Source organism: Hyaena hyaena, unplaced genomic scaffold, assembly GCF_003009895.1.
Source record: "Hyaena hyaena isolate Hyena2069 unplaced genomic scaffold, ASM300989v1 scaffold_14, whole genome shotgun sequence".
NCBI lineage: Eukaryota > Metazoa > Chordata > Mammalia > Carnivora > Hyaenidae > Hyaena > Hyaena hyaena.
Window position 1 is genome coordinate 5924182 of NW_024080646.1, and position 60948 is coordinate 5985129.

Here is a 60948-nt window from a genome sequence, read left to right on the forward strand (position 1 = left end):
CATCCTATTCACTCTGGAACACTGGGTGATGGAGCATCCTCCGTTTGAAACATCACTGATCATCATGGCAAAGGAAAAGAGAATAGGTGACCCACGTGCTAACTCTTCTGTCCAGACACAATACATGTCACCTCCCTTCACATCTCATGGCCAAAGCAAGTCATAAGGCCAAGCTTTCTGTTAGTGGGTGAGGATACGTAATATTTCAATAGGAAAAGGCAGGGAATAGTGGGAAACAATAATGTATCCTACCACAGTTTCTTTTTTTAACCAACAAGTTGAAGTTTTTATACATGAGCACCTCAACTTAATATGCAGTTTTATTGAAAGAAAAGTGTTTTTTCTTACCGATTTCCTCCTATTTAGTATTATCTTTTCCATTTTTCCCCTCCTGATACATATTTCATGTAGTGATAAAATTTTTATGTTGGAAGTGAACTTACAGACAGTCCAACTCTAGTTATTTGTTGTGTCAATGTCCAGTGAGGAAATTGCAACATATTCAAGTCCTAAATTAGACACAAACTAGGATAGAACTAAAGTCTCCCAGCTCATAAATGAATGCTTCTCCTACCCTATATATAGTTTTGTTATATATAGCTTTGTTTCCAGAACTGAGTTATTAAAATGGTGTGATTTTTAATAAATTAGAGTACATGGTATCATTCATTACATAAAACATAATTACAGAAAATATTTAAACATGTGTGTGAAAAAATGTAAAGATACAACTGATGTTAAGGTATCATTTTTACAGCATGTGCTTTTGTATAAAGAATCCTCTGACTGCAAATAGAAAATCCAACTAAAACAAGGCTAAAGAAGAGGAAATTTATTGACTCATGTCATTAAAAAGTTTAGGGGAAAAGTTAGCTTCGAACATGAATCCAGGGATTCAAATGATGTTATCAGCATCCTTGTATCTATAGCTGTTTTCTTCTCTGGGTTGACCTTCTTCTCATACAGTCATTTAAAAAAATTTTTTTTTTACATTTATTTATTTTTGAGAGACAGAAAGAGAGCACAAACGAGGGTGGGGCAGAGACAGAGGGAGGCACAGAACCCAAAACAGGCTCCAGGTTCTGAGCTGCCAGTACAGAGCCCCATGGAGGGCCAAACCCACTAATTGCAAGATCATGACCTGAGCGGAAGTTGGCTGTTCAACCGACTGAGCCACCCAGGTGCCCCTCACACAGTCATTGAAGTACCAGGCTTACATAGACTTCAGCCAGAAGTCTAATCATTCTAGGGATCTAGGGAAATCCTCTTACTGCTTGAGTCATATGTTCATCCTTAAGCCCATCACTATCGGCATAGGGGAGCAATGTTCTGATTGGTTATATCAGGGTCATGTGAGGTCAGACCCACACAAACCACCTGCACTGAGAGAAGAGGAAGGGTTGGCTTGTAAAGGAAAATCAGAATGCTCTGTCCAACAAAGGCAAGAGGCAAAAGCAATATATGTTCCTCATAGTTACTGGTTGCTCTGAGGTGAAGATTAGGAAATTCTGGCAAAATTTATATTTTAAAAAACTGAGTAAAAGCCATAAAATAGATTTGATAAATAGGTGTATATTGGAAAATAACATATGAGAATGACTACTATAAGAAATTAGAGCAGAGGGGCGCCTGGGTGGCTTAGTCGGTTAAGCGTCCGACTTTCGCTTAGGTCATGATCTCGCGGTTCGTGGGTTCGAGCCCCGCATCGGGCTCTGTGCTGACTGCCAGCTCAGAGCCTGGAGCCTGTTTCAGAGTCTGTATCTCCCTCTCTCTCTGACCCTCCCCTGCTCACGCTGTCTCTCTCTCTCTCTCTCTCTCTCCTAGAAATAAATAAAAATATTAAAAAAAAAGAAATTAGAGCAGAAACATGATGATCTTTCCTGTGGAATCAAAGAAATCTGAATGTGAGAATCAAAAATAAACTGGGAATGAAAATATATGATTAAAAGAGCCTGTTTTTCTTTGGGAAGTGTCTACATATTTTTCTCCTGTTTTCCTTCCAAACACACCACCGACTACCAATCTTTGTTAAAATATGTGTAGGTTTTGCAGAGGAGAAAAATTTTTAGTTTCGTGCTATGGTTCCCCGGTGAGTTTCTAGTAGGAAAACAACACTGCTGTGATTTTTCAACAGCATATTCTGTCATACCAAGAAAATACTTGAGAGCATACAAGCAATTAAAAAAATTTTTTTCAATGTTTTATATATTTTTGACACACAGAGAGAGCAGGAGCAGGGAAGTGGCAGAGAGAGAGGGAGACACAGAACCCAAAGCAGACTCCAGGCTCTAAGCTGTCAGCACAGAGCCTGACGTGGGGCTCAAACCCACAAACCGTGAGGTCATGACCTGAACCAAAGTTGGACGCTTAGCCAACTGAGCCACCTAGGTGCCCCAGCACACAAGCAATTTTAAACCACTGCTTCTGTCACTACCACCCAGTTTTCCATTTTAATTTTCTGCTTCAGTGTTCCAAAAACCTTCCTCCAAATTACACAATGTGCAAATCATCATTTATCTTAATGTCAATTTGTTAAAGAGAATACAGTAAAAATTTATACTTTCAGGTGCCCTACTCAATCAATAAAATGAACTTCAGGATGTATGTTGATATTTAAAACAGAAAAAAAGTGACCAAAATAAAAATACCTTACATCTTGTTTCTTTTTTTAAATTGTTTAAAATTTTTTAAAATTTATTTCTGAGAGAGACAGTGTAAGCAGGGGAGGGTCAGAGAGAGAGAGACACACACAGAATCTGAAGCAGGCTCCAGGATCTGACCTAGCTGTCAGCACAGAGCCCGACGTGGGGCTCGAACCCACAAATTGTGAGACCATGACCTGAGTTGAAGTTGGACGCTTTACTGACTGAGCCACCCAGGCGCCCCATTACATCTTGTTTCTTGAGGATATTGCCAACTTGGAAGTTTACGAGAATCTCGGCCCTTTGTTTCAACCTAGTCTAGAGAAAGTATAGACATTTCTATACTGGGATAATGAAATGTTTCTTCCTTAGTCACCTGATTTATTTTCCTGAACAAAATAGGTGGACCTCACCTCAGTGTAAGAGCTCTGAAAGCAAATATCACTTCAGAAATTTAGTGGATATCTTTTTACATTTAAAAATCAAGTTAGGGACACCTGGGTGGCTCAGTCAGTTAAGTGTCCAACTTTGGCTCAGGTCATGATCTCGTGGTCTTTGAGTTTGAGCCCTGCATCGGGCTCTGTGCTGACAGCTCAGAGCCTGGAGCCTGCTTCAGATTCTGTGTATCCCTCTCTCTCTGCCCCTCCCCAGCTCATGCTCTGTCTCTCTGTGTCTCTCAAAAATAAATAAACATTTAAAAAAATTAAAATAAATAAATAAATAAAAATCAAGTTATACTAGATAGCCTAAGACTTTAATATGTTAAATAAGTAAATATGTAAGAACAGCAGTTTTAAGTTTAAAGGGATACCCAAGTAATTATTCCTTTTTTACTTTTTAAAAAAATGTTTATTTGTTTTGAGACAGTGTATGGGGGGGGAGAGAGAGAGAGAGAGAGAGAGAGAATTCCAAGCAGGCTCCATGCTGTCAATGCGAAGCCTGACTCAGGGCTCGATATCATGAACCATGAAATCATGACCTGAGACAAAATCAAGAGTTGAATGCTTAACTGACTGAGCCACCCAGGTGCCCCTGAATAATTATTCTTGAGTAAAACCTTATCAAAAACAGTTTGCTTATGAGTATAATACCAGGAATATCATACTTAAAAATTGTTTATATAATTAAAGATGAGTAATAAAGGAGAATGAGCTGGAATTGTAGTAAGAAGTGATTGAAGGATGTTTTGCTCATTCTATAGTAATGGTAGGTACTGTTAGACTTGTCTAATATCAATATCCTTGAAGGCAACATGTTTTTGACCAATTTTACATGCTTTTGTAGAAAAAAAGTGTTGGTGAAGATTTGGAGTTATTTTAGTCTCTTTTGATCAAGGCCAAAAATTCACTCTAAGGATCATGTGTCATTTTGCCTCCAACAACTATTTTCTTTTCTTCTTGTTTCAGCATCCCAATTTTTTGAGGGGTGGGAGGAACTTCCTTTCTGCTATTGTGTTCTGTTTTGACTATCAATAAAGGCAACTCTTCTAATTAAGTGGTGTCATGAATTTTTGGTATACCAGTTGTAATGGCTTATTATACACACACATACACACACACGCGCACACACGTGCACACACACGCACACACGAGCATCCTATAGGTCCTATTTCTCTGGAAAGCCCTAACACAAACATGTGCCAGGACACCTTTGTTGAATCACTGATTAACTTTCTGTATCTTTTCTCCCTTTCACAGAAAAAAGTTTTGGCTTGCTGTGATCTTTTGTGATACACTTTACCCTTCACACATCATTTTATTTATACCTTTGCATTAGTCAGCTTTTGCTGTAGTAACAAAAAAAAAACCCCAATATCTTAGGGGCTTATATTTATTTTATTTCTTGTTCCCATTAACAGAGGGCTGCAAGTCAGCTGTAGCTATGGTAGATTTTCTTGGACTGTGAGGGTCTCAACAAGTTTTCTCATTTGACAACCTAGGCTGAAAGAGTAGCTACTTTTTCAAGATGCTGTTTTCATGAAAGACAGCAGGAACAAGAGAAACAAACTGCATAGACAAATGTAAAGCCTCTGCTCTGATATGGTATACATCATGTACCTATTTTCAACGGCCAAGACTAGTTACATGGCCAAGCCGAAAGTTGATTAGATGGGAAAGAACACGACCTACTGGAAGACTGTAAAGATAGAAATGGAACAAATGATTGGGCCAAGTATAATTTATCACAAATTTTTCTGTTGAAGCCTTTCCTCAATATAAATTCAAATTCCTGAGAACCTTAGATTGGCTGCTCTTATCTGATTGAGTCTAGCCAACCCATAGGTCACTAGCTAGCCCAAAGAATAGTTGCCCTTTGATTAAGTGCTCACTCTTGTCCAATCACCTATACTTGGGGGCAAATTCATGTAGTTTCAATAGGGCATCCCTCAGCAGGATTACCAAGACAGGATATTTTTCTTAGAATCTTAAACTGTGATTCAAATCTCTAGTATACGGCTTGGGCATCAGCATCATGGTTCAATAAGGCTTCTCTTGTTTGTGTCCTTCCCCTCAACAACAATAATTTGGCATCCATTTATACACAAAAGTGGTTTTGTGGGATTTGTGGGAACCAGCACCATACAGCAAGGGACCTTGGGCAGGGGTCTTGCCCACCTGTGCATTAAATAATAAGTGTACAGACTTCAGTTCCAACTATGGACCTCACAGTGGCCTGAGAACTGGCTCCAACCCATCTTGACTGTGCCAAGAGCCCCTGAAAAATACTTTCTTTGGCAATCATGGAATGGACAAGAGACACTTTGTGGAAGTCCATGTTTGCAGTAGAGAAGTTCCAGCATATCATTGGAGAAAAAAAAAAAGTTTGGATGCACTGGAGAATGAAGTGGAAGCTTTACTTATATCACCCCCTTACCACCCCAAGGCAGCACAGCTTAGAGCCATGAAAGACCTCCCTCAGCCCACTAATTCTTCTATGGGGGAAAGTGAGTGAGCACTCAAGTTTCCCCAGTTAGGCATCAAAAGGAATAAAATGCTTATAAATGTAGCCAAGGAGGTGAAAGATCTGTATAACAAAAACAATAAGATGTTGATGAAAAATATTGAAGAAGACATGGATAAATTCAAATATAACCATATTCATAGATTGGAAGACCCAATTGCTGTTAAATGTTCATACTACTCACAACCAGCTGTAGATTCAGTGTAATCCTTCTCAAAATTCCAGTGGTATTTTTCACAGAAATAGAAAAAAGAAACCCTATAATGTGTATGAAACCAGAAAAGACCTTGAGTAACCAAAGCAATGTTGAGCAGGAAGACCAAATCTGGAGGCACCCCACTTTTATTCTCAAACTATACTACAAAGCTATAATAATCAGAACAGTATTGTACTGTCATAAAAATAAGCACACAGACCAGTGGAATAGAACTGGGACTCAGAAATAAACCCTTACATATATGGTCAACTAATGTTTGACAAGGGAACCAAGAATAGTCAATGGGAAAAGGATAGGCTCTTCAATAACTGGTGCTGGAGAAACTGGATAATCACATACAGAAGAATTTAACCACTTACAAAAATAAACTCAAAATGAACTAAGGACTAATAAGACCTGAAACCACAAAGACTCCAAGAAGAAAAACAAGGAAAAAGTTCCTTATGGTGCCTGCGTGGCTCATTTGGTTATGCATCCGACTTTGGCTCGGGTCATGGTCTCAGTTTGTGAGTTCTGGTCCCACATCAGGCTCTCTGCTGGCTCAATGCCTGATTTGGATCCTCTGTCTCCTTCTTTCTCTGTTCCTCCCCACCCACATCTCTGTTTCTCTAAAATAAATAAATATATATTTTTAAAAAGACAGGAGGCAAGTTTTGGCAAGGACATGGAGGAAAGGGAACATTTGTGCATTATTGGAGGGAACAAAAATTGCTATAGATGCTATGGAAAACAGTATGGCAGTCCTTCAAAAAATTGAAAACAGAGCTACCCTATGATCCAGCGTTACCATTTCTGGGTATACATCTAAGGAAATAAAACCACGATTTCAGAAAGACATTTGCATTCATATGTTTAATACAGCAGTAATCACAATAGTTAAGATATAGAAACAATCTAAATGTCCATCTACAGATTAATGGATAAAGAAAATATGGTATATATACAAAGTGGAATATTATTCATCTATGGGAAATAAGGAAATCCTACCATTTGTGATAACATGGATGGACTCTGAAGGCATTACGCTAAGTGAAATATGTCAGACAAAGAAATATACCATATGTTAATTACTTGTATGTGGAATCTAAATAGGCTGAACTCATAGAAAAAGAGATTGGAATTGTAGTTGCCAGGGCTCAGGAATGAGGGAAATGGGGAGATGTTGGTCAAAGGATATAAACTTCCAGTTATAAGATGAATAAGTCTGAGGATCAATATGGTGTGGTGATTATAGTTAACAATACTGTATTCTATATTTGCAGGTTGTTAACAAAGTAGATCTTAACTGTCCCCACCACAGAAAGTAATGGTTTATATGTGAAGTATTAATTAATGGCACTTCAATAATCACTTTATAATTTATAATTGAATCAAATAAACATGCAATATGCCCTAAACCTACATAATATTATATGTTATTATATCTCAATAAGCTGGTAAAAATAAAAGCCACTCAGTAAATGATTATTGAATGAATTTAATGAACAGAGATTACCAGGAAACTCTATAATTCCTCAGATAGAAAAGTACATGTAGAAAAACATTCACAAAAGAACACATATAATGTAGTTTTCACATACTTATTACATTTACATACTTAATGTTGTATTACATTTACATTGATTTTCACTTATTTTTTAATTGGCTTTGGCATTTTTATTGAATAAAATGGATTTCCCTCCCCCAAAATAAAAACCCCCCCCACAAACCTCTAGAAAATTGACCTTAAAAATATGAGAAATGGGACAGGATTAAGCTTGAGTTTTGGAAATGTATAAGCAATTCTCAATAGAAATCAATTTCAGAGTAAATTTCTTGAAGAATAAACAAAGAAAGAATTATAAAAGTGATGGTATATATGTGTATGGACCAGTTCACTTGATTAAGCCTCTAGAGCTAATCTCTCTTTACAAAAACTATGAGCTATATAGGAAAACAAATTAAATGATACTACGAAGAAGCAAACCAACAACTCTAGAATATGGGACATTTTATAATAGGGAACAATTTACTTGGCTTTTTAAAAAGTCAATGAACAATTAAAAGTAAAGGGAGAGAGGGGAAAATGGGAGGTGCTTTATTTGAAAAGAAACTTAGGAGAAAAAAACCCAATGTAATACAAATCTCATTGGCAATACTATATAATAGCAGACAATGAAAAAATATCTTCGAAGTGCTGAGGGAAAATTAATGTCAATTTGCTAACCCCAAGTCAGCAAAGATATTATCAAGAATAAGATTAAAATAAAGATATTTGGAGCCAATATAGAACAAGAGAGTACACTATTCTCAGAAATTTACTGAAAAAAATATTAAAGTTGCAAAAACTTAAGTAAGAGAGTTCATCACCTACATAGTGGAGATGATATAGTTTAGTGGAGACTAAAAGGATTATTAAGTTCATATTAATAATATGATGAAAGAATTCACTCATTTAAGAGGAATCATCTTGAGCAAATTTATTGCCATCACATCTTTCTTGTTCCCTCGCCCCCAGGAGCTAACCCAGTTTTTATCCATTTCTTGTTTATGCCATAATTGTCATTTCTGCTGTTGATAATCTTTTAGTATGTAAGAGTGTGGTATAGCTTGAAGATGTTGGAATGTGAAAAAGAGGTACAAAGGGAGAGGGGAAGCCAGAAGTTCTACTTTCCTTATAGAGTTGCAGTCAAGAAATGGTCTACGGTCTCATGGAACAAGAAATGGAGGTTTAAGTAGATAACAGATTTTATTTATTTTCTTTAAATATTTATTTCTGAGAGTGTAAACAGGGAAGGGGCGGCGGTCACAGGATCTGAAGGGGGCTCTGTGCTGACAGCAGCTAGCGAGATGTGGGGCTTGAACTCACAAGCCATGAACAAGGTCATGATGTGAGCCGAAGTCTGACTCCATCAGCCAACTGAGCCACCCAGGTGCCCCAGTAGGTTACAGATTTTAAAGTAACCAACAAAATAACTAAAACTTTTAACTAAACAATTGGGAGAAGAAGGGAGAAGGGGAAGAGGAGGTAGATATCTCATAAAAAGCTACATCCTCATATTTTATAAGGGAGATTCAATAGACATTGCTTAAACTTGATAAATAAACAAATAGGATTATAAGCATATTATTTAGAATTACAGAGGTAACCACCAGAAGTTATAGATCACAAAAGGTTAAAGTCAGTTGCCTGTGAGAATTGGGTCTGGGAATGGGATGGGGAGAGTTAGAGTTTTATTCTTCTTTAAATATTTTCCTGCTACTGTTGAAATTTTAAACCTTGTATATGTATTACTTTACTAATTGTAAGAGTAAAAACACTGACATGGCTTTTCTGCCTTGATGCACAGGGATCCCTATGTAAGAACCTGACAGGTTAGCTCTTTGCTTTGGAAGAAGAGATAATTTGGGGAAGTCTGTCATATGTAAGTTTCAATATTACTTTTCTAGTTTGCAGTGACCAGTGACTTTCAGAAGATAGAAAATCCCACTTAACTGAAACTGAATTTTTTATCCTGGCATTGGGCTCTCTATAATTACATATTACCCATTTCACATTGTCTATTATAACAGCTCTGTCCATATGTCCTCTGCTCTATTCAAGCTGGTCTGCTTCCTAGCCTCACAGCTACTAATTTTAATATTTTTCTACATTTTCTGATAGACTATGAGCCTCTGCAGTGCAGGGTCCGTGAGTAGACATTCAACAAATAATTGTTAAATTAATGAATTTGATTGCTTTGAGGTTTTCCTTTTTCTTTTTCTCAAGAATCCTTCTGTTCCCAACTGCTTCCCACTTGCTGCAATTTCTTTCTTCTCAGAATTCCTATCACCAACACATGTAATCCATTATTGAGCAAATACATAGGACGCCTACTCCATGCTGGGTCTGTGCCAGATCTAGAGCACACAGAGATGAACAAGATGGCTATAGTTCTTTTTTTTTTTCTTTATGTTGAATATATATTTGACAAAGTAAAGTTCCGGCTTTCTTTTATAAGATATTAAAAGATTTCAAAAGATAACAAGCCAAAGTAGTGGATTACATAGTGTTTTGCCACCTACCCGTTAAGTAGCTCAGAAGATCTCAAGATGGCTATAGTTCTTATCCAGATACCAAGTAGGTAATACACAGATAGTGATCTAATTATCTCAGAGTACAATATAATCCTGAATTCTCTGACTGAATTAACTGCCACATATTTCTTTTTGGTTATTTTTTATTTTTTAATTTTTATTTATTTTTATTTTTTTTTTGAATGTGACAAAGTTTTTATTTCAAAATCGCAAATTTTGACCAGCACAGCACCACTGACATGGGTGCCCTGACAGAACTTTGTGATTTGATCACCAGAAATGATTATGCCGGGCTCTAATTAAGGCTAACCAATCAGAATCCAGGTACCCAATACCAGTTATAATTCAGGTAGAAACCTCGGATCATAGGAACCCTGAGACTGGTTTTGCAGGGAACCTCTGAATTATTTTGTAAGTTCTACAGCATGTATGAGGACGCTGGCCCAAAAGCTTGCTTCTCACACATAGAAACTAAGAGGTAGATGAGAGATTCCAGATTCCATCTAGCCGCAGAGAGACAGGGCTCCAGCCACTGTGTCAGAGCCAGGCCCTAAAGCGAAGTCCGCTTAAACCGGAGCGGAGGTGATCCTATTTTTTAATTTTTAAACATGTGTATTTATTTCTGAGAGAGGGAGAGAGAGACAGAGTACAAGTGGGGAGGAGGTAGAGAGAGCGGGAGACACAGAATCTGAAGCAGGCTCCAGGCTCCAAGGTGTCAGCTCAGAGCCTGATGTGGGGCTCAAACTCACAAATGGTGTGAGATCATGACCTGAGCCAAAGTTGGCTGCTTAACTGACTGAGCCACCCAGGGCCCCAGCTTGTCACATATTTCTAAAGGAAGTACAAAGAAGTAGTTACAGTTTAGATGGAAGAATAAAATATATGTTATGTATATATGTAAAATGTACAGTAAATAGTAAATGAATGATGCAAAAAGCAATTGCTCAAAGAGACTTTGCAGTTTGTGAAGTTTAGAATGTATCATGGAGGTGAGATATATATGAGTAAGTGGAAAGGAAGTGGGGGAACTTGATTCCAAGATAGGGGATGGGAACAAAAAAACCCGGAAGGCAAGTAAGTACAGTATATTCAAGCATAATCAAATTTAATTGCAGCAGAATGGACAGGTAGGGAAATATTGGGCCAGAACTGTTTGTGTCTGCTTATGGAATTTTTGTTTTTGAAAGAAAGTTTTTGAGGGTGAAGACTGCAAATCATTTGCTTCTTCTGTTTTCAGTTCATTAATTGAAACTTCTGGAATTGAACTTAGTTAGCCTAAGAGGTAAACGTATAAAAATATCAGTGCACCTAGTATTTGCTCTGTTCTAGATCAGCTCTATTTGGTCATTATTCCCAACAAATATGCACTCAACTAGTGATTTAAATCTTATAACAATGAGGGCATCCAGAGACAGATAATTTTCATTTACAGGTGAGAAAACTAAACTGATATGGGGAACAAAGGCAAAAGAAAAAATTAAATTTCTTTACAGCTTACAGTCCATTAACAAGCCCTTGAAATAGGCAGAGTGACCTTCCTCTAGGAAATCAGCTGCCTCGATGTCAATACTTTGCTAAGGACAAAAGGCAATTCTTCAGCTTAACATTATCCTGACCTACAGGATCCTATAATTCTACTTTATCTTGTAGAAATTCCTTTGGAAACTTCCTTTATCTGTACCATCCAAGATAATTGTTAGCAATCATCTTCCAAGCATGTGGCCCACTGATGTACATCTGAAGGGGCTCATGACTGAAGTTTTATTAGACAGTAATAAGTAACTTTTTCTGAACAATAGCTAGCCTCCTCAAGGTCCTGGGAACGTTGCTTCCAAAATTCCTTAGAAACTTAGCCTATCCCTACCCCCTTCCAATTTGAAAGTATATAATCGTTTCTCACAACCACAATGCAGCTCTTTGGCCACGAGTCCTGTCTTTGATAAAACCACCTTTTTGCACCAAAGACACTCAAGAATTCTTTCTTGGCCATCAGCTCTGAACCCCAACATTTTCACATCATAAATAACCAGGAATTTTGTCATGTGTTTTAAGTAAACTTCACAAGCTTGAAGATTACTTGCAAAAGAATCCAACATTTGCATGCCAGTGATTGCTGGTTTTTCACCACAGTCCTTTGTCTCCTTGCATAATAGTAGAGCGTAAGCTTGAGGGATACCTCTGCCCTGTTAGAGACTACATTTCCCAGACTTCCATGCGGCTAGGTTTTATAACTGTTTTCACCAATGAAATTGAATTGAAAGTGATTTATGCACATCCCTTCTATTCCTCTGGCTTAAAAGGAATTGCTGCCCTGTGTTTTTCCCCATTTGATTTCTTCTTCCTGGGAGCTAAAACTGATGTGCCTGCAATCCAACTTAACAGAGGAGATGAAGACAAGTCCCTTAATGCCTGGCTGCTCAAAAGGGAGATTTCCTAAAAGCCTGTTAGTATCTTAAGTTTCACTCAGAATCTACTGAACCAGAATCTGCATTTTTAACAAGATCTCAGGTGATTTATATTTGCATTACACTTTGAGAAACGTTGTTTTTGGGGACAGCAGACCAATTTTATGTTGGTCTTTGAACAACCTCATAAAGTAGAGCCATTGCTCTCCCCGCTTGCCCCCTACCCCCCGCCAACCTCCTCCTGTTGTCTTCTTAAGCTATTGAATTTTGAGGCCTCTTTGTTATAGTAGCATAATATTTGCACTAATATAATTTCACTCATCTGTTGACCTAAAAGCAAGGCATGCACTCATTTAGGAAATATCTATTGAAAACATTTTATAAGCAAAGTACTGTTCCAGGATATATTTATATGTATAAATATATAAAAATACAGGAAGCGTTATATATGTATAATTATTGGATTTATATAATTTGGATTTTATGCATATGTAAATATATATTATATAAAAATAAATAATTTGGAAGATATATATTTATTCCCAAATTATTTAAAGCCTAGGTTTTTTCCCTCGAGTTTACAATTTAATAGAGGAAAAAAGACATAGGAATATAAAAATTATGGATGCTATAAGAAAATGTATTAGATATTTGCTGGTTTTAATGTGTTTTTTTTGGAAGTCTGTGGTAGAGAGAATAATGCCCCCCCAAAGATATCCATGTTCTAATCTCCTGAACCCATGAGTATGTTACTTTATATGCTAAAAGGAACTTTGCAGATGTGATTAAGTTAATGATTTTAAGATGAGAAGATTGCTCTAGATTATACAGGTGGGACCAATATAATCACAGGGCCCTTATAAAGAGGGAGGCAGAGGCTCAGAGTCAGAGGCAGATCTATGAGGATGGAAGCAGGGGTTGGAGGGATGCTGTTGCTGGAAGGAGTAAGACAAGGAATGCGGACATTCTCTAGAATCTGGAAAGGGTAGGAGCTGGATTCTACACTAGAGCTTCCAGAAAGAGTACAGTCTTAAAAAAACAAATTTCTTTTTACGTTTGTTTAGTTTTGAGAGAGAGAGAGAGAGTATGCTCTTCTGGGAGAGGCAGAGAGAGGGAGACACAGAATCTGAAGCAGGTTTCAGGCTCTGAGCTCTCAGCACAGAGACCAACACAAGGCTTGAACCTATGGACCATGAGATCATGACTCAAGCTGAAGTTGAACACTCAACTGACTGAGCCACCCAGGCCCTAGTACAGTCTTGCCAACATCTTATGATTGAGACCATCCTTGGATTCTGTCTGCCAGACTGTAAAATGATACCTTTGTTTTGTGTTAAACCACTAAATTTGTGATAATTTGTTATAGTAGCAATAGAAAACAAATAAACAACTCTCATTTGGGGCAGCCCACGTCCCATACCTCAATGTATGTAGAGGCAGAGCCAGACATTCCTTTCCTCATTATTGGCCAATTATGTATTTTTGTTCAGGACATAGAATCTTGAGGGACTGAGACAGACAAGGAACTAGAAGTTATTCATGGAGAGGCACCTGGGTGGCTTGATTGAGTGTCGGACCCTTGATTTCGGCTTAGGTCATGATTTTGTGATTCATGGGTTCGAGCCCTGCTTTGGGCTGTGTGCTGACAGTGCAGAGCCTGCTTTGGATTCTCTCTCTCCTTTCTCTCTACCCCTCCCCTGCTCATGCTCGCTCTGTCAAAATAAATAATAAAAAAACTTAAACAAAAATTACTCATGGAGGTGGTGGCAGGAGTGGCCAGACTGTTTCTGTAACATGATGTTGCCTATGAAACCAGGCCAGCAGTTGGTTTTACCAAAGCAGGGGTCAGTGTGAGTTGAAAACAGGCTTGTTCTAGAACACTCTCTGGGCATGTGTAGGAATGAGTAAGTTCCAAATAGGTTGCTCTCACATCCAGTTCTCACAGCATCAAATAATTCCAGAGTGCCTAATGGGCAGCCACAATTCCTGTTTATAGGCTGGTAGGGGAATACAGACATTAAAGAAACAAACGTTTGATGAAAGTTACTGGAGGGGAAACAGAGTACACAATCAGAGTACAGTATAGGGGTCATTTGCAGGGGCATCCTTCCATCGTTAGGCCTCACTTACTGTGAACTTCATCCAGGACAACACAATTTTCTCATAGAGGATCTAGCCAATATATTTTTATTTTATTTATTTATTTTTTATTTATTTCTAGGAGAGAGAGAGACAGCGTGAGCAGGGGAGGGTCAGAGAGAGAGGGAGTCACAGACTGAAACAGGCTCCAGGCTCCGAGCTGGCAGTCAGCACAGAGCCCGATGCGGGGCTCGAACCCACGAGCCGCGAGATCATGACCTAAGCAAAAGTCGGACGCTCAACCGACTAAGCCACCCAGGCGCCCCGTAGCCAATATATTTTTAAAGACACATTTCAGAAAAAAGAGAGACAAGCCAAGAAACAGAATCTTCACTATAGAAAACAAAGTGATGATTACCAGAAAGGAGGCGGTCAAGACTGGGTGAAATAGGTGACGGGGATCAAGGAGGGCACTTGTGATGAGCAGTGTGTGCTGTATGGAATTGCTGACTCACCATACCATACATCTAAAATTAACATAACACTGTATGTTAATACACTGGAATTAAAATTAGATAAAAAGATATATTTTATAGAACTATATGACTAAACATTTGGAAAATAGAGAATAAAGCTACCCATACTCTGCTACTCTAACCATACAGTACAAATTCCTCTTCAGTTTTTATTGTATAATCTGTGATAGCTGTTTATGATGTACTAGGTACAATGCATTGTGCTAAGCATCTTCTATATACGATTTTATTTAATCTTCATAACAATCCTATAATGTAGATATTATTCCCTTTGTTGTATCATTTCTGTCACATTTTGGTCATATTTTCACGATAGGTCTTGAAGTAGTGAAAGGTGAATAAGACTCCTGATGTATGTTCATGAAATCGCTCCCTGAATGGGTTGTAGCATTTTGAAATATGGACAATTCTATAAAGCCTCTATTAGACAAGAAAGTACCTCAAATACAACTTGAATTTCTTTGAAATTTCTCATTATAGTTACTTCTCATCTAGAATGCTTCAATTTACCTCTCCCACGACAATTTAGAGCTTGAAGAAGCCTCAGAAAGCATGTATTTGAATCCTCTCTTTTCTCAGACTGGGGAAACAGGTCCAAAACAAGTAAGTGGAGGCTACAGGTAACTCCCACCCACTGTCTTAAGGGCATCTTTTCTATTACTTTACTAGATCCAACCTAGGGTCCGAAATGGTTGTTAGAAACAGCAGTAATACATTACAATCAAGTCTGACCTATTTCCGCAGTAATCAAAGCCTTTTGACACGCATTTGTCACAAAATCCAGAAAGGGAGAGTTGGGTATTTTTATTAATAAGCAGATAGACTCAGGTGAGGGGCGGAGCGAGGCCTCACTCAGCTCTTCTCCTGCGTATTATTAACAAGGAAAAAAAAATGCCCATCTCGAACCGAACCACTCTTTGAAAAACAGGATAAAGGCTTTCTAAAAAAGAGCCGCCAGGATACCAGCTTTGCGTTCCGGCGGGGACCAGCCAGGGCGACAACAAGCCCACTTTGAGGTGGGCACTGGGCAGCGGCGTGCATTGCGCAGGCGTGCACCTGTACTGGTGCAGGGGCCACGGGCCCGCGCTTGCCCGTCGCCGCCTTGCGCGCCCCCGCCTCTCCCAGCTTTCCATCCTTCAGGCCCCGCCTCGCCGGCTCTGCGCCTGGTCTTCTCCTGCAGTCGCCCTGTGGCTCCGCGGGCGGGCAAACTGCGTGTTGCTGCGTCATCGCCAGTGGCCGGTTTGAATGAGACTCTCGTCGCACCCGTGCTGCCGCCACTCCCGCGCCTCCGCCTTGGCCGCCACCACAGCTTCATCGTGTCCCTTTCCCTTCGACGCCCTTGCCAGGCCCAGCCTTCCTGCGCCGCCGCCGCCTTTTGCGCCGCCATGCCGCTGTATTCAGGTGAGCTCTCTGCTCGACCCGCGGTTCGGTTCTGCGCTAGGCCTCTGAGTAGGCCAGCCTGCAGGGCGGCTACCCGGCTGAGCACGGGTCGGGGGAGGGGTCCGGGAAGGCGTGCGTCGGGGTGACTGCGGCGTGGCGGTGACCCTGGCCCCTTTCTGCCTGCTATTTCTGAGCTCTGCAGCTTGAGGGACCACTGTCCCTCCTGGCCCCGGGTGGGTGGGGAGTGCAGATGGGGAGCGCAAGTCAGCGCTTGGAGTGGTGACTCTGCAGAATAGTTTCTGTCACTGTCCTAGTGAACCAGAAGAGGTGAGGGTGTGTCCTGAGGCACCAGGGAGCAGGCTAGAGGTGTAGTGGGGGGTTTTCTTGGGCTCCGTAGTGGTAGCCGTGGAAGGGAGGGGCAGGGGAGGAAGCTTTAGGTAAGGGCGGGATGGAAGGACCCGAGATGGAAGGTTAGCTTTCATCGTGCTTGGGCTTTCCCTCAGTACCTTTTGCTGCCTTTGGCTCAAGCACCGCTTTTGTACCAATTTCAGTTTTATCCCGAGGTAGATTGTGAACTTTTTGCTTCGCTTTCATTTTATCAAACGTTATATTGGGCTTCTGTGTCTGAGACATAGCGTTAGCATTGAGACTTAGATGAATACAGATATCCACAGGCGTCATTTCCTTTTAAATGGCGCTTGACATTTTTTATTTTATTTTGCTCGAAGCAGTCCAGAGTATTAGCCAGCGATCACATTTTCACTTAGTTAATGGCCCTTGCTGTTTCTTAGACTTATTCAAAATGGCACCTGAAATGTATGTAGTGGCTTCCATTAGCTATGGATGTGTGATTCATTGGCCATTCCTGACTTTATCGTGATTCTTGTGAAGATTCAACATATTTAAGGAATGATATGAAACAAAGGAGTAATGTTTAATCTTGAGGAGGATTCTTGATATTCTAGAGTCTTGAATGCTTTAATTGCTCAATCTCTTTCTAAAGCCATGATTAACAGTAGAATGGTACTTGAAATATTCTATTTAAGCAATGTAGAATTGAGGGTTTATTAACTAATGGGAATAAATACCAGTGTATGCTAATACGTAAATACACCGGTAGACTCACAAATAACACTGCCAGTCCCGCTCTGTTTCCCTCAAAAATACTTAATGTTCACCAAAACTTTCTATCTTAAATATTAGGTTCTATCTTAAATATTTAATAATACTTGTTCCTTATTTTGAAAATGAGAGAATTGGGGTAGATTTCCAAGGTTTCTTCCTCTGACTTCTCCATATTTAGATAATGTATTTTCAGGTTCTGCAAAAACCCCTATATTAAAATGAGAACATTTTAAGTATCGTTTCATAAGTTTTAGTAGAGAATTAAATATCCAGATTTGTATATTGTTAAAGATCAGTGCCATAAAAAGTAATGAACACCTGTATACCTGGCACCAAGCTAGTGTTTTTATAACATCGCTTTGTTTTAATCTTCAACATCATCCTCTGATACTGGTAGAATTCTCTTTGATGGGTAAGTAAAAAATTAAAGTAACTTGTTCATGGTGACACAGCTAAATCAATTTCAGATAGGTTCTTCATGATTTCTAATACTGTTTTGGTTTTGTCTTATTTTTTTGCTTGTACTCTTGTTTTGTGTTCCTTCTTATTTCAAGATTACAGTAGTGCCCTGTTCAAACCCATTTTCCCACCCGCTCTTAGAGTGATCTGATGTTCAAACTACACTGAAGTGGCCTTTATGAAAACCTTTCAGGAATTTTACATTTCTTTAACATTAAGCCCAAAGCCTGTATGTTTTCGCATGACTTATGTTATCTTCCTTGACTTGATCCTTGGCCAGTTTCCAGTTTCAGCTTCTTCCCCTTCACTCTGGGAATTACTTAAATCTCAGGACACATAATGCAGTTTTATGCTTTTGATGTTTTTCTTATCTCTTCCAGGAATGCTTATATATCCAAAGTGTCTGGCTAACACCTAATTTTTTCTTTGCAACTCAACTGAAAGTCGACAGTTATAGGGGTGCCTGGGTGGCTGTCAGTTAAGCACCTGATTCTTGATTTTGGCTCAGGTCATGATCTCCTGGTTGATGGAGCCCCTCATTGGGCTCTGTGAATATGGCCTGAAGCCTGCCTGGGATTCTCTCTCTTTCTCTCTGCCCCTCTCTTGCTCACACATGCACTCTATCTCTTATAAATAAACATGTTTAAAAAAAAAAAAAGGTTGATAGTTATAACCCAAGTTATCACTTCCTCCAGGGAATCCTTCACTCATGAAGCATTCCTTTGTGATTCTGTAGCATTTATAATATTTATATAGTATTGTTAATTGTGACTTTTTCTCCTCCTGTCTCTCTTCTTACTAGATTCCAGGGTCATAGAGTCTCCCTAATGCTTGTTACTGAGCTTGCTGAATGAATGTTAAACATATTAATTGAATTGGTGAAAGAATTAGGATTTGGAGTAAGGATTAGCTCATATGAGAGAGACAATGTGACTGAGGTAGGGGCAGAGAGAGAGGGAGACACAGAATCTGAAGCAGGCTCCAAGCTCTGAGCTGTCAGGAGAGCCCAGTGCAGTGCTGGAACCTATAAACCACAAGATCATGACCTGAGCTGAAGTCAGATGCCCTACCGACTGAGCCACCCAGGCACCCCTAAAAATATTTATTTTTGGGAGAGAGTGAGGAAGAGTGTGTGCACATTCACAACGTGGGGACAGAGAGAGGGGGACAGAGGATCCAAAGCAGGCTCTGCACTGACAGCATAGAGTCCGATGCACGGCTTGAACTCCCTGTGAGATCTTGACCTTGAGCCCAAGTTGGACACTTAACCAACTGAGCTACCCAGACACCCCTATTTTAACCATTTTTAAGAGTACTTTTTTTGGCATTAAGTATATTCACATTGTTGTGTGACCATCATCACCACCTACCTTCAGAACTTGTTCATGTTCCTAGACTGAAACTCTGTTCCCTTTAAAAATAACTGCATTTCCTTTTCCCCACAGCCTCTTAGCAACCTCCATTCTACTTTCGGTCTCTCTGAATTTGACTACTGTAGGTGTCTTACATAAAGGAAATCATAATATTTGTCCTTTTGTATCTGGCTTATTTTGCCTAGCATAATATCTCCAGGGTTCATCCATGTTGTATAGCATGTGAATTTCATTACTTTTTATTTTTTTTATTTTAGAGAGTACGGACGTGCACAAGGTGGGGAGACGGGTAGAGAGAGAGAGAGAGAGAGAGAGAGAAAATCATAGATAGGCTCCACGCTCAACATGGAGTCTGATGTGGGGCTCAATCCTATGACCCTGGGATATGACTTAAGTCAAAATCAAGAGTCAGATGCTCAGTTGACTGAGCTATCCTGGTGCTGCTGAATTTCATTACTCTTTAAAGCTGAATATTGTCCATTGTATGTCTATACCACATTTTGTTCATCTGTTGATGGACACTTTGATCGTTTCACATCTTTTAGGCTATTGAGAATAATGCACTGTAAACACTGGGTATACAAATATTCGTTTGAGTCCTTCACACTTTTGGGTATATATTTAGAAATGGAATTGCTGGATCACATGGTAAATTTAATTTTTGAAGACCCTCCATACCTTTTCCACAATGGCTGTACTATATTATATTCCCATCAGGAATGCTCAAGTGTTCGAGTTTCTCTGCATCCTCAGCAGCACTTGGTATTTTCTTTTTCTTCTTTTTTAATAGCCTTCCAATCCTACTGAAGTAGGATTTTAAAAATAATTTTTAATAATAATAATCTTTGGGTTTTTCTTAATATTTGACCACCTCTTGCTCGGGAACCACACCTTTCAGTTCTCCCATGGAGCCTTTCTTCTAATAATCCAGAATCTGTATTCCTTGACCTGATTTAAATATGCTTTATTTTACAGGCATTTTTCTTCTCTACAATTATCATTCTAGCCTTTCTTACTCTGTTCTTGTTTTATGTACTCATTTTAATAATTGCTTAGTTAAACACATTTTGAAGTCTGTGAACCTTATTCTGGGAAATCGTGTGATCATACTTTGCTGAGATTATTAGAGTAGGATTCTGAAAGAATGGAATATTTACTATTTTTGTTACATTTGTAAATCAGTCATCTTAAGTCTCAGTTTCTTTATCAAATAAGAAGTTGGGTTAGATTTATTTAAATTTTATTCAGGACCTACTGCATTCAAGTCACTTCTGATAAGGTGAGCATACTAAGAGGAATTAAAGCCAAACTAATGGGTCCCCTGGGGATCTTGTAAATCTAAAGTCCTGTTATTTTATAAATTTAAAAAGTAAATTATGGTTTTATTTCCAGTTACTGTGAAATGGGGAAAGGAGAAATTTGAAGGTGTAGAATTGAACACTGATGAACCTCCAATGGTGTTCAAGGCTCAGCTTTTTGCACTGACTGGAGTCCAGCCAGCCAGACAGAAAGTTATGGTGAAAGGAGGAACATTGAAGGTAAAATTCAAATTTTCATTATATGTTATTATATAATTAGTGGAAACACCAGAAAATGTAGCATTTGAGGTATTTTATTTGGCAAGAGTATATAGTCTGAGATTAAAATGGTCTTATTCATGTCAGCGTAGGAAGGAACATTGCAGCCATATCAAAAACACTGTATTATAAAAGGATCATTAAAATTTTTATTTTAAAATGCATTGTATCAATGAATACTCTTGGGGGTCTGAGGAGTGTAGAATTTTCCATTTAGCTCTACTTTTGGGATATTTTTCCTGTGGGTGTGTTAAAAGTATTTTATCTTTTTTTAGACTAATACAAAAACTATTTATATATCCTTAATTTTCTGTTATAGGAGTAGAGGAAATTTTATATCTGTTAGAAATATGGAAGTTGCTTAAAAAGAAAAGACTACAGAAGACATTTTTGTACATCCATTCAGATGTTGAAAATCAAAGTATTTCAACATCTTTACCAAAGCCCAGTTCTGGAATACTGAAAAACTTAATTTTTCTTTTCTTTTTAAAATTTTTTAATGTTTATGTATTTCTGAGAGAGGGAGAGAGACAGCATGAGCAGGGGAGGGTCAGAGAGAGGGAGACACAGAATCCGAAGCAGGCTCCAGGCTCTGAGCTGGCTGTCAGCACAGAACTCGATGCGGGGCTCAAATCCACGAACTGTGAGATCATGACCTGAGCTGAAGTTGGATGCTTAACTGACTGAGCCACCCAGGCGCCCCAAAACTTAATTTTTTTCTTTTGGTCTGTTTTGCATTCTACTCATTAAAAAGGAGCTCCTATCACTTAAGAGTAATCACTATTTAACACCTATTTGGTGACAAAAAATTTTGCTTAAAAAATTAGGCTTAAGAAGGAACCTAATTTTCCCTTGGAATGATCACATTGACTACAATTAAGAGTTTAAGCTTACTGGCATCATTGGTGATGGGCCACAAAAAGATGCAAGTATTATTGTTTGTAATACTATGTAAGTATAGTTTTAAAAAGGTAATATCCTCAAGAGTTAGGTATGAAATACTAAAGAGCTGTAGTTAACTTTAGAGATAAGGCTTGGTTGCCTTTGTTAGCTGGTCAATAAATGAGATGTTGGTGAAGAAAACATTGTTTTCCCAAGTTACAAGTTGGGAAAGTTACAAGTTATAGTACGATAACTTTCCCAAGTTATGATCCTGTGGTAATTAGTGAGCTTGATAACCTAATTTGTGATGAGTTGTATACTGGTGGTATACTGTGGAGAGTCACAGAAAAATTGTAATTAAATGAAACTGACTACTAATAGCTATCACTTACTGAATACTTATTCTGTTTCAGGCTTTTATTTTCTTTAATTTTCACCTATATGTATTTTAAAAATGAGAGTAAAATAATTTCATAAATTAGAGAACTTAGCATCAGAGAGATTATTATTATTTTAAATGTTTATTTTTGAGACAGAGGGAGGGAGGGGCAGGGAGATAGAGGATCCAGAAGCAGGGTCTGCACTCACAGTAGAGAGTCTGATGTGGGGCTCGAACTCAGGAACTGTGAGGTCATGACCTGAGCCCAAGTCCAACTTTAACCAGCTGAGCTGCCCAAGCACCCCCAGTGTCAGAGAGATTTAAGGAACATATATAGTAAGGCATCAGAAGAGCATGTGATTTACAAATCAAGCAGATCTGGGTTCATTTTATGGTTTTTGTGACTTCAGATAACTAAGTGATCTGAGGGAGCATATATAGTTATTATTCCTTATGATTCGTAGTAATAACCCTTAAACTGAGAAGGGCATTTAGGAAGTTACTGTTGGCGCTTTGAAGCAGGGTGTCCAAAGGGAAGCATATTGAGTGCCTGGCATCTTCTGTAAAAAGGAGAGTAACATATATGGAATTTAAGAAACAAAATAGATGAATATAGGTGAAGGGGAGGAAAAATAAAATAATAAAAACAGAGAGGAAAACAAACCATAAGAGATTCTTCACTTTAGAGAACAAACAGGGTTGTTGGAGGGGAGGTTGGAAAGGTTGGACTAAATGGGTGATGGGCATTAAGGAGGGTGCTTGTGATGAGCACTGGGTGTCGTATGTAAGTGATGAATCATTAAATTCTACTCCCGAAACCAGTACTACACTATATGTTAACTAACTTGAATGTAAATAAGATCTTGGAAGAAAAAAAAAGGAAAGAGTACTGAGGAGATGACTGACGATCTGGTGAAGGGCAAGGAGATGAGTAGCAGTAGGCCAAAATATCTGTGGGCCAATCATGGCATGAAAAAAATCTGGTTTTAATTGAATATATTGAGGCAGAAGTATTTAATTGCTTCATAGATATGGAATTTAGGACTTGAGAAACGTTTGTAGACATAGCAGATGTTACTAAGGGTTAGTTTGCCTTTGGTAATCGTGGTATTTTTCTTTAATGTTGGTTTTTTTTTGGGAGAGAGAGAGATCATGAGCGGGGGAGGTGCTGAAAGGGAGAGGGACAGAGGGTCTGAAGTGGGCTCTGCACTAACAACAGAGAGCCTAAAGCGGGGCTCAAACTCATGACCCGAACTGTGAGATTTTGACTTGAGCCAAAGTTGGAAATCAGACACTTAACCAATTGACCTACCCAGGCACCTCCTTGGTATAATTTTTAATAGCACTTTCATTCCTAAGAATCTCCTACTTTTGGCAGTAAACTTATAATTGCTCTAATTATGTAGACCTTATTTCATAAATTACTCTTCATTCATGTCGTGTAAGCTAATTATTAGCTTTGCTGGTTCCATACATACAACAAACATGCAAAAAATTAATATCTGTCATCAATTAAATGTTTTTTAGTCCTTTGGGGATTGTCAAGTTTACTGTCTTTTAGATTGTTTCTTTTGTAGCTTAAGCAATTGTTAGATTTATTGGCTTTAAGACTGCGTATATGTGCCCTTGAGTGTGCAAGTGGAGGAGGGTCAGAGACAGAGGGAGACAGAGAATCCCAAGCAGGCTCCCATTGTTAGTGCAGAGCCTCAAGTGGGGCCCTCATCCCGGGAACCGGGATATCATGATCTGAACCGAAATCAAGAGTTGGATGCTCAACCCACTAAGCCACCCAGGTGCCACCCGCCCCTCCCCCACCAAGTAGTGTTATTATAGTTATTTTAAGTAAAATGTGCATAAAGAAAAAAATTCTGTTTTGGAGTAGTTTTGTTTTTGTTTTTGTTTTTAATTATTTTTTAATGTTTATTATTTTTGAGAGAGAGAGAGAGAATGAGCAAGCGGGGGAGGAGCAAAGAGGGAGGGAGACACAGAATCAGAAGCAGGCCCCAGGCTCTGAGCTGTCAGCACAGAGCCTGACGCGGGGCTCAAACCCACAGACCGCGAGATCATGACCTGAGCTGAAATCGAGATCATGACCTGAGCTGAAATCGGCTGCTTTACCGACTGAGCCACCAGTGCGCCCCTGTTTGTTTTCTTAAAGTTTATTTCTTTTGAGAGAGAGAACAGGGGAGGGGCAAAGAGAGAAGAGAGAGAGAATCCCAAGAGTCTCAAGCAGGCTCCACACTGTTAGTGCAGAGTTCAACATGGGGCTCGAATCTGTCAACTGTGAGATCATGACCTGAGCTCAAGTCAAGAGTCAGATGCTTAAATGACTGAGCCACCCAGGTGCCCCTTGAGTAGTTTTAAAATTAGTTGATTACTGGACGAATGGATCAAGAAGATGTGGTGTATCTATACCGTGGAATACTACATGGCAATGAGAAACAATGAAATCTGGCCATGTGTAGCAACATGGATGGACCTTGAGGGTGTTATGCTGAGCGAAATAAGTCAGTCAGAGAAGGACAAATATCATATGTTTGCACGTATAGGAGGATTAGGAGGAACTTAACTGAGGAACAAGGGGGAGAAGAAGGGGGGAAATGGTGGGGGAAAGGGAGAGAGGCAAACCATGAGAGACTCTTGAATGCTGACAAAAACTGAGGACTGATGGATGTGGGAGGGAGGGGGGATGGGCATGGAGGAGGGCACTTGTGGGGATGAGCACTGAGTGTTATGTGGAAACTAATTTGACAATAAACTATTTGTAAAAAAATAAAAATAAAATAAAATTCGTTGATTATTAGAATATGTTCAAATTGTACAGGAGTGGTTAAATGTTTTTTATTTGTTTTTAAAACAGGATGATGATTGGGGAAACATCAAAATAAAAAATGTAAGTATTACCATAACACTTCTGTAATGTAGTTTCTTAATTAGTATACCAAAATATATTCAAAATGCCTTTTCTCCATATATACACTTATGTGTATATGTATATAGACGTATATGTATATGTATGTACACATATATGTAAATGTATATACACGTATATGTATATACACGTATATGTATATGTATACACACATATACGTATATGTGTGTATATATATGTATATGTATATATATGGAGAAATATATCTCTAGTTGTTCCAGCACTATCTGTTGAAAATACTTTCCTTTTCCTGTTGACTCATCTTGGAGTCTTTCTTGAAAATCGCTTGTAGGTTTATTTTTGTACTCCTGTGTCATTGATACATTTGATTATAACGTAGTTACTAAAACTTAATAATAAGTCTTAAAATGAGATAGAATAAGTTCTCTAACCTCTGCCAGAATATTTTAGCTTCTTTGCATTTTCTTACAATCTAGAATAAGTCTGTTAGTTTTTACAAAGGGACTCCTGGAATTTTGAGATTGTATTGGTTCTATAGTTAAGTTTGGGGAGAATGGGCATCTTACTATTGAGCATTAAAATGCTTAACTATGATGTACTCTGTTTAGGCCTTTATATTCTCTTAGCAGAATTTTGTACCTTCTCTGTGTAGAGATCTTCATGATTTTTGTTAGATTCTTGGAATGTAGTGTTTCTTGGCTGTTGAAAATGATAATTAAAAAAAATTGTTTTCTAGTATTTGTGGGTAGATTTGATTTTTGTTTAAAAAAATTTTTTTTAATGTTTTATTTCTGAGAGAGAGACAGAGACAGCGAGAGACAGCATGAGCATGGGAAGGTCAGAGAGAGAGGGAGACACAGAATCCAAAGCAGGCTCCAGGCTCTGAGCTGTCAGCACAGAGTCCGAAGCGGAGCTGGAACCCACGAACCGTGAGATCATGACTTGAGCCGAAGTTGGATGCTTAACCGACTGAGCTACCCAGGCGCCCCTCGTGGGTAGATTATAAAAATACAGTTTATTTTTATCCTGACTTTGCTAAATTCACTTAGTACTTGCCGTAGTCATTTTCTAGATCCCTTTTGTGCTTTTTATGTACATAAGTATGTATTCTGCAAATAGAGGTATTTTTACTTCTTCCTTTTCAGTCTTTATGATTTCTATTTCTTTTTATTGCCTTACTTCCCTGGGCTAGGACTTGTCACACATTGTTGAATAGAAAGTGATGAGAAAGGGCATCTTTGTTTTCTTAGCTCATTCAGTTCATGAAGACCTTTTAAATTATGAATGGCTGTTGAATTTTGTTTTAAGTGCTTTTTGTGCTTATTAAAAAGGTCATATGATTTTCCTACTTTATTCTGATGATCTGGTTAGTCTCCTTGATTTTTAATTGTTAAATCTTGCATTCCTGGGATGTGTGGCTTTAAAATTTTTTGGCCTTTGTGACCCCATTTACACTCTATTATTATTTTTAAACATGGTTAAATAGTGGGAAAAGGGAGTTGTCTTAAATCTTGACATTCTTTCCTAGTACACCAGAACTTAACATGTGATAGTTCATAATTGGTTAGTTTGTGGTAGAAACCACATCAGTGACCTTTCCTACATAAACATCTATTTGTATGTTTTTCACTTACAATCGATCTTATACTTGTGCATGATTTTATAACCTCATGTATTGGTCATTTGGAAAATACTGTTTTTCTGAGTTTTTTAGATCTTTCATACATTGATGTATTTTAATACACAATACCAAAAAATTGCATTCATTCATATCACTACCAACTTCAAAAAATTGCATTCATTAATATCATTACCAGCCTCAACAGTACATAGAGCTGCCAAGTACATAGTGATAGACGTAACATTCTAATTTTCACGCTAAGTCTCTAATTTTGTCATTAACAACTATATACAATCAGTTGGTTTTCCTAAGGCAACAAGCCCACTTCATTTATTTTTGAGAAAATTTTTGCTACTCAAATATAAAAACCCATAATTTATAGTTGTTTTAAGTAAAAATGATACTTCATTAAAAAAGCCGCTAGTCCAGGGGCACCTGGGTGGCTGGATGGCTCAGTCTGTTAAGTGTCTGACTTCGGATCTGGTCATGATCTCATGGTTCATGAGTTCCAGTCCTGTGTCAGGCTCTGTTCTGACAGCTAAGAGTCTGGAGCCTGCTTTGGATTCTGTGTCTCTCTCTCTCTGCCCCTCCTCCTGCTCATGCTCTATTGCTCTCTTTCTCTCAAAAATAAACACTGAAAAAAAATTTTAAAAAGCAACTAGTTCAGTTTGCAACTCAGACATTTATGCAAGCTTATACTGAAGAAAATGATTATACTTCAGTATGCAGATGTGTTGTTTTCATTGATTTTTTTTTAATAGATTTTATTTTTTAGAACAGCTTTGGGTTCACAGCAAAAACTAAGTGGAAGATACAGAGCTTTCCGACATACATAGCCTTTTTCATTACCAGAATCCCCTACACACAATTTGGCACATTTGTTATAATTGATGAACATACATTGACTCATCATTGGTACCCCCGCCCCCAATTCTGTATGCTCTGCCTGATCCCTTCCTCCGGTCAACCGTCTGATAATCATTGATATTTCACTGTCTCTGTGATTTGGCCTTTTCCCAGAATGTCATGTAGTTGGAATCCTACAGTATGTGGCCTTTTCAGATTGACTTCTTTCACTTAGTAATCTATGTTTAGGTTTTCTCTATGTCTTTCATGGCTTTGATAGTTCAGTTCTGTTTAGTGCTGAATAATAGTCCATTTTCTGGATATTTCACAGTTTATTCACCTACTGAAGGAGATCTTGATTGCTAGAAGTTTTTTGTTTTTTGTTGTTGTTTTTTTTAATGGATGCTTCCCATTCCATAGCACAGAATATGAAAAAGGAATGAATTCAAAAGGTTGAGATTAAAAATGATTTTTTTTACCAGTTCATTTGATATCATTACTGTGGTATGTGTTAAACTGTTAAAATATTTTGCACTATTAGTGCAAGTGTCTGCACATGAACAAGGAACAGTAACTTTCTTGGTATTATGAAAACAGTTTTGATTGTGCTGGTGCTGTGAAAGAATTTTACAGACCAATAGGGATTCACAGACACTTTGAGAACTGGGACAAACCCATTAAATCATGATGTATTTATCTCATTATATATTGCTGGATTTTATTTTCTCATTTTTAAATTTTTACTATTATTTTTTAATGTTTATTTTTGAGAGAGACAGTGCAAGTGGGGGAGGGGTGGAGAGAGAGGGAGATACAGAATTCGAAGCAGCTCCAGGCTCTGAGCTGTCAGCACAGAGCCTGATGCAGGGCTTGAACTCAGACTGAGAGATGATGACCTGAGCTGATGTTGGATGCTCAACTGACAGAGCCACCCAGGCACCCTTCATTTTTTTAAAAAGGATATTCGTGTGTACGTTCATGAGGGATATTAGTATTTTTATTTGGAGACTTATTTCCCATTCTTTTCTAAATGATTTTGTGTAAGATTGGTATTATTTCTCTAAGTATTTGAAATAATTTATCTGTGAATTCTACCTGGACCTGGATTTTTCTTTATGTTCTGTTTGAGCTTCTTGGATTTGTGGGTTTTTAGTTTTTTTTACATTTGGAAAAGTGTAGCTATTTCTTAAGTATGTTTTCTGTGGGCCCTTCTCTCTCCTCTTTTCTAATATTTATTTATTTTGAGAAAGAGCGAGTAGGGGAAGGGCACAGGGAGAGAGAGAGAGGGATAGCATCCCAAGCAGGCTCCACAGTGTCATCATGGAGGCTGATGTAGGGCTCAAACCCACAAACTGTGAGATCATGACCCCAGCTGAAATCAAAAGTTAGACGCTTAACCAGCTGAGCCACCCAGGTGCCCTCTCTTTTTTGAGACTGCAATTACACATATATTGGGTAGTTTTGCCCACTATACAATTTTGGTCCCTTTAATTTCTGTGTGTGTGTGTGTGTGTGTGTGTACGTGCGTGCGCGCGTGCACGTGTGCGTGTATTCATCTTTCTCTTTTTTTAATGCTTATTTATTTTAAGAGAGAGAGGGTGCATGTGTGCAAGAGGGGCAGAAGGGAGAGAGAGAATCCCAAGTAGAGCTTGATGTCGGGTTCTATCTCAGGAACTGTGTGATCATGACCTGAACTGAAATCGAGTTGGATGCTTAACCAACATAACCACCCAGGTGTCCTGTATCTTTTCCTCTCTTGATAGATATTTGTGTTTATACTTTTTGACTATTATGAATAAAACTGCTGCGAACCTTCATCTTTGTAGGTGCATATTTTCATTTTTCTTGAGTAAATACCTACAAGTGAAATTGCTGGATCATATGGTTAACCTATATGTTTAACTTTGTAAGAAACTGCCGAATACCTTCCATAGTGGTGGTTGTACCGTTATACATTACTGTGAACAGTGTATGATAGATCCAGTTCTACATCATCACAGCATTTGATTGTTGTCAGTCATTTTTTTTTAACAATTCTGGTGGATGTGTAGTGATGCTTTCTTGTGGTTTTAGTTTACCTTTATGTGATGACTAATGATACTGAATAAATTTAATGAGCTTATTGGCAACTTCTTTATCTTCTATTTGTAAAACATCTGTTCAAATCTTTACCTATTTTTAATTAGATTGTTAATTGTATTTTGAATATTAATATATATTGGAATCAAGTTTTTGTGATATATATGTGCTGTGATATTTTCTCCTAGTTTGTGTTTCTTAGTCATTTAATGTGTTTTGAGTACTTGTAAATTTTGTTGAAGTATAATTTATCAGTTTTTTTTCTTTTATTTATGGCTTTGACTGCATCCCATCTAAGAAATCTTTGCCTGCATCAAGGTCACAAGAGACTTATGTTTTCTAAAATTTTTACAAGTTTTACCTTTTATGTTTAGGTATATCATCTGTTTTGAGCAGACTCTTGTGTTTGTTAAGTAATTGTTGGAAGTTTATTTTGTTTTCCATGTGAGTGTTCACTTGTGAGAGCACATGTAAGTCTGTTTCTGCATTTTCTTCTCTTCTGTTGGTGTGTATACATACCTTTATGCCAATATTCATTTTTCCACAGTTGTGATTATTCAAGATTTGAAATCAAGTAGTGTGAGTCCGATAGTTCTTCTTTTTCAAAACTATTGGCTATTCTAAGATCTTTGCATGTCCTTTGCACTTTTTAGATTCAGCTTATTTTCTACAAGAGTCTGCTGGGAGTTTGATTGGAATTACATTGATACTATATATCTAATTGGGACTTTTTTTTTAAGCTTATTATTTTGAGAGAGTGGCGGGGAGGGGCAGAGAGAGAGGGAGAGAGAAAGAATTCCCAAGCAGGCAGGCTCTCAGCACAGAGCCTGACGTGGGGCTGGAACTCATGAACTGTGAGATCATGACCTGGGCCAAAATCCAGAGTCAGATGCTTAACTGACTGAGCTACCCAGGTACTCCTCAAATTGGGACATCTTAATATTTGTGTCTTCTAATTTACAAGCATGGTATATACCTCTCCATTATTTAGATATTAAAATTTCTCAAAAACAGTGTTTTATATTTTCAGTTTAGGGTCTTATACATGTTTTGTTAAATGTCATTAAGTATTTCATGGTTTGATGCTATCATAAAGGGGTTTTTGAGTGTTATCTTCTGATTGTTTATTGCTAATATATAGAGGTAGAATTATTGTATATGGATCTTGTGGCCTGTGATTTTGCTGATTTTTACATATTGGTGTTTAGGATAATGTAGGTTGGTATACCGTCATGCTGCAAATAAGAATGATTTTATTTTGGGGTGCCTGGGTAGCTCAGTCGGTTAAGCGTTCAGCTTTGGCTCAGGTCATGATCTCGCAGTTCGTGGATTCGAGCCCCGCATTGGGCTCTGTGCTGACAGCTAGCTCAGAGCCTGGAGGCTGTTTCAGATTCTGTATCTCCCTCTCTCTCTGACCGTCCCCTGCTCATACACTCGCGCTCTCTCTCTCTCCCTCCCTCTCTCTCTCAGAAAGAAAGAAAACATTAAAAAAATTTTTTAAAAAGAATGGTTTTATTCTTTCCTTTTCAATTTCCCCTTTTATTACTTTTTTCCTTTGCTGTATTTCACTGGTTAGGATTTTCAGCACACAGTGTTGAGTAGAAGTGGTTGATAGTGGACATTGTTGCTTTTCTCCTGATCTTAGAAGAAAAATCTCCAGTCTTGGCTGGAGTTGTTTTACAGATGTTCACCATTAGTTGGAGGAAGTTCTTTTCTGAAAGAGATTTTTAAAAAATGTTTTAGAGAATTCTTCATTGAGGCTTGGAGCTTATGGGAAGACTTTAAGATTTAGTGTATTTAATAAATGGGGAACTATTCAGATGTTAAATTTTCTTTTACATGATTTTGGCAATTAGCATCTTTTAAGGAATTGGTTCATTTAATTTACAGTTTAGATTGTTGAGTTGATTGGCATAATACACTCTTAATATCCTTTAATTCTAGGGTCTGTAGTGCTGTTTTCTCTCTCTCTCTCTTTTCTGGCATTGGCATATTGTGATTTCTCTCTCACTTTCTTCATTATCTACCCAGAGGTTTGTCAATTTCATTGATGTTCCCCCCCCCAAAGAATCAACTTTTGCTTGTTTATTCATTAATGATTTCACCTTTTTGCTTCATTTCCTTCTTTTACTTTTTTTTCAGGTTGATTTATTTTGAGAAGGAGAGAGCGTGAGCAGGGGAGGGGGAGAGAGAGAGAGAGACAGAGTGAGAGAAAGAGAGAGAAATCTCAAGATGACTCAGTGCTGTCAGCACAGAGCCCAATGTGGGGCTCCATTTCATGAACTGTGAGATCATGACCTGAGCCAAAATCGAGAGTTGGACGTTTAATCGACTGAACCACTCAGGCACCTCTACTTGGGTTTTTAATGTATACTTTTTCTAGCTTCTTATGGTAGAAGCTTAACTTAAGACTTTTGCTTGTTTACCATTTATCTCTTTTGCCCAGTTTTTTATTGTGTGTTCGCCTTACTGGTTTTTTTTAAGGTGCTTTTATATAGTGTAATTTTTTTTCTAGTCTTTCCTCTTAAATTTTGACTGATAGTTTAAACTTGGAAGTTCTCAAGATTTTTGCAGTTAGTGACATAAGTTCTTTGATCTTTTATGTCAGTTTTAGAAAATCTTCCGGCAAAGCAAGATATTTTGGATTCACTTACATGTTTTGGTAATTATTTGTTTCATTTTTTTACATCTCTAATGTGTAATTCATTTTAGGCATGACTATACCATGAGGTGAGAACTGATTATTTTTTTTCTAAATTCTTATCCAGTTTTCCTCAACATTCTTCATTGCATAATCTCTTTTCTTTAGTCTTTCTTTATTCTTTTTTAGAAATTTCTTAGCTATTGGGGCACCTGGGTGGCTCAGTCAGTTACGCATCTGACTTCGGCTCATGTCATGATCTCATGGTTTGTGGGTTTGAGCCCTGCGTCGGGCTCTGTGCTGACAGCTAGCTCAGAGCCTGGAGCCTGCTTCAGATTCTGTGTCTCCCTCTCTCTCTGACCCTCCCCTGCTCATTCTCTCTCTCTCAGAAATAAATAAAAACATTTAAAAATTTCTTAGCTATTGTTATGAGTATAAACTTGCTACATGAATGAATCATTTTGTAAAGTTTCAGAAAGAAATTAAATTTATATAATAATTTGGAATCCCATCTTTATAATAATGTTCTTAGTCTAGGAATTGGTTAGGGCTGTGAAAATGTTGGGGTTCATGAGTGAATGGTCAAGAATGAATTCTTGACATGTCTTTGATGCAGAAAGGGGGGCTTTATTAAAGCACAAGGCAGGATCTGTTAGCAGAAGAAGCTGCACTGAGATGGTGTGGAGTGACTGATTATATACTTTCAAGTTGGGAGGGATTTAGGGATAGTTTAAGTTTCTAAGGAATTTGGAAGCAAGGTTTCTAGGACCTTATGGGGCTAGCTGTTGTTAGGATACGGTCATTTACTGTCTAGTAAAACCTTAGTCATGAGACTCTTTAGATGTGTATTAGTGGCTACATGTTTGGAAGATGATTGCTAACATGTACCCTGGGAGGGTAGAGATAAAGGAAGATTCCAAAGGGATTTTTTTTTTATAGGATCCTGGAGGTCAGGCTAATGTCAAGCTAAGTTTGCCTTTTGCCTATAGCAAAGTATTAATTAACACTGAAGCAGCTAATAAGCTCCTTGAGGAAGATTACTCTGCCTGTCTCAGGTCAATGGGTTTGCCAGTGGACTGTAAGTTGTAAGGAATTTTAATTTATTTCTGTATTTTACCTTTGTTCTTCACATCAGTCATGACCTTCAGTTTACTATTTAGGTGTTTTGCTGTATCTCTAAGTAAAGCTTTATAGTTTTCTTATTAGAGTAGTACATATATCTTGTTATGTTTAGTTTTTTAATTGGTTTTGTTTTTCTTTTATATTTCTAACAAACTGTTGCAAGTACATTTGTTTAAATACTTGGTTTTCTTGAGATAGTTGTCTTTGGAAAAAGATTCTTTAGTGATGGTTTAGTATTGCTTTGCCATTATCTTACAGAAAGCTTAAGTTAAAAATAACCGGTGATAAAGTGAAGGTTATTGGATTTCAGCATAGGTACTCTCAAGACTGAGTTTGTTAACTTTATTAATTTTCTTAAAGGCTTTATTTTTAATCTCTACACTCAACAAGGAATTCATACTCACAGTCCTGAGATCAAGAGTTGCATGCTCCACTGACTGAGCCAACTAGGTGTCCCAGCCTTATTAATTTTCTAATTTTAATCCTCATCTAGAAATTTTTATCTTCTCTTTTTTTTTTTTTTTAAACCTCCCTACTCTTCTTTGTCTTATGCATTCATGTCTTCCATAGTAAGATATTGTTCACATTTCAGGATTACGAGGGTTAGGGGGACATTGTTCTTCTGTTGTATGGAATGTTACATATGTATTGAATATAAACATTCCCTTAGGCTAATAATGTAGAACTATGAAATTGGATATTTTGAACTTAGGTGTTTGATGCTTTTTAATAATGGAGGGTTTGCTCTCAAAATAATTCTATTAAAATGTAAATAATTGTTACAGTTACAAATAGACATTCACAGAAAGAATTTTCTCTGTGCTTTGTTTGTTATGGGGAGAAATGATTCCACTAAAGGTTAATGATTATTTCAAGAATTCCCTCCACTCCAGTATTTAAACATTCTCACCTGTCTTAACTTTTGTTTATTTTTGAGAGAGAAGTGTGAGCAGGGGAGGAGCAGAGCGAGAGGGAGACACAGACTCTGAAGCAGGCTTCAGGCTCTGAGCTGTCAGCACAGAGCCAGACGCAGGGTTTGAACCCACGGACCATGAGATCATGACCTGAGCCAAAGTTGGGCAGTTAACTGACTGAACCACTCAGGTGCCCCCAATCTCACCTGTCTTTATGACAGTATTTATTTTTCTCCTAGCTTCAGTGAGGCATAATTATTATGGATTAAAATTCACCTATTGTTAGTATACAGTTTGAATTTGCTTAATTTTATAGAGTCATGTAATCACCACCACAGTGATGATACAGAAGTCCCACTATTTTGAAGTTTCTTCACTCCCCTTTGCAGATAAGCAGGTGACCTCTGGCCTGAACAGCCAGCTCAGTACCTTTTTTTTTTTTTTAATCAGCAGCTTTTAGTATATTGATAAGAGTTGTGTATCCTTTCACTACAATATAATTTTAGAACATTTCCATCGCCCTTGGAAAAAATGGGTGCCTGTTAAGTCACTCCCTCTTCCCACCTTTATCCCTAGCAACCACTAGTCTACTTGGTGTCTTTGCAGATTTACCTTTTCTGGCAAATACAAGCATGCAATATGTGTTGTTATTCTGTCTGGTTTCTTTTGTTGGATATACAAATCATTTGAACATTTTTATGGAATTTAATTGTTTTGTGTTAAAAACAGGGAATGACTCTACTAATGATGGGGTCAGCAGATGCTCTTCCAGAGGAGCCCTCAGCTAAAACTGTCTTTGTAGAAGACATGACTGAAGAACAGTTAGCATCTGCAGTAAGACATATGACATTTTATATATTTGATTGCTATAGTTACTAGGATGCCTTTCAGCAAGTAGCATCTAAATGTTTTAAAGATTTAATTGTTAGTATTAAGATGTATGTTTTTAGTAGTAGAAATAATTGGATAATTCAATGCTAAGTCAATTAGTATCTTTACTAAGTGGCGATGCTAACTGCTATTACTTTATGGGAAAACAAGCTTAAAGAGGATAATTAGTTTAAATGCTGGGTTGTTACCCTGAGATACCACCTCACACCTGTCAGAGTGGCTAAAATGAAAAAATCAGGAGACTCTAGATGTTGGCAAGAATATGGAGAAATGTGCACCCTCCTACACTCTTGTTGGGAATGTAAACTGGTACAGCCCCTCTGGGAAACAGTGTGGAGGTTCCTGAAGAAATTAACAATAGAACTCCCCCATGACCCAGCAATAGCAATATACCCAAGGGATACAGAAATGCTGATGCATAGGAGCACATGGACCCCAATGTTCATAGCAGCACTTTCAACAATAGCCAAATCATGGAAAGAGCCTAAGTGTCCATCAACTGACCAATGGATCAAGAAGATGTGGTTTATCTATACAATGGAATACTACATGGCAATGAGAAAGAATGAAATCTGGCCATGTGTAGCAACATGGATGGACCTTGAGGGTATTATGCTGAGCGAAATAAGTCAGGCAGAGAAGGACAGACACCATATATTTTCACTCATATGTGGAACAGGAGAAACTTAACAGTGGATCATAGGAGAGGGGTAGGGGAAAAGATAGTAAGGAGAGGGAGGGAGGCAAACCATAAAAGACTCTTAAATACTTATTTGAGAACAAACTGAGGGTTGATGAGGGGTGGGGGAGAGGGGAAAATGGGTGATGGGCATGGAGGAGGGCACTTGTTGGGATGAGCACTGGGTGTTATATGGAAACCAACTTGACAGTAAACTATATTAAAAAAAGAAAGCTGGTTTTAAATTCTTAAAATTTTCCTTGTTGAAAATACAATGTGTTCTAAATTACAATATTGTTTTAAAAAAAACTGGTCAACACAAACTTGTCAAATGTTATTTTTTTATCATTGAGCATTTTTATAGTGTTACTTTTTTTTCTGTTTTTTTGAAGTGTTTCTATGTATACTTTGTTACCTCGTTGTATTGATAAGCCTGCAAAGGCGGGCAAGACTCCTAACGATTGTTCTCTTATTTTCAAGAAGGGAGTTAAAACACAGAATATTTGTCAGCATATTGCAAGTACACATTTCTGTTGGGATATAAGACATTGTTACTTTCGGGTGAATGTGGAATATAAATTGGTATGAGTTGGTAAATTGTACCTCAAAGTGTAAATTTTAGGAATTTTGTATATGCTATGTCATTTTATAAAAATGAGTTATCCTTTTCCTTATCAGATGGAATTACCATGTGGATTGACGAATCTTGGTAACACTTGTTACATGAATGCTACAGTTCAGTGTATTCGTTCTGTGCCTGAACTCAAAGATGCCCTTAAAAGGTAAGGCCAAAGAGAAATGTTGTTAAGTCCTATTGGTAGGTAAGGGAGGTTCACATTTGGGTGAGTAGTGTTTAGTGTATACTTGTATGTATAGTTTTTGAGCAGCTTTATTTGAGATATTCATTTATTGTACAATTCATCTGTTTAAAATATTTGATTAAATGGTCTTTATTCATAGGGTTGTACAGCCATCCCCACAGTCTAAGTTTAGATTATTTTCTTCCTTCCTGAAAGAAACCTGTTGCTGAGCAGTCACTCGTTTTACCTTTCCCACTTCCAGCTCTAGGCAGCCATTTATCTACTTTCTGTCTTACACATTTGCCTTTTCTGGACATTTCATATAAATGGAATCATACAATAAATAATTTTTATGACTGGTTTCTTTTACTTAGCATAATATTTTCTGGGTTTATTCATGTTGTAGTATGTATGTCAGTACTTCATTTTTTAATGGCTGAATAATCTTTAACTCTATGGACATACCATATTGTGTTAATATGTGCATCTGTTGATAAACATTGATTAGTTTCCATTTTGAGGCTGTTATGATAATGTTAATAAGGAACATTCAGGGAGAAGATTTTGTGCAGACCAGTTGTTTTCATTTCTCTTGGATATGAGTGGATTACTTGGTCATGTAATAAGTCTTTGTTAAACAGCATTTTGAGAAACTGCCAAACTGCTTGGCACCATTTTCTCTTCTCACCAGCAACGTAAAAGAGTTCCAATTTCTCCACCTCCATGCCAATCTTTTTGTTCAGATGTCTTTGATTATAGTCATCCTAATGGTAAAATGGTATCTCATTATAGTTATCATTTGCATTTACCTAATGACTAGTGATGAGCATCTTTTTATGTATTTATTGGCTTGTATATCTTCTTTGGGGAAACGTCTGTTCAAATCCTTTATGTTTTTTTTAAACTCTAATCTTTTTTTTTTGTTTATTTTTGAGAGAGAGCATGTGTGCGTGCATACATGGGTGAGGGGGCCAGGGAGAGAGGGAGACAGAAGATCTGAAGTTGGCTCTGTGCTGACAGCAGTTAGCCCCACATAAGGGTCAAATTCACAAATAATGAGATCATGACCTGAGCCGAAGTTGGGCACTCAGCCAATTCAGCCACCCACGTGCTCTCTTGGTCTGTGTTTTAAATGGTTTTGTCTTTTTATTATTCAGTTATGTGTGCTTTATACGTTCTGGATGTAAAGTCCTTTTTCAGATAGATAATTTGCAGATATTTTCTTCATTTTGTGAGTTGTCTTCACTTTCTTGATGTTACTGATTTGTAACACAAGAGTTTTTAATTTTGATGTAGTTTAATTTTTCCGTGTGTGTGTGTGTGTGTGTGTCTTACATATGAAATAGTTGCCTAATCCTAGGTCACAAATATATGATCTTATATTTTTTTAAGAGCTATATAATTTCAACACTTAAATTTATGGCTCTGATCTATTTTCAGTCAGTCTCATACCATTCTTTTACAAATGGATATCCAGTTTTTTGAATACCTTTTGCTGATTCTTCTTTCCCTGATGAATTGCCCTAGCACCTTTATTGAAAATCATTTGACCATGATGTATATAATAAGGTTTATTTCTGGACTCTCAGTTTTAGTCTACAAACAAATACCTTTATTTGTATTGATTTGTCCTTATGCTGGTGAATAATTTTATACCACTATACAAAAGAAAAAAAATAGTAACCAGTTATCCATGTTTCGACAGCCTGTGAAATAGTCTGTAAATGAAGATTCTCCTCATTGAGTATAAATGTATATAACTTTTAAAAATGTGACTTAATTCTCAGCAAATTTATTACAACTGTCTTGGTGTATACATTGCCACATGTTAATGTAGGATAGAATTCTAAATTGCAGTTTGAATTCTTAAGCCAGATTTATGAATGCTGATTCTCCCCTCCCCCCTTTTTTTTTCCTTAGCAGCTTGTGGAAAGGCTTTGATAGAACTGGGCAGTAGAGAGGAAAGAGGATTATGCAGAAACCTGAGAGTAATTGAAAGTTTTCTAAATTTCTCTGAAGTGAATACTTGTTAGGTATTTGCGAAGTTGCCTAGGTTATAGCTGGTGTAGTAAACCAAGACACAGTACCTATCTTCAAGGCACTTACAGTTTAATTGAGAAAGACTGTTATGTTTGGTACTGTTTCAGAACTGCTTTGATGGGAAATGTTAGAGTTCTTTTTCCTCAGAGGTTTGTAGTTACTTTTCCACTATTTTTGTGTGCCCATAGGTACTTATGAGAGATCTAGTATCAGTCTCATTTCTTACTCTTTTCTGTTAATTTTTAAGGTTTTCTTTTAGGGTAGGTGTGAGGTTTTATTTATCTTCTTAGTGCTGAGTGAGCACTTCTAGTGTAAGGACTCTTGTCCTAAACGTTGGACAGTCTTGGCTGTTATTTCTTCAAATATTGTTTCTCCTTTATTTTATCTGGCTTCTCTTATATTCTGAATAATAGTTTCTGGATCTATTTTTCATGTTTCTTCTTTTTTCTCTGCACTTCGGATTTTTTATTTTACGTGCTGTGTTCTAGGAGAGTGCCTCAGTTCTATTTTACATTTCACGGAGTTGTGCATTAGCTTTGTGTCACAGCTACTTATCATAACTTTCTTTAATCTCACGTTTTTAATTTTGGATATGATTCCTGCTTTTCTTTCTCCGAGGTTCTGAAGTGTTCTTATTTAAAGGTTCCCCCCACCCCCACCCCCTTTGTTTGGACCTTTTAATTTAAACTCTGTTCTCTTAGATGTAAGGATTGATCTTCTCTCGTTTGTGTCAAGATTGTGTAGTTATCTTATGCAACCATGTTCTCTTCCTTATGTTTCATTCACAAATGAGTTGAATGAGCAGCTTATTGGGCAACTCTCTACACTGAAAGCTTGCTACTTGGAACAGACTTGCCTTACCTCCAAGACTTCTCTGTACTTCATCTGGGATATCTTCCAGCCTCTATTCCAGGGAGAACTCTTTCATGTTTTGGGGTTATTTCTCTGAGTTTTATAAACGGGAGATTTCATCCTATTGATTTAAGTTTTCTTGACCATGTGAAATATTTTTTGAATGCTAAGCTTTTACAGGTGGCCAGAAGCCCTTGTACTTAACTAACTTACTACAAGAGGACATGGATGAGGTTGTATGTTTTTGGAAAAATGGCACTAACTGATAAAATAGGAATGAAAGAAGAGAGAGAAACTTCCATGGAAGGTGTTTTACAACTGGCAATGCTGAAGCCCATCCTTAAATACTTAAGAATTTTTATTTGACAGGTTCTGGAGAGTGAGAGGTGTATATTGCTAAAGGATAGAAGGGAAATAGGCTAGGTTAGTTGAAGAGGCAGTGAGGGCCAAGAACCAGAGCTACAGGTAAAATCTAGTTTGCTTGAGCCTTCTTATTAGGATCAATGCCTCATGATAAGTAGGCATTCTAAATTTAGAACTAAAAAGTATGTGTGTGTATATATACATATATACTTAACCTTAAATCCTGTGAGTTACTTACAAAAGACCATATCACATGGCCATATTTTTATCTTACTAGAGATCTAGAGATTGGCAAGGCATGTCTTGGTAAGTACCACATAGTTTTTTCCTTAGCAATTACTAGGTTGATATTTTACTTGCATTTTCAAATTTGAATAGGAATGACCTGTTCTTCATAGAACCTAACTATAAAATTGGCTGGATGCGACCTTTTTATTTTTGGCATTTTAAATGAACATTTTCTGTCTTTTGGAATAAGTTTTGATTATTTTTTATGTTTTCCTATGAATTTGTCCTTATGTCTTTAAGATATTTTAGCATAAGAATTATCCATTTTTGGACCTGTATTTACCCCCATTTTCATTTTTGTTATATGTATTTTTTTCCCTGCATTATCTTGCCAGAGGTTTGTGTATTTTATTTTTCAAAGAATCAGCTATTTGATATATTCAGTCGCTTTTATTGATTGTTTGATTCATCCTACTTTTGTTTGTATTAACTTATCTCTGTTTCCCTTAGGCTTGTTTTATTTTCTGATTTCTTAAATTGTATGCTTAGATCATTTATTTGTTCTTGTGTAGTAATGAAAGTACAGTATTTAGTTCTAAGTTTTGTTTGCTGTTCCCTATTCATTAGATGAGGCTGTTCGCATGTTTTTTTGGGGGAAAAAAACACTATAAAATTCTTTTGACTCTGAATTCACTTTTTAATGATTGAATTTTAACATACAGAAATGTACATGAATGAATTATCCCAGAGTGGGCACATCTTTATAACCAACACAGACCAACAGAACCCTATCAGCCTCTAAAAATTCCCTCATAACTATCCCTTCCTGATGGCTACCTCCATTTTTCTGTTCAAAATTGTTAATGATAAATGTGACTTCTAACCTCATGGATTAATTTTGCCTATTAGGAACTCTTTATACACAGAAATATGGATGGTGTTAATTTGGGCCTGGCTCTTTTTTTTTTTTTTGTCTTAACCGTGTGTATGTACTTGTAGTTGATGGATGTTCATGCTGTGTACTATGCCACCACATGCATCTACTACAAAATATCTGTTTCTATTGATGAATGTTTGGGTTTAGCTGATGTATGATTGATTATTGTATTTCACAGATGGTTGAAAAGTCAAAATGTCCTCTTTTTTGTAGGTAATAAAGTATAATAGACATTAAGCTTATTAATTACATTTGAATTTTCTATATCATTTAGTTTTTATTTCTTGATTTCGTAAAGACTTTCTTAGAAAAAGTACTCTTACTTTTTTTTATTTTCTGTAAAACCTCTCAGTATTTCTGTTACATCTCTCCGTATTCTTTTCAATTTCTTTTTTTTCTTAACAGTTTGTCTTTGTAAAGTTCAACTGTTAATGTTATTTGGCTTATTGGTTTTATCTTAATTAGGAATTAAGTATTTTCTTGGTAGGGTGGTTCAATCAATTAAGCATCAGGTCATGATTTCGTGGCTGGTGAGTTCGAGCCCCACATCGGGTCCTGTGCTGACATCTCAGAGACTGGAGCCTGCTTCAGATTCTCCCTCTCTCTGCCTCTTTCCTGCTTGTGCTCTGTCTCTCTCTGTCTCTGTCTCTCTCTGTCTTTCTCGGTCTCTAAAAAATAAGCATTAAAAAAATGAAAAATGTTTTCTTGGTATAATGAGAGGTTTTTGGTGGGAAGGTAGTACTAAATGAATTATGCTTTTCCTATTCTTCATGACTTAAAAAAAAGAGAAGATAATTCATTAGTATAGCCCTTGCCATAAATGCAGGAATAGTTACGTAGTAATGTTATCCTGTACCTAGAAGTAAAATTCAGTAACAACAGCAGTTATGTCATTATATACTTCAGTGATGTTTTGGGATACACTTGCTTTATTAGTACTTTAACTTCAGAAGTGCCTATTAAGAAGTTGTAAACTAAGAGGGAAACTATTATGATTTTCACTTTTTAAAATGAATATATATAATTTAGACATTGTTATGAATTGTGTATTGAAAAATTTTAAAAAACTTGAGTCCTGGCAATTTTCAAAATCTCTAGACAAACAGAACTTTTCAGTTGGTTTAATTTGACATATTTTCTGTCACCTTTTTCACTCTGTTTACATAAGCATAGACATCTTTAAATTTTACTTATTTTTTATTTTAGGGAAAGTGTGCACACGAGTAGGGGAGGGGGCAGCGAGGGGGGTAGAGAGAGAAAGAAAGAAAATCTTAAGCTGTCTCCGTGCTCAGCATGGAGCCTAACGCAGGGCTCGATCCCGTAACCCTGGGATCAGTTGAAATTAATTCAGATGCTCAACTGAACGAGCCACCCAGGTGCCCCAAAGTTTTTTTCTTTTTAAATTGAAATGTAATTTACATTTAGTAAATACCTTGTATTTGGTGTGATCAGTTTTGATAAATGCAAATATCTGTAACCCATTTTACAAGTTACAGAACATTTCCCTCATCCCAAGAAGTTTTTATACTTCTACCTTTTCCCAGTCCTCATCCCCACCCACTACTCAACTGCACACAGCTATTGATACGTTAGTTTTCTGCATTCAGGAATTGGAGTGTACAGAATATATTTTTAGTTTGTTGTAGTTCAGTTAGCATAGTTTTTGAAATTTATCCATGTTATTGATGGTATTGATCATTCTTATGGCTCTACATTCTTGCCAATCTTGGTTGATACTCTTCTTTGTCATGTTATTCCCTCTAGTGGGTGTGTGGTACGTGAGCATAATTTTTTTTTTTTCTGAGAGAGAGAGTGATATAGCATGAGCAGGAGAGGGTCAGAGAGATAGGGAGACACAGAATCCGAAGCAGGCTCCAGGCTCTGAGCAAGCTGTCAGCACAGAGCCCGACGCAGGACTCGAACCCACGAACTGTGAGATCATGACCTGAACTGAAGTCAGACACTCAACCAACTGAGCCACCCAGGCGCCCCGAGCATAATTTTAATCATAGTGAATAGGCAGTCATTCTCCTACCCCATGGTGTTGGATAAATGAATGATAATTTCTGATCCCATGTCATAAGACATTGTATAAATAAATACTAGCTTGATTATTTCCTTTGGATGACCAGTCGTTTGTGTTGTTGTAAATTAACTGAGAATTATAAATTAGAAATTATTTAACAGAAACACTCACTTATAGGTAAGCAGACAGACTTGAAAATTAAGGGACTTATTTAATGTTACATACAAAGTTAATGCTGAATGTAGGTATCTTGACTTTGATTTAATGTTTTTGATCTAATGCTTTTTTTCTTTGTTATTTCTGAAATTGTATTTTATTTTCTTTGTAATAATGGATATGAAATGCTTACTTTTTTGTTTCATATTGTTTTTAGGAATTAAAAAAATTTTCTTTTTAAGTTTATTTGTTATGAGAGAGAGTGAGCGAGCAGGGGAGGGGCAGAGAGAGAGGAGGTAGAGTTCCAAGAAGGCTCTGCACTGTCAGCACTGAGCTTGACTTGGGGCTCAGACTCAAAAATGTGAGATCATGAGCTGAGCCAAAACCAAGAGTTGGACGCTTAACCAACTGAGCCACCCAGGCACCCCCCCTGCCTTTTTTAAACGTTTATTTGGAGAGGGAGAGGGAGAGAGAGAGAATCACAAGCAGGCTCTGTGCTGTCAGCGCAGAGCCTGATGGAGGGCTCAGTCCCCTGCACTGTGAGATCATGACCTGAGCCCAAACCAAGAGTCAGAGTCTCAACTGACTGATCCTCCCAGGCACCCCTAAATTCCCTTTTTTCCTAGTGTTCTTTTTTGCCTTTATAATTGTTAATGGAACAAGACCAAAAGAAAAGGAAGTATAAAGGTGGGAACAACTCTGATAAACTTGCAGTTGAAGGTATCATAATAAGCTCTTTTAACTAGTTTCTTCTCATTTGAGTTTCAGAATGAATTTGAATCCTATTTAATTCTGCCTAATGTTTCTAGGTATGCAGGTGCCTTGAGAGCTTCAGGGGAAATGGCTTCAGCACAATATATTACTGCAGGTCAGTATCTTAAATATACTTCTTTTTGAGAGGGCAGTGTAGTATTCAAAAAGTGTTATTTTTCACTCATAGTTTGTTTAGTAGCTTTCAGTTTACAAAATGTGTTTTGTAAAATATTGTCTCATTAAAATCAGAGTACTTATACTTACATTTTATTTTATTATCCAAATTATAAACCATTGATGTCTGTCTTTTCTGGAAAAACATTCTTTGGGTTTTTTGGAATAAATTTAATTTTGGCCTTAAGTTCTATTAGTAAGACATATCTCTGGGGATAGCCAGAGGTAGGTTTTATTATAGTTGATGCAGCCATTATAAGAGAGAGTCTAGGGTTAGTGTAAGAAGGTGGTGTATGAAGTATGAGGAGAAACAAGTTCTTAAAGCATGGGAATAACATTTCTTCATTACATGAGACCATTCGTTTTGGGATGGTTTTACAAGTGAATACTTTAAGTCATTGGGTTAGATTGATAAGCTATTTTTATGGCTGCATCTCTTTTTTTGTTTGTAACAGCTTAATCGAGATACAGTTCACATACCATACAATTTATGCACTTAAAGTGCACGATTCGTCTTTTAGTAGCCTCAGAGTTGTGCAGCCACCACCACAGGTCCATTTTAGAACATTTCATCACTTTGAAAAAGAAACTCTGTAACCTTTAACAGTCACCCTATTTTCCCATCTCCACCCCCAGCCTTTACAGCCCCCCAGCCTTTACAGCCACTCAGCTGTAAAGACTGACAGCTACTGTCAGTCTCCAGATTGCCTATTCTGGATTTTTGACAAAAATGGAACTTATAATATATGGTTTTTTTGGAGTGGCTTCTTTCACTTAGAATGTTTTCAAGGTTCATCCACAATGTAGTACGTATTAGTGCTTGATTCCTTATTGCTGAAAAAGATTCCATTGTAGGGATATATTGTATTTCATTTGTCCTTTCATCAGTGATAGGCATTTGGGTGGTTTCCACTTTTGACTTGTAAGTATTGCTAAAAACTTTTACAAGCATTTCTTTGGACATGATTTTTACTTCTCTTGGGTATATATCTGCGAGTGAAATTGCTGGGTCATATGGTAACTATACACTAATTTTTGGGGAATTGCCAGGCTGTTTTCCAAAGCAGCTGCATCATTTTATATTTCTTCTAGCATGAAGTGAGGGTTCCCATTTCTCTGTATTGTTAATAATACTTGGTATTGTCTGTCTTTGATTATAGCCTGCCTACGGGTGTGAAGTGATATCTCTTTGTGGTCAGCTGCTAATTTGTAATACTATGAAAACAGTATGTTTCTTTGTGTCATTTGTAGTTAGAGATTTTTCCTTTGACCATTTTTGTTCCTGAAAGGTTTAATTTGTTGGAACTTTTTAATGAAGAAAATATTATCGTTTTTATCTAGTTTACTTGTTTGCTTTTGTATCTGAGAGTAACTTGGAATTTCAGCAACTTTTCCATTATTCTCTAAGAGGCTTGCAGTATTGATGAGATGGAAGATACTGTTTTTCATTTTTAAATCTTACTTTGTGTTAACTTTTTTTAATGTTTATTTATTTTTAAGAGAGAGACAGAGACAGAGTGTGAGCAGGGGAGGGGCAGAGAGAGAGGATGACAGAGATTCTGAAGCAGGCTCCAGGCTCTAAGCTGTCAGTACAGAGCCCGACTTGGGCCTCAAACTCCTGAGCCATGAGATCATGACCTGAGTCAAAGTTGGATACTTAACTGACTGAGCCATCCAGGTGCCCATGTGCTAATTTTTAAAAAATGTTTATTTATTTATTTTGAGAGAGAGACAGAGTGTGAGCGGGGAGGGCATTGAGAGAGAGGAGGGAGGGAGAATCCTGAGCAGGCTCCTCACTGTCAGCACAGAGCCCCATGTGGGGTTTGAATCCATGCCATGGGAGATCATGATCTGAGCTGAAACCAAGAGTTGGATGCTTAACTGACTGAACCACCCAGGGACCCCTGTTTTGTGCTAAATTTAACTTTACAGAACAGTTCGAAGAATTCACCAATTACTAACTTTTTGTCATACCTGGCTCATTGTCTGTAACCATGTTTTTTTTGTTTTTGTTTTTTTGTTTTCTTTTTTTGAACCTTCAAGAGTAAGGTGCAGACATCCTGGCTGATTGCTGAATACTTCAGTATGTATTTCCCAAGAATAAGGACATTCATAATCACAAGACAATTATCATTTTTCAGAATCTAGGAGTTTAACATGGATAAAGTACTCTAAAATACAGACTACTTAAATTTTGGCAGTTGATCCAGTATTCCCATTATAAAGTTCTTTTCTTTGGGAGCCAGTTTAGGATCACATGTATTTAGTTGTTGCGTCTTACTAGTCTCTTTCAATGTATAGTGCATTTTTGACCTTTTTCTTTCAAACTAATGAAATACTTTGAGATGCCCTGTTTATGGTATATATTAAATTTTAAATCACTTTTTATTTTGAGTAATGTGTAATTTAAAGTGTTACTATAATTTAGGTTGTTTGTTTTAAAAATCATAAGGTTGGTAGTGAAGTTTAATTTTTGCTCTCTCTTGAAAAAAAATTTTTTTTAAATGTTTTATTTGTTTCTGAGAGAGCGTGAGCAGGGGAGGGTCAGAGAGAGAGGGAGATACAGAATCCGAAGCAGCCTTCAGGCTCTGAGCTAGCTGTCAGCACAGTGCCCGGCGCGGGGCTCAAACCCAAGAACCATAATTCATGACCTTAGCTGAAGTCGGATGCTTAACCGACTGTACCACCCAGGTGCCCCAGAAAAAAACATTTTTAAACACCACGTTGTCTTATTTGGGAACATTTTATGGAGCACTGGCTTTGTCCTGAGATGTATTTACTGGGCTTCAGTTTGTATATGATAATGATGGATAACATTTCACATATTCGTTAACAAAATGAGTCCAGCCTGGAATTTTTAATAAGGGCAATGTGTGAAAAGTAGGGAGTTTGCAGAGCAGGAATATTCTGAACTCCCAGAGCAGGCCTGAGTCCATGACCATGAGATTTTATGAATGTGAGGGAGGATAGCAGAGGGAAGACTTTTAAGAAGGCAAATTAGCTTCAATTCTTAACTATTCAGTAGAGTTAGGATGTATGTTTAACAGATCTTAATATTTAGGAGTTGAGTAGTTGGGAACTAAGTATGCGCTGAAGAGGAGGTTGGTTGGGAGTGGTGGCCTGATAGTGGCTTAGTACCAAAACAGTAACATCAGCCTGTTTAATCTCTAGACAGAGGTTATGTGTTCTCTGTGTTGAATGAATATACCATGCTTTGTTTTAGAAGACAAAGGCTGGCAAGGAGAGAGACAGAGGGGCAGGGGTCAGAAGTTGTTTATAGTTAGTGCATTATAAAGTCTTTAGGTCAATTCGTTAAGTTTTAAAAACAAATCTTTTTCTTACTTGCAATCTGAAAACTACAAAAGGAGTCGATATACTTAAAATTTTTTTTATGTTATTTAAAAAAATTTTTAATGTTTTTTAATTTATTTCTGAGAGAGAGAGAGGCAGCGTGAGCAGGGGAGGGTCAGAGAGAGAGGGAGACACAGAATCTGAAGCAAGATCCAGGCTCTGAGCTAGCTGTCAGCAGAGCCCGATTTGGGGCTCGAACCCACAAACTGTGAGATCATAACCTGAGCTGAAGTTGGGTGCTTAACCGACTGAGCCATCCAGGCGCCCCTAATGTTTATTATTTTTGAGAGAGAGACAGAGTGGGAGCGGGGAAGGGACAGAGAGAGAGGGAGACACAGAATCTGAAGCAGGCTCCAGGCTCTGAGCTGTCGGCACAAAGCACGATGTAGGGCTTGAACTCATGAACTGTGAGATCATGACCTGAGCCAAAGTCAGAGGTTAACCGACTGAGCCACCCAGGTGCCCCAAGGAGTAGATGTACTCAAAAGTACTCAGCGGTTTTGGGTTTGTATTAATCTGGAATTAATTTATATTAACCAGTATTAAATATGTCCCTGTTTTACTAAGCAGTGTTTGCTTTGTTTTTTAAGCTCTTAGAGATTTGTTTGATTCCATGGATAAAACATCTTCTAGTATTCCACCTATTATCCTACTGCAATTTTTGCACATGGCTTTCCCACAGTTTGCAGAGAAGGGCGAACAAGGACAGTATCTTCAACAGGTAAACAGGGCAAGGTTCTGGGGTTTTCACTTTGTAAATGTAAAACCTAGGTGTTGTACACTTACCATATTTATTTGAATTTCCAAATACACTCCAGTTATCAGTCTTCTCTGGTCCATACTGTCATTATCTCTTGCCTGGAGTGGTCTCTGTTAACTGATCATCTCGCTTCTGCTTTTGTCATCTGCAGTGTTTCTCCACACAACCTTTAGAGTCCCTTTTAAACTGTAAATAGGCTTATGTTGGTCTCTTGTTATTGTCTCTTAGTGATTTTCTATCCCAATCCTGAATAATCTTGCTCCTGGCTGCGTCTCTGAGTTCACCATGTGCCACTCTCCCCCTTGCTTATTACCTTGGCTCTCCTCTACAGTGGCTTCATTGCAATTTTTTAAACCCTCCACACATCCTCTTTCTGTAGGGTCTTTGACTTTCAGATCAGTGCATGGCTTGCTTCCTCACCTCGTTTAGGTCTTCTGGCTCAAATGTCCAGGCATCAGAGAAGCTTTCTTGACTATCCTATTGAAATAGCACACTTCCTTTCCCACTTTCTGCTTCCATATTGCTTTTATTTTTTCTTTGTAACTCTTCTCTTAAGGTGAATTTATGTTACATTTTATTTATATCCCCCTTGAGAACTTCTTCTGTTTTGGTCACTGCTGTGTTCATTCTTAGTGTCTCAAGCAGTGTTTAGCATAAGGTGGAGCTCAGTGAACCTCTCTTGAATGAATGAATAAATATTCTGGAATTCTTCATTGTTTTGAAGATCATATAATATCTCATTTGACTTAATATTTTTAAATAAAAATAGCTTTCTTCCCTTTCCCTAAGGAAACTGTAATCCTTTTGGAAGGATCTTAAAAAAGATACAACACTTACAGCCAGGATTATTTACTGTGTCATTTTAAAATTACAGGATGCTAATGAATGTTGGATACAAATGATGCGAGTATTGCAACAGAAATTGGAAGCCATAGAAGATGATTCTGTTAAAGAGGTGACTGAAATCTATTTGTGCTTATAGACTTCCATTATACCTTGATTTCACCCCCCTCGCCAATTCCAAAGGCTTAATAAATTTGTCTTAATACACATGTGCTTGAGTACTGTAAATGTTCAGTCCCATAGTTGGAATTTGAAGGCCTGCATTTGACACTTGAATGCAGTGTATTTGTTAAACATAATTGATATTATTGAGCATCTACAGTCTTTTGGTAATGTTTTTTGAACAGAAGGATTTTACAGAAAGGGCTTACATTCTGAAAAGCTTAAATATGTAATTACTAAACTGGATTATGTAGGAAGAAATATACATTAGTATCTGTATAAAGTAAATTAGGAATTTTTGTTTTAATTTTTGCAGACAGATTCTTCATCTGCATCAGCAGTGACACCTTCTAAAAAGAAAAGTTTAATTGATCAGTTCTTCGGAGTTGAGTTTGAAACTACGTATCCTTATGAACCAAGATTTGTAGAGACTGTACTCATAACTTACTAGAAGTGAATTGGTATCAGTAGCATTGTTGACTGTTTGACGTGGTGGGTGGGGTATGAAGAGAAATTCTTCAGAGGTTTTATGCCTGAAAAATGTGGCGAAACTTAGGAATTTGGAAAAATACACACATTAGAGTAATCCTAATATTTAGGTAAGTGTATACTTTGAAGATATTCATTATTTTTTCCTAAGAACATCTTTAGTGGAGTCGACCTCATTAATTCACTTCATAGAGAATTAATTTTTAATTGTATGAAATAATGCATCAGACAGATTATAAACATGAGACTGAGACAATAAAACATGAATTCATGAATTTGGGGAAGGACTGTTTTCTTGGTCATGGGTAGAAACTTACAGATTTCTGTTTGTGTCTTAGTGTTAAAACCATTTTAAAACTATGAGTACCAAACATTTACTTACAGTTTATCCTACTGCATACCCGTTACTCATATTGTTGGTAAGTCAATGTAGCACTTTTAAGTATGTTGAAATGAATTTACTTGGAAACCAAAATGTTTTAAATACCAGTGAATGATGCTATTAATTTTTTTAAATTCCAGTATAGTTAACATACAGTATTACATTAGATTCAGGTGTATAATATAGCAATTCAGCAGTTCTATACATTACTCAGTGCTCATTCTCCTATTTCACCCACATCCTCTCTAGTAACCATCAGTTTGTTCTCTGTAGCTAAGAGGCTGTTTCTTGGTTTGTCTTTCTTCTTTTGTTTCTTAAATTCCACATATGAGTGAAATCATATGGTATTTGTCTTTCTCTGACAGACTTATTTCACTTAGCGTGATAGCCTAGATCATCAGTGTTGTTGCAAATCTCAAGATTTCAGTCTTTTTTATGGCTGAATAATATTCCTGTGTGTGTGTGTGTGTGTGTGTGTGTGTGTGTGTGTGTACACATATATACATATATATACACCACATCTTTATCCATTTATCCATCAATTGGGCTACTTCCATAATTTGGCTGTTGTAAATAATGCAATAAACATGGGAGTGCATATATGTCTTTTTGAATTAGTGTTTCCATAGTCTGTGGATAAATACCTAGTAGTGGAATTACTGGATCATATGGTTGTTCTATTCTGTGTTACACCGTGGCTGCACCAGCATGCATTCCCACCAACAAACCGTTCACTAGGGTTCCTTTTTCTCCACATCCTTGCCAACACTTTTGATTTTAGCCATTCTGACAGATGTGAGGTGAGACTGTGGGTTTGATTGGCATTTCCCTGATGATTAGTAATGTTGACCATCTTTTCATGTATTGGCTATCTGTATATCTGCTTTTGAGGAACGTCTATTTATGTCTTCTGCCCATTTTTAATTGGATTTTTTTTTTTTGGTGTTGTAGAAGTTCTTCATATATTTTGAATACTAACCCTTTATTGGCTTTGTCATTTGCAGATATTAATGCTATTGCTTTTAATAGCATTAGGATAATTTATTATATTCAAGATAATATAACAAATTGAATGCCTGTTGGTATATTCCTTATCTTATTTCTCAAGCATGAAATGTACAGAATCTGAAGAAGAAGAAGTCACTAAAGGGAAGGAAAATCAGCTTCAGCTTAGCTGTTTTATCAATCAAGAAGTCAAGTATCTTTTTACAGGACTTAAATTGGTAAGCTCAGTTACAGTTGATTCTAATTATAAATGGATTCTCTATTTGCAGATGCATCTACTTACTAAAATTTATTTTTACCTCCTAATATTAATACTTGTGGTGCTTTCATGGTCATTTGGAGACATGTTCCAGAGTGGCAAAAATTTTGAGTTGCTGGACACAGTCTCACCTGAGGTCCAAAAGGTGATGCTCTGCTTTCTTGTTTCAGCTCATAAGCTATAAGCAAGTCACCTTTCACAGTAATTTTAGTACCACTTTTTTTTTTTTTTTTTTTGGCATTTTGTGCTTTATGTTGGTGATTTGCTGTTTAAAATGGCCTTGAGCCAAAGTGCTGAAGTGCTGTCTAGTGTTCTAAGTCCAAGAAGACCGTGTGTCAGTGTTTGTTACATAAGCCTTAAGGAGAAAATGTTTGCTAGATAAGCTTTGTTCAGGGATGAATTATAGTGTAGTTGGCTGTGAAGAGGATGTTAATGTGTCAACATATGCTGTTATTAAATGGAAACACACATGACCCCAAGGTTGTGTGTTGTGTATGTAATAGGTTGACAAAAATGTTGTGACCAGAGGCTTGCAGGAGGCCCTAGGGTATTATGATGAGGGTGTATTAGTAATGATGAGTTATAAACTGGGATTGCACTATGCAAATCAGACCATGTGGGTCCTCTGCCACTGCATCGGTATTGCAGTTGAGGCCCCAGAATGTAAGTGACTTAATTAGTTTGTGGCAGAGCCAGGTCTAGAACTTGATAACTGTCATTATCCAGTTCTTACTCCTTCCCCATTTCCATATTGCAGAATGCATTCTTTAATGAGAAGATTGATAAAATTTAAAAATTTTACTTGCTAATTTAGTACTTTGGTTTGGGAAATATATACATGTCTTGAAGATAGGCAGTGAATTGAGGAAGGGATTGCATTGATAAACAAGATAATTTGTCATCAGGGAGTTCCCATCTACAGTTTTTGGATAAGATTGGTTGGGGGGGTTGGTAAATGTGGACCTAAGAGGCAAATTAAAAGTAATATTCTGTGCTCTGTGATACTGAAGGGGGGTTGTAATGATGCCTAATGGCTTTTAAGAGAAGTTTTATTTTAAAAGCTTACAAATAAAAGCTAACCACTAAGAGTCCTATAACAGATCATGATGTGTAAGTTTCAAGGCATCAAATCATGAAGTATATAAAGGTAATTGGTGACTGTAGAATGGAATGAAATGCTTTGGCAAGAACTCTCCAGGACGATATTTTTCTTCATAGTTTTATAAAATATTGGAAAAGCTAAATGTCCTTGACTCTTCTAAAATGATAGTGGATTGGTAATTCATATACCTTGCCTGATGAATAACATCACACCAGATGTGCTTTCTTGAAGAGCATGTATTTAACAGATACTGTATTGTTTTGCCCATTTTTTAAATAATTTCTAAAAGATGTGTATGTATTTATTTTGAGAGAGAGTGAGTGAGTGGGGGAGAGGCAGAGAGAGAGTTTGATAGAGAATCCCAAGCAGGCTCTGCACTGCCATCACAGAGCCTGATGCAGGGCTCGAACCCATGAACCATGAGATCATGATCTGAGCTGAAATTAAGAATTGGATGCTTAACCAACTGAGCCACTCAGGCACCCCATGTTGCCCATTTTTTAGATGCTTTATTATCATTTGTTCTGATTATTCTAGAGTAATTTGGCCCCATATTTCTTTACGGTTTTTGCTGAGGAATAAACTTGATTAAATGTTCAGCTACATAGTAATTCCTTTTGTAATATGATTAGTAATTTTTAAAAATTAAAAAATATTTTACACAAGTAATATTTTTATAGTAAACATTAGCAATAAATTGTTTTAACTCAAATTTCTTGCATATTAAATGTTTTTATAAAGCAGAGCACATTAGTGGGTTTTTTTTGATATGAGAAATAGTAGCTAATGTTTATTGAACATAGAATATATGCCAAATGGTTGTCCATGTTTTCTACACATATCAACTCATATAATTCTAACAATAGCACTGTGATACGTATGTTCCTATTATCATTTCCATATGATGTACAGAGGGGTAACTGCCTTGCTGAGTATTACATAGGCCGTAAGAAATGGAAAAGCAGACATGATGCTTAAGATATGTTGGGAAGCCTGGGTGGCTCAGTTCATTAAACTTTGGACTTTGGCTCAGGGCATGATCTCACAGCTCATGGGTTTGAGCCCCACGTCAGGCTCTGTGCTGCTAGCTCAGAGCCTGGAGCCTGTTTTAGATTCTTTGTCTCCCTCTCTCTCTGCCCCTTCGCCATTCACACTCCATCTCTCTCTCTCAAAAATAAACATTAAAAAAATATGTATAATGGCTAAATGCTTTCCGCATTTGTTAGATTAACAGGTTTTCTCTGTGATGACTTTTCTCCTATTTAATAGTGATTGGTTGGTTCTAGAAGGCTTTTATTCATAAAGTATAAAGAGCAAGGGTTTCCTGCATTCTCTTAATTGTCCTTTAATGAGAATATTCTGATAATCTGTATGTAGACAGAAGCCATAAAAGTCTTTTTTATGTTATATAAAATACAGTATAAACTCAGAATATGAGCAACCCTTGGGTCACAATTTAAAAACTTCAAACATTACTTATATTCTGAGGAGTTCACACCAGTATAAATTATTTGATGTCTCTTAAGAACTGAACTGAATCTAAAAGCGTTCCTACATTGTCTTCATTCAGGTGATTTTTTTTTAGCAGTATAAATCCATTGTCATATATTGTCTAAAAGAATTAAAAGAGTGATTCCAGGGGCACGTGGCTGGCTTAATCAGTAGTGCATGTGATTCTTGATCCTCAAGATCATTAGCTCAAGCCCCACTTTGGGCATAGAACTCACTTAAAAAAAAAAAAATGTGTTTTTACAATGCAGAAAAATTTTTTTAAAACTAAAAATGTTTGGTCTTCCGTTACATTCTTTTTTTTCTTTGTTTTTTTTTTTTAAGCGACTTCAGGAGGAAATCACCAAACAGTCTCCGACATTACAAAGAAATGCTTTATACATCAAATCTGTAAGTTGTGCATTCCTTTTGACATCAAATCCATTTTGATGAGAGGTTTCCAGTTAATGTTACCCAGTCTTTGCTTTTAACCAAACCGAGGAGTTAAAAACTTGTGTAGTATTTGCGTGTGATAGGATTTCTTTATTTTTTCTTCTCAGTCCAAGATCAGCCGACTACCTGCTTACTTGACTATTCAGATGGTTCGATTTTTTTATAAAGAGAAGGAATCTGTGAATGCTAAAGTTCTTAAGGTTAGTAATGAGCTTTAGTATAATAAAATATTATAATTCTTTGATGGAAATCCCTGAATTACAGTAGGTTTCTTCCTTTAGGGATAAACTTTCTTCAAAATACTATAAGGGAGGTTATTAACATTAGATAAGTTGTTCTTAATTAACCAAGACTGTGTATTGGAATTATCTATTGTCCTTTTTTAAATCCTACACATGCCTGACTTTCACCACCAGCACCCCCAGCACTGATTAAATAGGCCCTGAGGTCTGAGAATTTTTGCGAAAGATTTCCAGTTAATTCTGATGGATGCCCTTCACTCCCCAGAAACACTGCTCTAGAGTAGATCCTCAACTCTATAGATATTGACCCAGCAGGTTTGAGGGTTGAGAGTGTGTGGTAGGGGGCATTATAACACACTTCACTCTCTATTAGTGCAATAATTGTAATCTCTTTAGTAAGAGCCAGCCTTATGATATAGCTGTTTTATGGAACTATAGCTCTGCTACATATCTGCAGTCTTTGATCCTTGGGAGAGGTGAAATTCATAATATAATTTAAGATATACTTAGTGTTCTATGATAAGATTAAATGTAGTTGGGAGTATTTACAGTGTTAACTATAAATATGTATTAGTATTAGTTATTGAACTGTACCACTCATTTCAAATTACAAAAAGGTCATTAAATGAACCCATTTATAAATTGATTTCTATTGTCAGTTTTGGGTATCCATTATTTTTACAGCAACTGATCTAATGTTTTTTTGTTTTTGCTTTTTTTAAGTTAATTTTTATTTTTGAAAGAGCAAGAGTGTGCACAAGCCGGGGAGGGGCAGAGAGAGAGGGAGAAACAGAATCGAAGCAGGCTCCAGGCTCGTGCAGAGCCTGATGTCGGGCTCAAATCCATAAATTGTGAGATCATACATAACATGAGCTGAAGTCGAGTTTTTAACTGACTGAGCCATCCAGGTGCCCCTGATCTAATGTTTCTGAAATGCTTCTTTTGTCATATAAATTTTGGTAATTCCTCTGTGGTTAATGTTATGGGTTAGAGTACTGGAAAAAAAAGTGAAAAAAATTTGAAAAGCTAGGACCAGGGTGCCTGACCCCGTTGGTAGAGCATGTGACTCTTGATTTTAGGGTCCTGCGTTCAAACCCCAAGTTAGGTGTGGAGCCTATTTGAAAAAAAATTAGGACCAGATTGAAAATACGCACTGTGATGTTTTCAGCTACATAGATTTCCAAGTGATTTTTATAAATTTTATTTTCAACTTATGTTGAATTATGAAAGTACTATTTAAAAAATGTTATAGGTATTTTAAATAACTACCTTTATAAGTGGGTTTACATATTTTTTTTTCTTTTTGGTTTGTATATAGGATGTTAAATTTCCTCTTATGTTGGACGTGTACGAACTATGTACACCAGAACTTCAGGAGAAAATGGTCTCTTTTCGATCAAAGTTCAAGGATCTAGAAGATAAAAAAGTGAATCAGCAACCAAAGACCGTAGGTTTTTATTGCTGATTTTCTCATCTTAATATTTCAATCTTCAATCATTGTTCAACAATTACTTTCTTACTGTTAAACTCTTAGTAAAAATGGATGAACCTCTATTTTATTTAGCACACAAAGTTTTGGGTATACTTTAACGTAAGAAAAAGAATTCTAGTTATGGTATATGGGCTCTTTATGGTAGAATAAGCCCCTAATATTTATTTTTTCCCTGTAATTTATAGATTAAACTTCTTTTATATTTATCTTCTCAAAGCACATCACATAAAATCTTGCCTAGTATTTTTAGTGTATTTTATTGTTTTCCTTATAAGTCACAGAGTTATCTCTATTTTAAGATCGAATTCATGTTGTAGAAATTTGGCTCATTTATGTCTACTGGGACAACTAAGTTATATCTTATAGTAAATGCTGCTGGTGTGCCTGCCTTTAACTGCTAAAATCACAACCTTAGGAGACTTTATATTTAATAAGTTGTATTATTTTAGGTTCAGATAAGGTACAGCTGAACTGTGTGTTGGATTCTTATTTTTTTCCCGTATTGAAAAAGATCTTTCCTGGGAACTACGGATATTTCCAGTGTGATATTGTGTATCAAGTTTAAAATTAAATTCTTCTGCAAAAAACTTTGTGTATTAAATGCTTTTATTTTTAAGCATTAAGCTTTGTTTTGAGATAATTACAGAATCACATGCAGTTAAAAGAAATTACATGAAGAGATGCAATACCTTTTACCAAGTTTCCCCTGTGGTAACATCTTGCAAAAGGATAATACAATATCACAACCTAGAAATTGACACTGATGTAGTCTAGATATAGACATTTTAATCAACCAAAGTTTCTGCATACTGCCCCTTGTGGCCAAACCCACTTTTCCCTTGGGCCCTACCTCCTCCTCAATTTCTAGCACCTACTAACCTGTTCTCCATTTCTATAATTTTGTCATTTCAAGATCATTATATAATGGAATCATATAGTATGTAACCTTAAGGGATTTTCTTTTCTCAGCATAATTCTTTGGAAATTAGCCTAGGTCATTTTGTAGAGGAGTACTTCTTGCTTTATTGTTGCTGAATAGTATTCCATGGTATGCATATACCACAGTTTATTTAACCATTCAGCTATTGAAGGACAACTAGGTTGTTTATTGTGAATAAAGCTACTATTAGCATTCATGTGCCAGTTTCAGTGTAAACATAAATTTTCATTTCTCTGGGAATAAATACCCAGAAGCACAATTGCTAGATTGCATGGTAGTTGTATATTTAGTTTTTTTAGTAACTGTCAGATGTTTTCCATAGAGGCTATACCATTTTAGATGCTCACAAGCAGCATGTGACTGATCCACTACCTGCATTCTTGCCAGAATTTGGTGGTGTCATTATTCTTTATTTTAGTCATTTGTATAGGTTTGCAGCAATACCTCATTGTGGTTTTAAATTTGCGTTTTCCTAAGGGCTGATATTGAATGTATCTTCATGTATTTATTTGCTATCTGTATTTCCTCTTTGGTGAAATGCTTTTTCATGTCTTCTCACTTTCTAATTGTACTATTTTTTACTCTTGAATTTTGAATTCTTTATATATAGATTGTGTGTGTGTGTGTATGTTTTTTAAAGTTTAACATTTATTTTTGAGAGAGGGAGAGACAGAGTGTGAGTGGGAGAGGGGCATAGAGAGAGGGACACACAGAATCTGAAGCAGGCTCCAGGCTCAGAGCTGTCAGCACAGAACCTGATGCGGGGCTCGATCTCATGAACCGTGAGATCATGACCTGAGCCAAAGTTGGACGCTTGATGGACTGAGCCACCCAGGCACCCTTAGACCATTTACATTTAATGTAATTATTGATTTCTTAAATCTGTGTTATATTTTGTTTTCTCTTTGTTTTTCATTTCCTTTATTGCCTTGTGGTTACCTGAACATAATATAGAATTCTAATTTATCTATAACTTGTAGAAGATGATTTTCTTTCTATGGCTTTTCCTATGGTTGCTCTCAGTATCAAATATTAATTATATAAAAGGAATGGTTGACCTAATTGCCTTTTTTTAATTGTAGGATCCTTTGACGTCTTGTCATTCCACCTGTCTCTAAACCGCTTGCATTTGTTCATTACCATTATAGTTTCCAAGAACTTTGTGCCCATTTGCCTAGATAAGTTTAATTTTTGTATTACACACTGAAATGGTTGAGGCAGGGAGAGTTCCTACTATAACCTTTGTCTAAAGTAGTAAATCCTGTCTTTCAATATTAGGTAAATATGTGCTGAATTAAAGATTTTTAGTTCCTTTAAGCTAAGATCATTCAGTTCATTTGAGCAGCTGACTGTGTCTTGTAGATTTAATGTTGCAGTAATTTGACTTTCCTTTTTTATTGATGTAGCCCTTTTTTTTCTTATGTGGTTTGATAGTATTTTGATTAAAATATAGACTTGGGTTTTCCTTCTCTGTTCTAGACCAGTTTATCTGTGCTGCTGTATTCACTGGTGTGCTCTAGGTTTAGTGGCTTATAGTTGGGCAGAAGGTCTGTTACTATACATACAAGATTGTGTATTGTTGAAGCGTAGATTGTTTTGGTTTACAGTTTTATGTTAACTATAGTTATATTTTGGTAATTTGTAAAGTAGACTACATTTTGTCTTTTGTATTGTTTTGTATTGTAGTCAGTAAATATTTGTGGAAAGGAATACTTATTAAGAATATAAATTTTATTTCCAGTATCATTATTTAAAGTTAAATTTTTTCTCCTCAGAGTGACAAAAAGAGTAGTCCTCAGAAAGAAGTTAAATACGAGCCTTTTTCTTTTGCTGATGGTAAGTGGAAAAAATCATTTCAGTTGAGTTACTATGTGTGTATGTATTGAAGATAAAATTATTGTATTGGCACTTAACCAATATTTTCAGAAAGCACTCTTTAAAAAGAAAGTCAGATTTCTTAAAATATAATGTGTCTTAGACACAGTAAAAATCAGTCTTTTTAGCTTTAGTTATCTGAATAATACCATGCTTCTTAAATTATCTTTTATAAATCCTTAACGTTGATTGAACAGTAGTATCTTAGTGAATTCTAATGATAGAATAGTACTTCTCTAGACTAACCTTCAACTTCTTGCTTGCTACCTAGCTTGAGAAAACACCTGTCTGTTCATTGTCAAATATTGTTGAATTTACATCTTTCTTTAGATATTGGCTCCAATAATTGTGGATACTATGACTTGCAAGCAGTGTTAACACATCAGGGAAGGTCTAGCTCCTCAGGCCATTATGTATCATGGGTAAAAAGGAAACAAGGTAAGGATTCATTTTTTTTTTTCAGTTAACTATTTTAACAGTTTATTTAGTACAAATTTTGTAACACATTGGTTTTTAACTTTTTGGTTTTAGAACCCCTTTACATTCTTTTGAGGTTCACAGAGGTTTTGTTTATGAGGATTCTCCTAATATTTACTGAGAAATTAATTTAGTGAAAACTGACAGTAATAATGTATCGCATAAATCTAAAAAAAATATTTTCCAAAACAAAAAAATAGCAAGAAAAATAGAATTGATTTGTTTTTGTAGGTCTGTTGTGTCTGGCTTAATAGGAGATAGTGGGATCATCCTAACTGTTTCTGCATATTGTCTGTTGCTTTATCACATATCATGTGACTTCTGGAAAATTCCGAAGCACACTTGAGAGAATGAGGGCAAAAAAGGCAAATAATACTTTAAGAATGTTATGAATTTGTGACTTTCATGTTATTGCTGAAAATGATCTTGAACCTGAGTAGTCCCTGGACTACACTTGGAAAACTGCTAGTATGGTAGATGGAATACTACTGTGCCTAAAATTACTTAGTAACTTTCTTGAAACTGAGAAAATCCTATAGGACATTAATTTCATCTTCTTCTCTTGTTCTTTAGATGAATGGATTAAGTTTGATGATGATAAGGTCAGCATCGTGACACCAGAGGATATCTTGCGGCTTTCTGGTGGTGGAGACTGGCATATAGCATATGTTTTACTGTATGGGCCTCGCAGAGTTGAAATCATGGAAGAGGAAAGTGAACAGTAATTTTAGCTATTTATGTTTAGGTGTGAAATAAATGTTACTTGTTGATCATTTCTGTTATCCAGAGCTTTAGAGGAAGCTATTTAGGTGGTTTTATGTGTGTCCCCTTGTGTGGAACAAAAGAGGGTGGAAGCAGACCACTCTGGATCAATTTAAAAAAATTACAGAGTAAAGAAAATTGCCTTTGGACTGTGCTTCCCTGTATAAAGGCTGCAGGAAGATATTTTTAAAAAGCTTATTTCTTGCATTAATTTTTAAAAATTCTGATTTGAAATGCCTTTCAACCATTACCTTCTGTGATAAATTTTTTCTCCCTGCCTTTTCCAGCCCAGGATTCAGCAATCAGATGTTTATTGCACACCTGTTAATCTATTTTTGTTGTTCTTGCATGGTTCAAACCACCAGTGATTCATAGCTGCCCATCCTTTGCCTTATCTAACAAAAATTTTGCCAGGAAGATAGAAAGGAAGTAAGTGTTTTTCTCATTGTGTTACTCAGTGCTGCTGCCCACATCCCATGGAAACATGGGTATAATCAAGTATTTGTCCAGCCTGACTGTTGCTGGCTTTTCATGACTTTAAAATAAATTGTGATCAATAATAGTACATTTGATTATACATTTATTACTGTGTCTCTCTGATGTACTATGGTTTGTATATTTAACTTTGCAATGGTTTTGTAGTAATCACCCTTAAAAAAAAGTTGATAAGCTCTGGTTGCTTATTTTTAGAAAATGAGGATATTTAATAATAATAAAAAAAGGAGAGACTAATAGCTTCTGACCTCAAGTCTTTTGTCTGAGTGTTGGAGCTTGGGTTAA

General features: G+C 36.9%; 1 protein-coding gene across 1 annotated transcript; it reads left to right on the top strand.

Moving 5' to 3' along the window:
• The first annotated feature begins 16049 nt into the window (after positions 1-16049).
• On the top strand, positions 16050-60737 carry USP14 (ubiquitin specific peptidase 14). Its single transcript, XM_039217693.1, has 16 exons — positions 16050-16297; positions 20626-20771; positions 24932-24964; positions 34917-35021; positions 36436-36539; positions 43969-44027; positions 48028-48158; positions 49072-49152; positions 49519-49604; positions 51182-51296; positions 54273-54338; positions 54488-54580; positions 55941-56069; positions 58830-58890; positions 59260-59367; positions 59980-60737. Exons 1-16 carry the CDS (start codon positions 16282-16284, stop codon positions 60129-60131), a joined length of 1485 nt encoding a protein of 494 aa, XP_039073624.1. The 5' UTR covers positions 16050-16281; the 3' UTR covers positions 60132-60737.
• Positions 60738-60948: the final 211 nt, after the last annotated feature.

What these genes read in the sequence shown, in the direction of transcription:
- USP14 (XM_039217693.1), top strand. An exon ending in CTCAAAGATGCCCTTAAAAG is followed by an intron (nt 36,540 to 43,968) that starts GTAAGGCCAAAG and finishes TAATGTTTCTAG; the next exon opens with GTATGCAGGTGCCTTGAGAG. An exon ending in AAGATGATTCTGTTAAAGAG is followed by an intron (nt 49,153 to 49,518) that starts GTGACTGAAATC and finishes TAATTTTTGCAG; the next exon opens with ACAGATTCTTCATCTGCATC.